Below are 56,032 nucleotides of genomic sequence, written 5' to 3' on the forward strand. Positions count from 1 at the left end.
TTTCTCTGTGCAAGGTGCTGTGTGACCCCGTCACAACTTCACATAGACCTTTCAAAACTCAAAACAAAACGTGGCACCCACAGTGTCGGACACGGATAGACCTATTACTTTTGCTTGTTACCACTTTTGCTAGCAGATTCTACTGCTCACTCTAATTAGTCGTGCTTCGAAATTAATCGTGCATTCGCGCTTTAGTGACGTCACAAATATGTGATATTTTTAGAAGGTTCACCAATTTTAAACAAAAGCAACGGTTTTAAGCAGATCTCGGCATTTACTTTATTCTAGTATGCTTGGCTTGAAATATGAGCTAGTAGTTTTTAAATAACGGGCAGTTAAATTTCCAAAATTCAGTGCTCCAATCTAAACACCATAATTAGTCATGGTATGACTAATTAGAGTACTACCTCTGGTACTATTGATGCTACTGTTTTTTCAAACTGCACTACTACTTCTAGTACTACTCTACTACTTATACTACTCCTGCAATTACTACTACTCTTTTGGCCATACTATCTCATCTATGTTGAGGTAATACTCAAGCAGCTGCAGCTACTACTACTATAATAGCTAAAATACTACTACGCCTTTCACTCAGTTAGTTACAACTACTACTTTCGAAGTTCTACTGGTCTTTTTTTTTCATTCGTTGGCATTGGTCGAATCAGCCTCGGCTTCAATTGCCGCCATGAAGTTTTGCTGGCGCTGCGACCAAGTCGGTGATATCACCATCGCTTTTCTGCGTGGTGAGTTTGTGGATGTGTCAATTGAACTAGGTTCGGGGGTGCCTTCACTGTGTGACGTAGGAGTGCTCTCCTGTGTAGCTGTCTTGTCATTCTCGTACATCGTCGCGTGGCGTGAATTGCGAGACGTGTCAGGTGCATCTAGGACGGTATTTCTAATCTGTGTCTGATTGTTGGAGTGTCTGTTAGTTAGCGGCGAGGTCGCCATATCATCAAAGCTCAAACGTGTAGATATCTTCGCCTTCGTGGATGACATCGACCATGCTGGAGATCTGACACCATGCGAGTGCTTGTCTCTTTTCAATACTGGAGTGGTGGAACCGAGTTTATTCCTTTTGGTCGGTCGTGGTGGGGTACATCGCGTTGGTGGTGACGCACGTGCGTTGTTCTCCTTATGAAGACTGGAGTTTGGAAGAGGCAGCAGTAGCTGCAGTCGCTCCATCTTGCGTTGTCGCTCTCGTAGCGTAGCTGAACAGCGTTCAATCGTCTCTGCACAGCGTCGATGCAGCTCCATGGGTGACTTGGATGGCCCCCGCGACCGAATCGAGCCCAGTCGACTGGAAATAGCCGCCTGTCTTGAAGGCCTAGGCTCGTCCTCTGCACGCTTCCTCTCCGGCTCGTCGATTCCACTCGGAACATGCAGCTCGTTTTCACTTTCTTCCTCTGCAAAAGGTCCAGTGTCCGAAAGTCTTTGATCCATTTTCGCCTTCGGGTGTCGAAGCCTACCCCAAAACGTGTTTGACGGTGTTTTGATGTCCTTCAATTAGAGCGAGGAAAAGCAAGCGAAGACCGTTTCAAAACCAACACGCCACCAAAATCCACAGCATCTCGCGCATCGTCTCGTCAATAAAGATGAAGCCATGTTGTACCAGCCACCCTGGTACCTCCTCATCGTGCCATCGAAACGACGCGAGCCAAAGCGGCGCTCTCAGTGGCCCTGCGATCCAATTCGCCAACACCAGAAAAAAAAAACTAAAAGATACTTCCAATTTAAGTTTATTGCAGACGCATGTCACTTGACGAAGTGACGCGCCGCTGGCTGCAGCGCCTCGTGTCGCGGTCACTCGACGTCGATCCGTCGACGTTCGACCAGCTCCTGACAGAAACCAAATCCGTGGACAGCATAGAAGAACCTTCGGCTTCGGAGCTGGTGCAGTCATTCTTCTCCTCAAAGTCTGAAGCTGGCAGCGTTCTCTTCTTCTACAAGGGAGAAGAACAATATGAGCTCGAAGAGGACGTGGAAGAAGAGATTGAGGTGACGAGAGCAGCCTCCCCGACAGGTAAGTGGAGTTTCCATAGAATCCAAGTAGAAGTTGATACTTAAATGCAAATGTGATATCGCAGACCCGCCAAGCGGTGGCGTATCGCCAGCAGAGCCGACGGACGAGCAGTTGTTTCTTGATGCGGAGGCTCCTCCACCACAGACGGAGACGGTGAAGAGAATTGTGAAGCGAACTCGAACAGCAACACGCTCAGTTTGCCACGTGTTTTTGAATTCTCTTCCTGCAGAGTCTTCGGAGTCCGCCACAGTGTTCCTGGTCAAAGTGGCTGCTGGGCCAATTACAGTCCAGAACACTGTGGTCGATGGACACGAGAAAGCAGTGTACTTGAACGTAGAGCTTGGCTGCTCGACGGGCGACTTGCTGTCGAACCTGGAGGGAATCATCTGTCACGTGTTCATGCCGCTGCTGGATCCTCAGCTTACGAGACCAGATCATTCTAACGGACGACCAGAAGACGACGAACATGCAGCAAAGAACTCGTCTGCTGCACACCAGGCGCTCAAGGTCATCGACGCTGTGCGCAACGAGTTCAAGAGCAACTTAGTCAAGTTCTCGTCGCAGATTTCCAACGCAATTCAGCAGATCCAGGGCGATATTCACTTGAACATTCCCGACGTCGTTATCACGAAGCCAGAGTCTCATTTGGATGACTACGAACTCATCAACAGACTGGAACAGGCACTCGAGGAATGGTCCAAGAGCGTAGCCAGTGTCGTAGAACAGGAGAGTCGCAAGACCCCCAAACGCAAGGGCCCTCTCGCTGAGATCGAGTTCTGGCGCGAACGTAACGCTACACTCAGCACCATCTTCGAGCAGATCAACATGCCGACAGTCCAGAAGATGCTCAAGCTGCTGGAGCTGGTAGAAGCGAGCATGCTTCTCACGTTTAAATACCACTTCTCGGAGCTCAGTAAGCTCTACGTGGAGGCCAAGGACAACGTCAAGTTCCTCACGACGTTGGAGCGTCACTTCAAGAACATCGCGAGTGGCTCCTTCTCGGCGATAGCGGACACGCTGCCGTCCATGATGAACGCTATCCGTATGGTTTGGATTATATCGCGGCACTATAATACGGATGAGCGGATGGTGCCTTTGATGGAGCGTATTGCATCGGAGATTGTGGATAAGGTGGCGGTGGAGATCAATATCCACATGATCTTACGGAAGAGTCCAGAGAACGCGCTACATGCGATCGAAGAGGCCAAAATGGTGCTTGAACTCTGGCACTCGACGTACATGAAAGTCCGTGAACGCATTGAAGCCAGCGGCACCGACCACCGCTGGGAGTTCGACCGTAAGCGTCTGTTTGAGCAAACCAACTACATGGCCAAGATCTGCGAGAATTTACAGGAGGTGGCTACAGTTTTGGACCAGTTCAACAAGTTTTTAGGCCCCGAACTCAAGTCCGTGACGGGCGATTCCCAAGGGATCGATGAAGTTATGGCTCGTGTTGAAAGTCTCATTGCGCCGTTCGAGAGCGTCCCATTTAAGATCTTTGACCGCGGCTACAAGACGAGCTGGGAGTCGGTCATGGTGCAGTTTCGCGATAAAGTGAGCGAGATTGAGCACATGACGCGGAAGTTCATTGACACGTCCTTCCAGAAGCTTCGCTCGGCCGAAGGAGCGTTCGATCTGCTGCAGAACTTCCAGAACATTCAGTCGCGCGACTCCATCAACAAGCAGATGATGGAAAAGTACAAGGATATCCTCATGCAATACACGAAAGAGCTGGAGAAGCTGGAGGAACAATTCCATCGCTACAAGCACCGTCCACCCGTCTACAAGAACCACCCTCCTGTTGCAGGGGCGATCAGCTGGTCCCGTGCACTTTACCTGCGGGCTAAGAAGCCTATTCTACGCTTCCGAGCCATGAACGACTTGCTCAAGAGTCCGCACGGAGAAGAAGTGAAGGAGAAGTATCTGGTATTCGCTCGCGCAGTGGACGCCTACATCAAACAGCTTCACAAAGACTGGAGAGACAAGGTACCTGCGCTCACGAACGAGTGTCTAAAGCAGTCGATTCTGGGCCCCAAGTTGCTGGAAGCAGGCAAAGCGGAGACCGGCGTCATGTTGTACAAGCTGCCGCAGCCGCCATTCTACGCGAACTTTTCGCCAGAGTTGGCGATGATCATCAAGGAGTCGAAATACCTTGATCGCCTTGGCTTTGAGATCCCAGAAGAGGCGCTGAATGTGACGCTACAAGAGGACAAGTACCACCAGTACGTGCAGGATCTAACGCTGATGCTTCGACGCTACGACTCGCTTCTTTCGGGCCTGACACCAGTGGAGACGCATCTCTTACGCTCCCAACTCAAAACGCTGGAAGATGTTCTACGCGTGGGGTTTTCTCCTCTCAACTGGAACTCGCAGCGTGTGTTGAGCTTCATTGAGAACTGCAACAAATCCCTCAACCAGTTCGCAAACCTGGTGAGCCAGATCCATAAAAGCAGCAAAATGGTGGAAGAGATCGTGATGGACATCGAGAACACGCTTCTCATCAAGATCGAAGACTTCGCGGAAGGCGTCGTGACGGAGGTGGGCGAGTTCTACGAGCTCGTTACACGCAACCGCATGCAGCGTATCGAGGAGCTCGTGCAGAGCTACCGCTCCATCGGCCCTCTGCTGATCAAAGTGGAAGAAATCGTGGCTGGAGTGAACACTGGCACCAGTCCAAAGATGTCGACGTACTACATGTACTGGGAGCGACGGATCTTCAACGCGATCACCAAGATGATTATTGCCTCCATGACGACATTCCAAGCTCTGCTGAACGTCCATACCAAAGACATTAGCAGCGCGATCTCGATCATGGGGCAAGGAGAAGGAGGAAAGCTCAAACGGCCTCCTCTGTGTAAGGTGAAAGCCACCATGAACGGCAAGGACATCATCGTTACGCCGTCGCTCTCGGACATGTACAAGTATCTGAGCAAGTCGGTGAAGCATATCGTCGAGAGCGCCAAGGCCTTTATCCGTTGGATGCATGGAACCTGTCGAGAGACGGCGCCGCTCGTGGTGAACGAGGACGAAGAGCCCATCACGTTTACGTTCTACTCGGATATCTCGCAGAACCCGTACGTCATCAAGATGACGCTGTCCCTGAACCAAGAGATCCACAAGGTCTTCAACATCGTGAACCGGTATCTGGATAGTTGGCGGCGATACGATACGGTCTACAATCTCTGGAACACCAAGCGTCGTAGTGCACTCGAGAAACTGGCAGACAAGAAGCCTCCGTGTGTGTATTTCGACACGCGAATGGCTCAGTACACGCGACTGGCCGAGTCTGTACGCAACCAGCCTACAGAGAAGGACACTGATTTCTTACAGATTAACTGTCTGCCACTCGCCGTTTCTATCGCTAAGCAGGCCGAGATGTGGAAGGACGACTACGGGAAGATCCTGCTCGAAGTGTCGAACAAAAAGCTGGTGGCCATCAGCAATAGTATGGATCAACTGGAGGCCGAGCTGGAGGCATCGCCAGAAGATCTCGAGTCACTGAAGAAGGTGCTGAATACTGTCGCGAGTATCAGCGACATGGGGATGGAGATGGAGCTGGAATACGCCGACATCATCGAGAGATACCGCACGCTTCAGACGTTTAACATCGCAGGGGATCCGGCCGAGTTTAAGAAGGCATTCTCGCTGGAGCAGCGCTGGAAAGACCTTTACATCGCGTCGAAGACGAAAGATTTGCGCTTAGTGAAAGTCAAAGATCAATTTCGAGGCGTGACGAAGCAGGACGCTGTGAACTTTGCTGAGGAGTGTAAGGAGATGAAGAAGGAGTTCATGGAACGCGGACCAGGGACGTGCTCGCTTGACCTTGACGCAGGCCTGGAGACCGTATCGGCGTTTAAGAAGAAGCTCGCTGTGTTCAAAGCGCGACGTCAGGAGCTGGCGAACGCGGAGAAGCTGTTTGCGCTGCCTATCACTTCGTATCCAGAGCTACAGCAGATCACGGAAGCGTTGGAGAAGCAGGAGGTTCTCTACGATTTGTATACCGAGCAGAAGGAGTTCATCAGCAACTTCTCGAGTATGCTGTGGGCAGAGCTGGACGTGACAGCCATGAATAAAGGCGTGGAGGAGCTGGAGAAACGCTGTCGTAAGATCCCCAAGGATCTGAAAGCCATGTCTACTTTCGTGGAGGTGGAGAAGCAGATATTGTCCTTTAAGGAAAGTATTCCGCTCATCCAGAGTCTCAAGAACGAAGCTGTAAAGCCGCGTCATTGGGAGGAACTCATGGCGGTCACGCAGGTGCGTTTCGACATGAACTTGAAGACTTTCACCCTTGGAAACCTCTTTGCGATGAAGCTGCATCGCTTCTCGAACGAGATCGGAGAGATCGTGAATGCTGCGATGCAAGAACAGAAGATCGAGCAGGAGATTATCAAGATCGAAGACTCGTGGTCCAAGGCCGTGCTGGAGCTCGTCAAGTACAAGAAGAACGGCACGGATCGCGGCTGGGTGCTTCGTGCTGCTGACGAGCTCAAGATCACGCTCGAAGACCACATGCTGAACCTCCAGACAATGTCTGGCTCACGCTTCATCGCGAGCTTTGCGGAGCGCGTGCGCAAGTGGGAGAAGCGTCTTGGAGTCGTGAACGAGTGCTTGGACATCTGGTTCGTCGTGCAGCGCAAGTGGATGTATCTCGAGAGTATCTTCGTTGGTGCCGAGGATATTCGACAGCAGCTGCCAGAGGAGGCGAAGAAGTTCGACGCTATCGACAAAGCCTGGAAGACTATCATGGGCGCCACGTACAAGAACGCCAACGCAGTGGAAGCCTGTACGGCGGAGAACCGCGTGGAAACGCTACAGTCTCTTTCTGAGCGACTAGACAAGTGCCAGAAATCTCTGAGCGACTATCTCGACACGAAGCGCAATTCCTTCCCACGTTTTTTCTTCATCTCGGACGATGAGCTTCTCAGTGTTTTAGGCTCTTCGGATCCCACGTCGATCCAAGCTCACATGCTCAAGCTCTTTGACAACGTTAAGCAATTGGGCTTTGTGCGGAACAACAAGAACGTCGGAGCGATGGAGAGCGCAGAGGGAGAAGGGTTCCAGTTCCGTACGTTGTCGGCCGTTGAAGGCCCCGTGGAGTCGTGGATGACTGGAGTTGAGGACGAGATGCGAGTCACACTGCAGCGCATTGCGAAGGAAGGGGTGTTTCAATACGCCAACATGGATCGAACCAAGTGGCTTGAAGAGGTTCTGGGCATGGTGTCGCTGGTTGGCAGTCAGATTTGGTGGACGTGGGAGGTCGAGGACGTCTTCCATCGCGTCAAAAGTGGTGACAAATACGCTATGAAAGGACTGGAAGGACGACTAACAGAACAGCTCAACAGCCTTGTGAGACGTGTGCGTGAACCGCTGGACAAACTCACTCGAAAGAAAGTCAACACGTTGCTGATCATCGACGTGCACGCTCGAGATATCGTGGACTCGTTCGTCCGCGACAGTATTCTTAACGAGAAGGAGTTCGCGTGGGAGTCTCAGCTACGATTCTACTGGCGAAAAGATGTGGACGACGTGGTCATCAGTCAGTGCACAGGCAACTTCCGCTATGGCTACGAGTACATGGGACTCAATGGACGACTTGTGATCACTCCTCTAACGGATCGCTGCTACATGACACTCACTCAAGCTTTAACCTTTAAGCTCGGAGGCTCACCTGCTGGTCCAGCCGGTACCGGAAAGACTGAGACAGTGAAAGATCTGGCCAAGTCGCTGGCGTTACCGTGTTATGTCATCAACTGTGGCGAAGGTCTGGACTACAAGGCGATGGGCAGTATCTTCTCGGGTCTCGTTCAAGTGGGAGCTTGGGGCTGCTTCGACGAGTTCAACCGAATCAACATCGAAGTGCTGTCTGTGGTCTCCGCCCAACTCCGAGCGATCCAGAACGCTCTCAACTACGACAAACCCACCGTCGATATCGGCTTTGGCACAGAGATTGCTATCCATCGCACGGCAGGGTTCGCCACGTGTGGCTTCTTCATCACGATGAATCCTGGTTACGCTGGACGAACCGAACTTCCCGACAACCTCAAGGCTCTCTTCCGCCCTGTGACTATGATCGTCCCGGACTTGTTGCAGATTTGCCAGATCATGCTCTTCTCGGAAGGTTTTGAGCATGCCGTGTCTCTCGCCAAGAAGATGACGGTGCTGTATAAACTCTCGCGCGAACAGCTCTCCAAGCAATACCACTACGACTTCGGGTTACGAGCGCTGAAGAGCGTGCTGGTGATGGCAGGGTCGCTGAAAAGAGAGTACAGCGACATGAACGAAGACCTGGTGCTCATGCGTGCACTACGAGACAGCAACATGCCCAAGTTTGTCTTCGAAGATGTGCCTCTTTTCCACGGCCTTATCAACGATCTCTTCCCTGGTTTGGACTGCCCTCGCGTGGGGTACGCAGCGTTGAAAGACGCTATCGAAGCAGAACTCATCGCTGGCGAGTACAACACGACTAATGCTACAGTGTACAACGAGCAGATCGATAAGATCATTCAGATGTACGAGACTATGCTGGTGCGTCACACGACGATGATTGTTGGCCCTACAGGGGGAGGCAAGACGTTGGTCCTGAACACGCTGGCAGCTGCGTCCAAGACCGCGCTAGACGAACAAGTTAAGATCTTTGTGCTCAACCCGAAAGCCCAGCCGATCGCAGAGCTGTACGGCACGATGGACCCGGTCACGCGCGACTGGACGGATGGAGTGCTCTCGAAGCTCTTCCGTGAACTCAACCAGCCTCTCCCCGCTGGAAAGGAGAATGAAAAGCGCTGGCTTATCTACGACGGAGACGTGGACGCCGTCTGGGTGGAGAATATGAACAGCGTCATGGACGACAACAAGCTGCTCACGCTGCCCAATGGTGAGCGGATCCGGCTTCAAACGCACTGCAGTATGATCTGCGAGACGTTTGATCTGCAATACGCGTCGCCTGCTACGATTAGTCGCTGTGGTATGGTCTGGGTTGACCCGAAGAATCTCGGCTATCGTCCGTACTACGAACGCTGGCTGAAGAAAAAGTACCCGATGGTAGCAGTCACTGCATCTTCAGACACACCGCCAAGTGTCATGTCTCCACCTCCTGGGAGTCTTGTGATCCCACTGGAGCGTACTCTACTGCTCGAGCTGTTCGACAAATACGTGCCCAAGTGCATCGACTTCATCCTTGAAGGAGTCTTCGGCAAAGACGAGATCGTCGCGAAGTGCCAGCAAGTGATCCCGATCAGCAACATGGAAATGTGCAAACAGCTCTGCATCTCGCTGGACGCTTTCTTGCCGAGTGATGGCTCGTTAGACCCGACTACGGATCGTGCGAGTGTCGAAGGAATCTTCTTGTTCAGTGTCGTGTGGTCTCTAGGAGCTGCTCTGCTTGGTAGCAGTCGTTCCCGGTTTAACGAGTTCATCCGGAAGATAGCAGACTGCCCGCTACCTGCAACGAGTCTCTACTACAATTTCTTCGACTTGGAGACGCGCAAGTGGCAGCCGTGGGAATCCCGAGTCGTGCCGTATACTGAACCAGCGCCGTTCAACTTCTCTCGAGTGTTTGTCCCGACTACCGACTCGGTTCTGTACAGCTTTATCCTCGCCAGCTGCATGCGAACAGAGAATCCCATCTTGCTCGTAGGAGAGAGCGGAACAGCGAAGACGGTGACGATCCAGAGTTATTTGGCGAGTCTAGATCAACAGACATGTTCCACACTGAGTATCAACTTCTCCAGCCGTACAAGCAGTCTGGACGTGCAGACGAACGTCCAAGCGAACGTTGACAAGCGATCGGGCAAGATCTACGGTCCCCCGGCAGGCAAAAAGCTGCTAATCTTCATTGACGACCTGAACATGCCCAAGGTCGATTTGTACGGAACACAGCAGCCAATTGCCCTGCTGCACTTCATCATGAATCGTGGTAGTATGTACGACCGTGGGAAGGAGCTGGATCTGCGAATTCTCAAAGACTTGCTCTTCATCGGCGCTATGGGCCCTCCTGGAGGCGGTCGGAACCAAGTGGATCCACGATTTGTGGCCCAGTTCAACGTATACAACCTCACGCCCCCTACGAAAGAAGTGCTGAAGCACATTTACGGCTCGATCGTGACCACATATCTTCGTAACTTCAGCGACGAGATCCAAGCGAAGGGGGTCAAGTTAACCGACGCACTTCTGCGGTTCTTTGAGTTCACACTTGAGAAGCTCCCGCCCACTCCGTCCAAGTTCCACTACATCTTTAATCTACGCGACCTCGGACGTGTCTGCGAAGGTATCTGCATGGCCACGACCGATAAATTCGATACCTCGGGCAAGATTGTGCGTCTGTGGCGCAACGAAGTGAAGCGCATTTTCTGTGACCGACTGACCAGCGAGTCCGACAACGCGCTAGTGGATGGTGCCATCACACAGATCCTGCGTGAGACGTTCCCGGAGGAAGCAGAAGCGGCTTCTGTTGACCCGCTCATCTTCGGTGACTATGCGGACTGCATCGGACGCATCACCGGCCAGGCAGCAACGGAAGACGCTCGATTGTACCAAGATATGGAGTCGTATCGACGTATTCGCGGCATCTTCGACGAAGCTCTAGAGACGTACAACTTGGACAACAAGCCGATGACTTTGGTGCTGTTTGAAATGGCGTTAGAGCATCTGTCGAGGATTCTGCGTATCATCCGGAATCCTCTGGGCCACGCTCTTCTTATCGGTGTTGGCGGCAGTGGCAAGCAGAGTCTGTCGCGACTAGCTGCGTTCACAGCAGGCTACGACCTGTTTGAGATCTTCTTGACTCGAGGATACGGCGAAGCTGAGTTCCGGGAGAACCTGAAGGAGCTGTACCGTATGCTGGGCAAGAAGCCTGTCGTCTTCCTCTTCACAGACGCACACGCGGTCGAGGAAGGATTCCTAGAATTCATCAACAATATGCTGACAACGGGGGTTGTGCCCGCTTTATTCGAGACCGACGAGCGCGACGCTCTTGCCAGTTCGGTGCGTGACCAAGTGAAAGCTGCGGGACTCGTCGAGACGAGCGAGAACTGCTGGCGGTTCTACGTTAGTTTGTGTCGTCAGAACCTCCACGTGATCTTGGCCATGTCTCCGTCAGGCAGTACGCTGAGAACCCGATGCCGTAACTTTCCGGGTTTAGTGTCGGCCACTGTCATCGACTGGTTCTTCGCCTGGCCCGAAGATGCTTTACGTAATGTGGCGCAGTATTTCCTGGCAGAGGAGGCCATCCCAGAGGAATCCCGTGAACAAGTGACAAACCACCTGGTGCACGCACATTTGCGGGTTGTTCGTGTTGCCCACCAGTTCGGAGAAGAATTGCGTCGACATTACTACGTGACACCGAAGAACTACCTCGACTTCATCTCGAACTACCGCTTGCAACTGAAGGAGAACAAGATGAAGGTCACGGCCAGTATCGCGCGGCTCAAAGGAGGACTGACCAAGCTGGTCGAAGCTGCTCAAGCCGTTGATGTGATGCAGATCGAGCTGTCCGAGAAGAAAGTGATTGTGGATGAGAAGACGTTGGCGTGTGAAGCGTTGATCAAGACAATCGAGGAGAAGTCGGCAGTGGCGTCCAAGCAGCAGGAAGTGGCTGCAGCGACTCAGATCGAATGCGAGAAGGCGTCCGTTCTCATTGCTCGTGAGAAGGAAGAGGCCGATGCTGCGTTGTTGGAGGCTCTTCCGGCTGTAGAAGCCGCCGCAGCAGCGTTGCAAGATCTCTCTAAGGCGGATCTTACAGAGTTGAAGTCCTTCGCGTCTCCTCCTCCGCTTGTGATGTCCGTGTGCATGTGCGTCTTGATCCTAAAGCCAACCGGGCAAGAGCTAGATCTGGACTGGAAAGGGGCCAAAGTGATGCTGAGCAACGCCAACTTGATCACGTTACTGAAGGAGTATGAGAAGGACAAGATCTCGTCGAAAATGATCACGAAAATCAAGACTTTCTTCAAGAATCCGGATCTGAATATCGAAAACATGAAGTCCATCTCCAGGGCTGGTGCTGGGCTGCTGGTGTGGGTCGTGGCTATTGTGAAGTACCACGACGTGGCCAAGAACGTCGAGCCTCTGCGACAGAAGGTCAAGACGATGGAGAAGGAGCAGACGATCAAGGAACAGGAACTAGCGGATCTCAAGGCGACACTTGCTCGTCTGAAGACGGAGCTTGACAGTCTGTCCACACAGTTCCAGGGGGCAAACTCCGAGCTGCAAGGACTCAAGGCGCAGGCAGATCAGATGCAGAAACGACTACACGCTGCCAGTAAGCTGCTAGCTGGCTTGGGCTCCGAACGCACGCGATGGACTAAAGATGTGGACTCCCTCAACCTCCAAAGCGATCGACTAGTGGGCGATTGTCTTCTCACTGCGAGTTTCTTGAGCTACGCCGGTGCGTTCAGCTTCGACTACCGGTCCGATCTCATCTACCGCGACTTCTTCCAAGACATCGAGTCGCGCAAGTTGCCAGTAACGTCTCCGTTCCGTCTTGAGAGCTCACTTACGGACGACGCTACCATCCAAAAGTGGGTCTCCGAGGGGTTACCAGCTGACGAACACTCGGTTCAGAATGGCATCCTGACTACGAAAGCCAGCCGCTTCCCGCTGTGTATCGATCCTCAGCAACAAGCTGTGAATTGGATCAAGAAGAAAGAAGAAAAGAATAGTTTGACCGTCAAGACGCTGAGTGATCCAGACTTTATGAAGCACTTGGAGTTGGCTATCCAATTCGGCAACCCGTTCCTGTTCGAAAGCGTGGACGAAGAACTAGACCCCATACTGGACCCTGTGTTGGAGAAAAGTACGTTCATGGAGGGATCGCAAAGACTCATCAAGCTTGGCGATAAGAACGTCGAATGGGATGCGAACTTTCGACTGTACTTCACGTCGAAGCTTGCAAACCCTCACTACTCGCCTGAAGTCATGGGCAAGACTATGATCGTGAACTACAGTGTGACGCAGGACGGTCTCGCTAACCAGTTACTGAACGTCGTTGTGGCGCACGAACGTCCGGATTTGGAGGAACAGTACAGAGATCTGGTCACCGAGATGTCGGAAAGCACACAGCTCATTGTGGAGCTTGAGGATACGCTGCTACGCGAGTTATCCAGTAGCTCGGGTAATATTCTGGACAATGAGGAGCTCATTGCCACGCTGGATGAAACCAAGAACAAGGCCACGGAGATTAGTGCGAAGCTGGAGTTAGCGAGCTTCACGAAGGACGAGATCACAAAAGCTCGGGAGGTGTACACGCCTGTGGCTCTACGTGGGTCCATCATGTACTTCGCTATGGCAGCCTTAGCAACGATCATGAAGATGTACGAGATCTCGCTGGCGAGTTTCCTCACCGTCTTCCATACTGCACTCGAGACAGCCAAACGAGATGTCGTTCTGGAGAAGCGCCTACGATTCATGGTGCAGTCGATCACCGAGATGATGTACGACTACACGTGCACAGGCATCTTCGAGCGACACAAACTCATGTTCTCATTCCAGATGACGTGTATGATTATGAGTGCCTCGGGCGATCTCCACCGCGCTGAGCTTGATTTCTTCCTAAAGGGAGACACGTCTCTGGATGCCGCTTCTCAGCCGAAACCGGAGGCCATTACGTGGGTATCTGGCGCCGGATGGAAGGACTTGTTGTGTCTAAGCAAGTTGGGCGAAGAAGGTGGTGTATTCGCCTCCTTGATGTCAGATTTTAAGACGCAGACAGGCGAGTGGAAAGCTTGGTACGACCTGGAAGCCCCTGAGCTCGCAGATCTCCCGTGTGGGTACTCCGACAAACTATCTAGTCTCCAAAAGCTGTTGGTCTTTAGATGCTTCCGACAGGATCGCGTGTATAACGCTATGAAGCTGTTCGTGATGGCCATGATGAGCGAGAAGTTCGTGCAGCCTCCAGTCTTGGACTACGCGCGGGTTTACAGTCAGAGTGCAGCCTCATCGCCTATCGTGTGTATCTTGAGTCCAGGAGCTGATCCTCAGAGCGACATTCAGACTTTGGGAGACGAATACGGCTTCTCTGGGCATCGATTCAAGTTCTTAGCGCTGGGTCAAGGCCAAGGACCGTTAGCTGAGCAAATGTTGGAAGCCGGCGCTTCCCGTGGCCACTGGGTGTTGCTACAAAACTGCCACTTGCTAGCGAGCTGGCTACGAACGTTAGAGAAGATGCTGCTGGCTATGACAAAGCCTCACAAAGATTTCCGCTTGTGGCTCACGACGGAGCCTACGGATCGATTCCCGCTTGGGATCCTGCAACGATCGTTAAAAGTGGTGACGGAACCACCTGATGGACTCAAGCAGAACATGCGGAGTTTGTACTCGAAACTGGACCAAACGATGCTGGACGAGTGTCCTCATCCAGCCTTCCGCTCGGTTGTGTACGTGCTGTGTTTCCTGCATGCGGTGGTGCTGGAAAGACGTAAATACGGCAAGATCGGCTGGAACGTTAGCTACGACTTCAACGAGTCGGACTTTACCATCTCGAGGAAGTTACTGAGTCTCTATCTCTACAAGGCATACGAAGACCAGGACGAACAGTTACCGTGGGGCTCCCTCAAATACCTTATCGGTGACGCGATGTACGGAGGTCGAGTCAGTGATGACTACGATCGACGTATCCTCACAACGTACCTATCCGAGTACATGGGCGACTTCCTGTTCGACGATTGCCAGCGATTCTACTTCAGTCGATCAGGGTTCGACTATGTGCTTCCTGGCGCACTGGATGGCAACTCCAACACATTGTCACTGCAGCTTGAAGCCTACGTCTCTACGGTCGAGACGTTGCCGCTAACCAACAGTCCTGCAGTCTTTGGTCTGCATCCCAATGCCGAGATTGGGTACTACACCAACATGTCAAAAAGCGTATGGAAGGATTTGATCTCGCTGCAGCCTCGGTCGGCTCAATCCGGCGCTGGTGTCTCGCGTGAAGATCACATTGGCAACGTGGCTAGCGACATTCAGTCAAAAGTACCAGAGCCCGTCGACGTGGACCAGATTCGAAAGAAATTGGGACTGACACCTACACCAACTCAAGTTGTGCTTCTCCAAGAACTCGACCGCTGGAATTTACTCACAGCTCGTATGCGCGTGTCTCTCGGAGATCTCCAGAAGGCTCTTGTGGGTGAAATCGGTATGAGTGATGAGCTGGATGCCGTGGGTAATGCTCTGTATGATGGCTTCCTCCCGAACCTCTGGAGGTCATTGTGTCCGAAGACAGAGAAGCCACTTGGGAGTTGGATGGAGCACTTCACGAAGCGCTACAAGCAGTACATGGATTGGGTGGCACACGGGGATCCGCGGGTCGTGTGGCTGTCAGGACTGGGTATCCCGGAGTCATATCTCACAGCTCTGGTGCAAGCTACTTGCCGAGCCAAGAACTGGCCACTGGACAAGTCGACGCTGTACACTCGAGTGACGAGTTACTCAAACGACTCGCAACTGCCAGCGCTAGACGGCATGAAAGACGACGCCGGGTGCTACGTCCAGGGCCTTTTCCTCGAAGGCGCGTCCTGGGATCTCGAGCGTGGATGTCTCGCACCACAAAAGCCCAAGCAACTCGTGGAAGAGCTGCCTATTCTCCAGGTCATCCCCATTGAGGCCAGTCGACTCAAGCTTCAGAACACCTTCCGGACGCCAGTGTATGTCACGCAATCGCGACGGAATGCCATGGGTGTCGGTCTCGTGTTCGAAGCAGATCTCTACTCGACAGAGCATGCCTCTCACTGGGTACTGCAAGGCGTCGCACTTGCACTCAACACAGACTACTAACTAGCACAACCACGACATAAATGTGATTTGATTGTTTCAAATACAGTACCAGTAAAAGATTACGAGCTTGTGTTGACGCTGCCCTATGTACGATTCGCTCTATAAATGAAATCGTCTTCGATTTCACCAACAAAACCAACCAGAACAGATGCGATTCCACGAGATCCCAGTACTTCTTCATGTAACTCCAACATGTAGATCGCAACGCCAGCTCAAACGTCAAATTGACCGCTTGCGACGAGAGGTTACGGCACTTGACGCTGAGATTGAGAAAAGGCTCGACGACGCGTCCAAAAAATGTGCAACATGTTGCACGTCACGGTGGAAGCCCATTGCAATTACTCAGTTACGGCACCGACAGCGCGCAGAACACAACAACAAGGTGCTCAAGAGAATGCTCACCGCTCAACTACTTCTGGCAAGATCCATCCTGAACGGGCGAGTTGATCTGCTTCAAGCCAACAATGTATCGAGCCCAATCATTTAGCCGGAATTGATACCTGACACAATATTCTAATGCGGTTTTACTGAACAAAACACGATAATACATTCCCCTTTTACTGTTTAAACCGGTAGACCTTTGCGAATCACAGTAAACGACTCGTGTTTGTCCTCATCAAGAACAGCCTGGAGAAAGCGGTAAAACTCATTAACAGACGGCGGGGATGCGTTGAAGAGGACTGGGAACTGACGAATGCAAATTTCGCCTGACGTTCCACATCCGTCCGGTATCGGCCGAAGACGACTCCAAGCTGTTAGGTTCGAGTGCATCCCACGAAAAATTCCCTCGCCTTCTGTGTATGTTTTCCAAATACACGTAGCTCGATTTTGCTCGATGAATCGACGACCGACAAGTCGCTGCACCACGGAAACAGTCGTGCCGGATGCCAACGTTCGGATAACGCGATATTTAAACGCTACCGTGTTATCAGAATCTCCGATTCCATCGTAATTTTTGCGATCGCGCTGGTGCTGTTGGAGGTTAAAAGATCCCCAGCAGCTCTTTTCAGCTGTATCCAAATCGAAAGGCAGAAAGAACTTATGTAGACTCTGGTGGTACTTCAGCTCACCGGTGCCATCACACCAATGTATCGAGCTTGTCACTCCTATCGGCATGTCAGGCAGGCCGCATCCTGTGAGAATGTCGTCAATTCCGGCAAAGGATGCGCAAATCTTTTGCAGTAGCGTTGAAAACATGGACACATCGGGCGTTTCAAGCCGACGGTCTGTTGTGTCTGTGATGGTAAACATCGGAGCGGTGCTCTCAAGCGCAGCAGAGATTCATGTAGGTGAAGCAACCGGCGGAGGTATTTGATGTAAGTGGCTTGAACTTTCGCGGTTGTAGTCAGTCTTCTCTTTTCAGTCTCGGACCTTTGTCGTTCCTCCCATTGCTTGAGAGCTATTTCTTTCCAGACGGAGCATCGTTGACTGGGATTACGCCGTGCTTCCTTGGCAAGCTTCAGCTTTTTGAGCTTCAAGCTGAGCTCGTCATTCGCTTCGCGCAGTTTGTCGAGCTCATCTTTGACGCGTTGGCGTTGCTTCCTTCGGCGGAGTTTTTCTTTTTCACGGTGCATGGTTAACACAATGATAGCGAGATCGCGCTCGTCGGTACTGGTCTCACTAGTTATTGGAGAAGGAGTCGTAGATGATAAATGGCTGGACGCTCCCTCGCTCGACTCCAGAATCACCAGCATCTCGGTACCTACATTTGTTTCTCTTTCGTCGACGTCGGTGAACAAGGTGCTGGTGGGTGAGAGGCAGTTCCCGTCCAAGAGGTCTGCCGCTTCCTCGAAGAAGGCAGCGTCGGAAAGTAATTCATTGTTTGCCTGCATCTCAAGGTAAGTAGCTGGTTTGTGGCAGACGTAAGCGCTTTGATAATGGTGGCCTCAGAACTGACAAAGCCCATGCGGAATGGACAAATCCCAAATCACGTTCATAGCTGCTGGAATACATACCAGCTTTAAAAAGAAAAAGAAAAACGCTATTAATATTACAGTATAGAAGACGCGAGCACAGCTCGTTAAAATATCCCAGCTGTGAGGGATTGCTCTTATCCGCGATTGCGCAGAGGAGATGACAGAATGACCCGAGTCAGTAGAGCGCATTTTGTTACATTCAGATTTGGTCAGAGCTCGTTATACCATTCGATTGCTTGACGACAATTATACTTCGTATTCCTCTAAGAGGAGTCCTGTTGCACCAAAGAGTTACTGAAGTAAGCCCTCATCACTTCGCTGCATTTTAATACAGCGCGATGACTCCATAAGCTGGTCAATGTTTAGCTCCGTCCGTAAACAGGTCTGTAGACTTCTACTTCTGACAGTTGTAAATTTTAGATACCAGTACAGTACTGTGAAGTAGTAACTGCCAACCTGCAGAAAATTGCAATTTTTTGTATTGCCAATTAAAATGCATGTAGAGAATTGATACCCAGCCTCCGGAGCCCAGTAAAATTACCATTTTGTCATTTTGTTTTGCTTTTTTCGTTTCGGCAACGATAAATGGCAACCTTGTAGCCTACTGCTGCTTCGACTCGTCATCCGAGCCCTCACGCTGGCGCTTCTTACTCGTCTGGGATGTAGGCGGGATACCATACTGGCCGTTGGCATACGACATCTTCAAGCCCTCCACACACCGTTTCATTGCAGTTTTGTGCTCGATAATTGGTGTCGGATAATCTTTGCCAATGCGGCACCCTGCAGCATGCTGAAGAGTCAGTGGGGCTTTCCACGGCTCATAGATATACTTGGCGGGGAAGTTCTTCAATGCTGGAATGTACTTCTTGATGAAGAGACCTTCGGGGTCCGATTTCTTCCCGAAAGAGATGGGAGAATACACGCGGAAGTAGGCCGTGAAGAAATAGCTGCTACTAAGCCAGAGCCAGTTACCAGCGTTGAGGCTCCAGTCGTGATCGATCAGCCGCTCTTGGAAAACCTCGAGCCCACGAACCCACGAGATGTACAGATCACCTCGCGTTAGGAAACACGCTACCGAGTGACGCGCCAAGTGATGCATCCAACCTTCTTCCTTCAGCTGGATCATGATGGCGTCGATCCACGGGAATCCAGTCCGTCCATCTCTCCACGCCTCAAACTGCGAGCGAGCAAGTTTATCGTCATCACTCAAGTCCTCTTCGTTCTCTGGAATCGTGTGGTACCGCCAATTGACCTGAAGACACGTAGAGCTCTCCTCCATCTTGTCGAAATAAGGATTGGCGCGACCGTGGCAATGGTAGAAGTCACGCCACAAAAGCTGCCCGATCAAGCTCACAGGCGGCACAGACACTTTCTTACGTCCTCGCTGGATAGAGCGCACTTGATGATAGAAAGTCCGCGGACTGAGACATCCGTAGAACATGTATGGGCTCAAAACCGTAGTCGAGGGAGTTGGCGGGATCTGCGCAGGGGACGTTTTCGGTTTCTCGAACAGGGCCACACGGTCTTGATCACTACAGTAATTCTTTAACATCTCTAGTGCCTTTTGCTCTCCGCCGTAGATAAACGAATGCTTCTCCGGGGTTTCATAGCCAAAGTACGTGAGATCAGGAAGCGTAAAGTCATGTTCTGGCCCGGCAATCTGGTCGATCTGTCGCTCTCTCTCTTCCAGGTCATCCTCTTTCTCTTCGTCGCTCAATTTTCGATCTTTCCAGTAATTCGCAATCTGCTCATACAACTCGCTGTGCTTTCTCGTGGGGGATGGCAGTGTTTCTGGTGTCGGTATCGGCTCGCGTGGTGTTGGTTGCGCCCCCACCGCTTTTAAAAACCTCTGATATGTTTTTGGCGCCTTACCCGAGTGACTGGCAATCACTACCTCTAAATCGTAGAGATTATATCCTTTCGTTACGTGGGTCTGCACCCCCAGACTCTTGGCCAATGCAAGAGCTCGATCGTCTCGCTCGACTGCATAAGGCTCACAGACGCCGTCGAAGAACATGTGTGTGATGTCCCACGCCGGCAAAACACGTCGAAGCACCTGGATGCTGTCACCTTTCGCTACCACAAGCTTTGAGCCGCGCTCTGCCAGCGCACCGGACAAGTCCGCGACACTTTCGAGTACGAATTGGAAGCGGTTCGCTCCACAGCGCATGATCTGAGGCCGATGAATAATGTACAGCGAGATGAGCTCCACGTCACTCTTCGCCTCCTCAATATGCTGCAGCGCCGCATTCAGCGCCAAGTTGTCGTGCAGACGCAGGTCGCGTCGGAACCAAAGAAGCACCTTCATCCTGGTCCAAGAGGTGCAGTGTGAAAGATCCAAGACTCTACTTCCCACACAACCCCGTCGGTAGCGCTAGGCCTGCGCACTTACCGCAAACACAAAATATAAACTCTACGCTACATGTACCACCAAAAGGTACCCTGAGCATTTTCACCCGTACAATACAATACATCTGGACAAGGCAGTCGATAAAAATGTGGAGGGCGATAGCTTAAGATACTCGGCTATCTTGGGCTGCTCACCTTTATACGATGTGCTTAAGTTGGCATTTTAGCTCTTGGCGATTGTCAAAATACGTATGAGCAATTTTATTTCTTCTTCAAGATAGCTACATTTAGTGTGCACCACACAGTCCCACACTTCATCTATCGGGGAGAATCCGTCGCTACGTATCAAAGTTCCACCATGTCCTCGTCCTCCGGGGAGCAGCGCGTTGCGTTCCGCTCCACGGCCGTGGTCACGGGATTTGAGGGCAAGGTGGAGTGCGTGACGCACTACTCGTCGCGCGTGGTCGTGGGCTCCAAGGACGGACGCCTCGTCATGTATGATACACGCAAAGGCACGTCCACATCCACAGCCTCGCACACTTTTTCACACGGCCAGCGCGTGGAGCAACTGCTCGCTGTGCCTCATATCCGTATGCTCATCGTCGTCTCCAACGGGGAAATATCAGCCCACGGCGCTACAGACCTCAAGCCACTGGACTTTGACTTCTCTAAAACTAACATGCACAAGGTGCGACTTGTGTGCGTGAACCAGCGCGGCCCGCCACACTTCCGCCTGGGTATAGCGATGCTAAAGAGGAAAGCCATTGCTATCTACCAGTACCACAGCAGCGACAAAAGCTACGTCTTCTTAAGAGAGTTCAGTACCCAAGACGTACCTGAAGCCATGAGCTGGTACAGGAACAAAGTCGTGGTCGGCTTTAGGAAGGACTACTATCTACTAAACGACAAGTCTGGAGACGCCACACAGATCAACTCTCCTGGTATCCAAGACCCCACAGTGTTTCCCGTGGCTAAACTGCTGCCGAAAGAGGAGATTCTAGTCGCCGTGATGGATCGAGTCGGAGTTTTCGTGGGCTTTACGGGAGATACTTTGCCCAAGAATTCAGTGACCTGGTCTCAGAGCCCGCAACAAGTAGAATTTTCTTCTCCGTACTTGCTGGCATTAGTGCCGAGAGTGGGTGTCGAGATCCATCGAGCCAGTGATGGAGCTCTCGTGCAGACTATGCCGCTCACACGAGCCGTGTGCATGTTCGGCAACGGTATGAAGTGGGATATGGAACCGAGACAAAGTGGGGACAGCGAGGATATCATCATTGTCGGCGTGAGAGAGTCGAATGGCACGTCCAGCGTCATGAAGGTCGAGCCGATGCCGTTGGATCAACAGGTTGGAGAACTTTTGGATCGTGGACAGATCGACGAGGCGCAGAATCTTGTGAGGAAGTCCATTTCGTCCCTATCGAGTGACAAACAACGCAGCAAGATTAAACGCTTCCAACGTCAAGCTACGGTGGCGCTTTTACGTCGACTGGAGTTTGACCAGGCTGCTGACTACATGTACCGCGCTGCTATTGAGCCGTGTGAGTTTATTGCCTTCTTCCCAGACCTTCAGTGCTCCTCGTTCGCGTACGAGCCTTCAGTGCTCAAGCCCGAAGTGCTCCCTCGTGGTAGTAGCTCAGCTCCCGATATTACGTCAGTTGTGCAGGAACTTCTCTCGTCTCCACGTGCTCCTCTAAGCAGCGACATTGCCAAGAGTGACGCTGCTGATCTCGTCAATGCTGCACAGAAAGCGCTTCTCAAGTTCCTCAACCAGTTCAAGAAACACATGCGAGACAAGGCTCGCGCCCGTGTGCGCACCATGTCTTCAGCGCGTGGTCGTACAGGATCGAATGCCAGTCCCAAGGATGCACGTCGCATCGAAGCGATCGATACGGCGCTCTTCCGTCTCTACGTTCACTTTAAGAGATACAAGGAGCTGCTTGTTCTCATCCAGGAGCCAAACCCAGACGTGGAGGGTCCGCCAGGATCGCTCGGAGGCTGCGCGCTTGAGCTGGAATCGTGTCGCTCACTGCTGATGAAGCACAAATTGTACTACGAGGCAGGTCAGCTGCTGTGCGCTCACCAAAGCTACGATGACGCCCTCGAAATACTTGCCCTGCTGCATCACGGCGAGTACAAACAGCGCGGTGGGTCAAGCGGCATGCCCAAGTCGCCGATCGAGGCAGCCATTGATGTGCTTGTGTCTGTTCCCGAGTCCGAGAGCGAGTTCATCTTGAAGCAGTCGATTTGGATTATCAAGGCGACATCTGCTAAGCAAGCCCTGCGTATCTTCACAGAGCGCCGGCCACCATTGCCATCGAATGATGTGGTTGCACACTTGAGGGAGCACTCGAATGACCCGGCTATTGTTCAAAGGTACTTGGAAACTCTCGTTAAGGCGAATGGTGAAGCAGGCGCAGCTCTCACAAGTGCAGCAACTGGTTCAGGAAGTGACAGTGGGGTCAGTATCGAGGGCAGCAGTAGAGGCTTTAATGCCTTTGCTGACCCTGCAGCTGCAGAGTTGGGAGTAAATGACAGCTACAGTCACTTCTTGGCTGGTGACAATGACGACGACGATGAGCCTACACGTGGCCCAGACGGTGGCGCGGCGTCAATTGTGGTAGACCCTCATCACACCCGTTTGGCTCTGGAATACCTCGACGAAACATTGCGACTTGTAGCCAAGGGAGAGACGCCGTCAAAGTCTCAACCAGGCAAGGAGCCTGGTCAGTTGGGTGAGGCTCGTAAACGGCTACTTAAATTCCTCAAGTCAGGTTCGTCACGCTACGACGTGGTGCCGCTGGTGGAGAAGATCAGGGGCAAGCCCCTGTACAACGAGTTCGTGATCCTGTGTGGTCGTGGTGCGTTGCATGAAGAGGCTGTGACGTCGCTCGTCTACGAATTGAATGACCTCCGCGGTGCAGAAAGCTACTCGGTCAAGTATGGGGCCCGTGCGGCTTCGGTTGGGTCGTCAATAGGGCCTAACAAGAAGACTGGGGCGGGAGCCGCCATGGAGCGTAATGAGGCTCTGATAGAACTGCTGAAGATTTGCTTCTCGCCTCGTGACGAGTCCAAGAAGGCAGCGTTCAACGACTTCGGGTTCCAGCTACTTGCACGTCACGGCAAGAGCCTCGACAGCGCTGCTGTGTTGGATATGGTGCCACTGACCACACCGCTGTCCAAACTGGGAGAATTCTTCGCACAAGCCTTGCCACACAGTGCGCACAACGTGCGTGAGATGAGCATCACCAAGTCGCTGTCGAACGTCTACAACCTCCAAGTCCAATGCGACCGCGTGGAGCGCTTGACCCAAAGTGTGCAGGTGGACCCCAACACCCTATGTCCAGTGTGCCACAAGCGCATCGGCGACATCGTGTTCGCAGTTTACCCGAACGGCAAGGTTGTGCATTACAACTGCACCAACAGCAACCTCCAGCTTTGTCCTGTTACAGGCGAGCGCTTCTCTTAAGCAACAGGACACAGCAGACAGCGTAGCATAGCTTCGTTAGCAAGAGTTGGTGTGAAAAAAATGTAGTAGAAAAGCACTTGGGCACAGAGATTCATAGTATTAGATGAAGAATGTATACCCACCCACCAGGACTCAGCCTTCAGCTTTTAGCGTCTGCGCGATGTCTTTCTGCTCTTCGCTGGTTGCAGTTGAGTGGGTGGGCCCAGCTCGCGTTCCTTATCCGAGAAGGCGTCACAGACCTTCAGGTGGTCATCGATACTTTCCTTGGTTCGAACGAGGAACATGTGAGCGCATGCTGATACTGGACGACCCAGTTCGTCTCGGACGTAGTCTGCGAAGGTCATTTGCCTTTTCTTGTCGAGCGAGAACACCTTGCCAGCTTCTAGACGCCCCGAAGCGATCCATCTCGCCTCGTCGATATTAGCAGGATTCGGCAGTACGCAGACTTTCTGGCCTTTCAGATGTCTGCACAGTCGCTTCTGGATAAGTCTCCGCAGCTTCAAATACGAGCGGCTACTCGTCGATACACTGCTAGAAGCAGAGTTACTTGCCGACTCCACCTTCTGCTTCTTCGCAGCTGAAGCATTGGCGATGGAACCCTCCGCTTTTTGCCGCTTCGATGACCTTGAAGGTCTCGAAGGCGACGCTTCAGTCTCCGACGGCGCTGGACTCGTCACCACCGACCGTGAGATCGCTTTGGTTAGTATCGCTGTGTTGTTCACGATGGGTGCCGGCGGGACCACTGGCGCCACCTTCATGGTCATCAATCTCGGGTGACATTGAGCCATTGCCTCCTTCAGCACTCGTTCATCCTCTTCACGTTGCTCCGCCTCCATCTTAATTCCAAGTTGCCTCAATTTGTTAAAGCTGGCAGCATTCTCGGCCATCTTCTTCCTCTGCTGTTCATATCCCTCCAGCGCCTGTTCTTGACTATTAAAGGTCCCGATAGTCACAATTTGGTCTCTCAACGAGACATTACACAACCACGTTGCGTTGTTCTCCGTTTCCTCGTTTTCTGGCCCAATGGACGCGACGTTAAGTAGCCCAGGGACGCCGTAATTCGAGCCTAAAGAGATCGTCGCTCCAGCCTTATTGGACACCTTCACGACATTCTCCTGGCCTTGCTTGTCGCTTTCAGTATCTGCGATACGGTCCAAAAGACGCTGTACCTGCTCCTTCAGCTCTGGGGGCTCCGCCACTCGCTCCAACTGTTCCAGATCCAGCAGAAATGCGCTAGCTGAGCCGTACTGGTATGAATTAAGACGCCACAGCATAAGGCGACAGTGCTGCGTATAGCGGGCAGTTGGGAGCGCAACGGCCGGGGATTTGGAAGAAGAGATATGGTTTTTCGTGCTGATGAAGGAAGACACAGTATATGGCGGCGGGAGTAGCTTCAGCAGCGTCGAGAAGTCGCCGCGCAGTCGCTCATTTAGCGCGACTACCTCCATGGTCTTTTCAGATTTTGCAATAGTGACAAGGCGCAACGTAATCTTTTAACGCAACTTAGCTCCCCGGTTTTCTATCTTTTGTGCACCGTAAATTCGATAATGATGTCCTTGAGGACACTTGTAGTGTTCTGCTGTGGACTATTAGACGTACCTTAGGTTCGTCGTGGGCGTGGTTGTCTGCGGCAGCTTGAGACCAGCGGCAGTGGCAGAGCTGAGACCGCGTGGCAAGGCAGTCGAGGTGGATGACATGGCTGGCGTGGCGTCGATCGTTTGCGTCTTTGACGAGTTGGACACGATCACCATCGCTGTGCCCGCGATGATCAGCAGGGAGCCCGCAATAGTGAGTAGACCAGGGAAGACATCAACCCCCACTGCAACACCCATAAAGGCAGCCAGCACGGGCTCCACGAGCATCACAACCGAGACGACGATGGGAGCGAAGTACTTCATCACAGCGATGTAGCCCAGCGTACCGATGAGAGTGCAGATGAGAACAATGTACGCTTCCGATGCTGCACGTGAAGGGTCTAACCAGCCAAATAGCCCCATGTCGGGATCCCGAGATGCCTCGAACGGAATCTCCAGGAGCGAGAACACGGGGAAAATCAGCAGAGCAAGCAACGTGAACATGCCAACGAACAGGATGCTGATGTCCATCTCCGTACGTAATTTCTTCGCCGTGATGAGGTACAGAGCACCTCCGACAGCACCGACAAGAGCTACAAGATCTCCAGCCAACGAAACCTGCACCACTTCAGCTCCCGATGACGACGCCTGTGGATGATCTAGCGTTGTAAGAGCCCCACCAATCACACCGATGGCAGTTCCGAGGCCCTCAAACTGCGATACATACCGTCCAAGCAGCAAACGACCAACCACCATGAGCAGCGAATGGCAGTTGTTAAATATGTAGGCGTGATCAATGGAAGTGTGTGCCAACGCCCACAGGAACGTCATGAGGAAGACCGCGTAGGACAGGGAACACGTCAGGAAGAGGATCATATTTCGCGTCGAAAACTGCGGCAGTCCCCGATCATACAGCGCAGCACCAGCAAGCGGGATGAAGACAATCAGCGACGCCGTCGTGCGCCAGAATAGCTTCATGAACGGGTCCACATTCCGCTGCAGATCCAACGCTGCGCCCATGGACGAAATCGTAAATAGCGCAGCTAATAGCAGCATGTAGCCGATGATAGGCACCTGGCGTTTGACGAGCAACTGCAGCTCCATTGTACCATTGCGGAGCTCCACCGTTTCCACAGCAATGTCCTTGACATCAGTAGGCAGCGAAGACAAGCGACGCAACAAGCCAGGACGCTTGTACAGCGTGTCACTGTCAGGTACAGCAAGCACAAATTGCTGCGAAGTCTCCTGCACAGCTCCGGGACCGCCTCCAGTTGTCGTAACCTGTGGAAGTTCAATCAGGTACGCATTTCTCTCCATTACTGACTGCATCCCACGCTCTCCATGTAAGGTGTTGATATCAACCGAGGCATTCGGCGGTTGCTCGAAAGGAATAGACAACACGAATGAGTCCTCGGCCTGCTCTAGGAACGAACTCCTCTTACGTCGGATAGCCAAAGGAACATGCGGTCCCTGACGGTCATGACGCGTCGGAGAGCCACCAAGCAGTGGCGTAGTTTCTCGAGCCTGCACAGCCGCTCCAGTGGGCGCAGAATCGTTGACATCATCCACTTCCTGCAGCTGGTTCACGCCCACGACAAACCCTTCAAATACATCTTGTGACTGACGAACATGCGCATCAACTGCGCGTAACATCGAGTCATCGTCAGCAGCAGACACAGCGAGAAAGACATTCTTGCCTCCAGGAGTTGTCGGTCTTGAGGGCGTTTTCTCTTCTGGCTCCTTGGCAACAAACACTGGCCACGGGGACAGCGACGCAACACTGTCATTCGCTAGAATTGCATCCAACTGCGCCTGTGTCTCCACACTCAGCCACGCATCTCCGTCCGTCTGCAGATACTTCAAGCCATAACTCGGACGCAACATATTCAGCGCCTCTGCTAGTGAGAACTTGGGCTTCTCATACGCCAGCATCTCCAATGCAGCAAATAGCCTCCCTGTCGTTAAGAACAGACCAGCATCGATAGCGTCAAACTGCTTCAGTCCACGACCAATCTTGCGAATCGCCCCACTCGTCGAATCCAGAAGAATCTTTCCCGCGGTAGACGGTAATCCCTGGAGCTTCTCCGTATCCGTATCCACCAGCACACAAGCAACACACCCGTCCAGTTCGAAATGGGCCAAGCGACTGATGATGGCTCTGTCAAAGATATGGTCGGCCGTGTGGATCAAGAAAGGCTTCGTAAACATCTCTCTGGCGGACAGCAGCGTGCGTGCATGCCCGTAAGGTGTCTCCTCTCCTAAGTTTAAGAACTCGATCTGCAGCTTCGAGTACAGGAAACTCTCCTTGACGTGCTCCATGATCTCGTGGCCAAAGTACGAGATAATGATCACGACCCTCTCCATCCCCGCGACGAACAGTTGAGCCAAGATGTGCTCGATGAGCGTGTACTCTCCGAGCATGATGAGGCACTTAGGCGTGTCCGATCCATCCAGGCACATGGTGCTGGAAGCCGCAGTGAGTAGCACCTGCTTAACGCCAGTGTCTGCGCCCCCTGTGGGCGATGGGCTACCGTGGTGGTACGTACTATCAGCGTCGTCTTCATCCTCTGGCGTCTTGCCAACAGCCTCAAAGGGTACCTCCTGGCCGCGATTCACCACGACGCCTTGCATGTCTACGGCGTCTTCAGATTGCATACCCCGCACCAGCTCCGCTTCAGGGATGTGAGCCAACTCGCTGAGCTTGTGCAGATCCAACGCGTACACGTTGGACGGTACCTCCGTGTCGATCTGGAGACGCTCGCGGCCTTCCATCGTTGTAGGACTGTGAGGTGTGAGGAGAGACAATAGACGCAACGACCGCCGATGATCGCTTGGCTTTCGCTTTTGGCTCGCAATGATAAATAAAACACTAGAAAACGTTGTTTTTTTCGCCGTTTAATTGGACTATATAATATATTGCGCGGCACAAAAACTGTCTCGGCTGATTCTTTCCTCCATAATGGTGTGGTGTACATGGCGTAATATGTCAAGTTGAAGTGCATTTAGGTTTTACTAACCGTTAGACGCTTTTGTCTTCGGAGTAACAGCGTATATCGTTGATCTCCGGGCTCTCATCTCCGCTGTCTTTGCCATCCGCATTCTGATAATGATGTTTAGCAAGAGGCGTGGCATCCTCCTCCTCCTCTGCGGCTTTGGCGTCGTTGGAGCGGTGCGATTTGGGCGGTGAGTCATCACTGCCACTCTCGGTTTTGAATTCCCGTGGTGATTTGTCGTTACCGCTATCATCTTGTCTCACCTCAGATGAAAGGGAATCATGATAATCATCACTACTTGTCTTTCTTTCGGATGATGATGAACGACTGATGACTTGTTTGGCATCGACATCGGGAGTTTGATTCGCGCTAGGAGCAGAACTTGATGGCTCTGATCGTTTGAGAAGAGAGCGACGTGGAGCCAGTAGATTTGTTGTCGTTGTTATTGCCCCAGTAAGATCTGGCGCCTCCTTCGGCGATTCAGGAGATTTCTTTGGTGACCCAACAGATTGCCGTACCGACAAATCGTCGTTCAGCCTCCAATTCAGATCGATACGCGTCGAAGGCGAAGGAGACAGCGGCGCACGCTGGCAGGATGACGTGGGTGACCCGGTTAGTCTGAGCTGTCGGACTAGTTCCCACTTTAGCGCCTTCATGCGCTCCTCCTGCTCGCAAGCTTTCTTCTTTGCCAGTTCCGCATCCTCTTTGGCCTGCGCTACCTACATGTACACAAGATTGATATCAATCTCTATCTTATACTGTAGTAATGCCTTGTACGAGCTTACGAGCGCTTGGAGCTCATCGATTTTCGCTTGCAGCTGGCGTTTGTCCTTCGCAGCGGTCGCCAACTCTTCTTGGTGCTTGGCCGATCTCTTCCGCGCCTCTTGCTGAAGTGCAGCGACTTCTTTCTTTAAGGCGCTTTGCGTCAAACCCATTTGTGGCTCTAACGTTGTTTTACGATGAATTAGCGAAAAACAATCATGAGTTATAAAAATAAAAGAAAACTTGTTGCTCAAAAATATTTTCCGTGTCGACTAGCTAAAAAAATGCGCTTACGACGGAACTTTGATCTCAAACATCATCTCCGCTACTGAACAGCTTGTTTGGTAAAGCCAAATGCCATCTGATACAGGTAGGAGACACCAAGGAAGCCAACACTGCATCCCGTCGAAGCCAGCTCAAAGCCTGTAGCCACGAAACCATTTGTGGAAGCGTACTCGTACCACGACTTGAAGCACTCTTTTGCCACTACACTGATTTGACGGGCACTAATCTTCAACAAGAGGAACCAGAGTTTGGACATCTAGGTGTGGAATAGACAATAACAATTCACGATCAGTTCGAGAGCGCCAGAATTTGTAGGCGAGAGACCGAAATTTACCTGAATGAAGTTGGAACAGAGCTCCATCGTCAACTTCGCGTGCTCCGGGTAATACTTTTCTATCATAAGCGCCAGCGCGACCATGCTTGCCACAGGGATCTATCACACGCGGTAACAATGCAGAAATCGTATTAGCTCCTCCCCAGTTTAAAGTCACAGCAACCAACAGAGCTCAATACGTACCGCCAGCCCAATGAATGGCAACCCGGCGACAGTGAGTGCTCCTGCGAGGAACGGATGTTCCACTGCTTCTTCACGAGTCCGGTTATACAGGTCCATGACGTACGTCCGAAGCACGGCAGATCGTTTCAGCTGCCCGTTATTCTTTGTTTTATTTATTCCCTTCATGCGTGAACCTTCATCTGTATCTGCATCGTGTTCCTCGTCTTCGATCTCCTCAATCGTTATTCGGTCACCACGGTCTCCCGCATTTACTTTCCTGCGTTCTTCATCTCCAAGCGACGTAAACAGCGACTGTCCTGCATCTAGGAGCTTCTGTGCAATGTTCAGTGATAACTGCGCCGCCAATGCCAGCTCGTCCGGTGTAATTGTACTCAGGGCGTGGTCCATTGTCGTGCACATGTTCTCCGCGAACACCATCATGTTACGTACGTTCTCTTCGTCGGTTGAGACCATAAGCACAGTCGATCCCGCCTCTCTATCAGCTACCACTACACTATCACTCGTGCTATCGCCACTTTCGTCCTTCAGCAGTGCATGTGACGTCTGCAATGCCTCCAGCACCTTAGCGTCGGCCTCCTTGACATGGTAGCACAGCTCGCGCATCTGCGCGGGGTCCTGCAAGATCGCACCCACATTCTGGCCCACGCTGCGGAGACTCTCCTGTGTGGCGGACACAGCGCTAGCCAATCCGGCGGCAACTTCACCCACGCTGAGCTCCTGTACCGCCGCATTCGCCTCTACGCACGTCTGAGCCAACAGGTCCAGTATCGTCGCGTTGGCTGCTGCATGCTCTCGTGCGCCGGAGACGGTTGAAGGCATGGTTAGAGAGCCGCCTTGGGCAGTAGCACACTGCTGGATAAGTAGCTCCATGGCTTGAGTCTGCGCAGCTCACTGCAACTTCCAATTTCTTGAGTTTTTCTCGCTGCGTTTTAAGTTCTAACCACATACCGGTATCTGAATTCAATCCAACTTATTATGAGCTGTTCTGATTGGCTAATTTTTTCTGTCTGTTTTCCTTAGCGGTTAGCGAAAGGGTCATCTCAAAATTGCTGATGCCCACACGAAAGAGGTCTGAAGCTAGGCACTCGGTCATATCATCCGGGATAGTTTTTACTGCAGTCGTAATGGCTGAGCAAATGTGTCGGATTCATCTAGTCCAATCTGAGAAACGCTTGCAGATGCTGCTCTTCGGTAAGTCGTGAGGGCGAATTTTTCGGAGGGGTGGGTAATTTCGTGCTTCATCGCCAAGCCATCAGAGCATCCAGGCGGCGTAAGGTCCCCCACGAAGGAGTTTGAAAGACTCGCACAGTAAATGAAAATTGGTCGCTGTTAAAAGTACGCTGTTTTACTGTCGTCAGTCTCCATTGTCTGAGGTGGCGGGGATCTGTTAGACTGCATTATACCGACACGCTTCAGCAACGCATTAATGGTACTGTCAAACAAATCCTTGGCTACGTTGCCAGCGGCAACGCCTTTTTTATTCAATGAGATTTGACATTCCCTCTAAAAGTACATGTATTGGCGGCAAGATGATTGCATGCACTGTAACTGTTTGTTAAGCTCCATATATGCTGGCTTCACCCCTCACAAATCAGCTCTGATCGAAGTTGTGTCTCAAATTCTGGTGACGAAATAAATAGGACGAAAGTAGCGGGTGCGTCGCACCAGCATCGCACCGTGCGATGCTGATAGACCTCATTCAAATAGTCATGATGCTGCACAAGCGAAGATATGCAGAGTTTGAGAATATATTGCAGTGCACTGGTATTTTGAAGACTTGGAATCATTTATTGAACACATAACTCCACACATTGCGCAGTATCATCACTAAAATGAGGCGGTAGCGCCGCGTACTCAGCTTTATGTAGGGGCAATCCTGCCACCTCACGACCTAGATATTGGTCACCAGCCGATTCGTAGCGGGACACAATCAAACGACCAAATAAGGCGCAAACAAACACTGGCGATTGACGAACCTCCCGTAGTTCCACTACACGAAATATTGCAACGCCATTCCTTATGGAGGGGCTCCATAATGATTGAGCCCAGTTATTTGTGTTATCATTTGACACAGCGTATTTTCGAATAGAATATTTTGACGGGAACCTGGGAATAGTCACCCTGGCTGCTGTGCTGGTCGACATGCAGAATAGACTGCAAGTGCAGTGACCCAACACGTTACAGGGCTACGGGGATTCGCGTACATGTGCCGCGGATCTTTGGGTTCAGATCTGTAGTGTCGCTACCGATGGAAATGTAAAAGTGATATATATTGACTCGCTCCTAGCTCGTACTAGGTGGTCTCCTATGTATGCTTTTAGAGTTTGGTGGACCGTTATCCGCAGTGGTATAACGGTCCATGGTTGCTGCAGGTACGCGGTTGGATAACGTTCCACATTCCGTGCTTACACCTTGCAGTTGATTCTCAATTTCTTTAGTAACGTGTTGGTGTTGGTGAGTTCAACCTCATCAACACCTACGCGTTGTTGTTCAGCAACAACACTTCCCCCTCCAAAAGCTTCAAATGTAAAGATGCTGTAGGCGCCAGGTTTGCTGGATCGTATCAAGTGCGGCCTAGTTGATCCGTAGCACCTTTCTGAGTTCCTTAACCGCTGGAAGCATTCCGTGAGATTGAACGAAAGCTTTAACCGCTGCAGGCACATCCTGCATCAGTGTGGCAGCTGGCTCCCACGAATCTTCGATCGTATCAAGTCCACGCCAGTGAACTTTAAGCTCGTGACGTTTGTCCTGGCGGTTGTAACGCGCCTCAAGTAACTTGTCTACGACGTGCCCTTCACTGTTATGTGCTATGTGTAGCAGTAGGTCCTCGCTGACGTTGAGCGAGTCATCAGCGTAAAACTTTAGGCGGCTAGCGTGTGCCTCCTTGCGCTGGCCTGTAACAAGGTTTTGAATTTCAAAAATCCAATTGGACACGGTGGAAACCACCTGTGCCGGTCCACACCAGTTCACGCTCAACTTACTGCGCGTGTGTTGCCACACATCGGCGTACAAAACGTAGTCTCCCACGTCAAACTGGGCCATAGCAGTACCTTGCTTTTTGTCGCGACCCTTACGTCCAGCAGCACGAACGGCTGCGTTCACCTTCGCGCTGCGTTTGTGCATCTGTTCTAATGCGTGTTGCAGTCGTACGACATGTTCACGCTGGGCGTCTTGTACCTCCTGCAGTGTAGCCATTTCAACTGATCCTGGCACAGCAATATGGTCACTTGGACCCATTTCGCGGAGCCCAGTCATTGCGGTCACCGGGGCTACACCTCCCAGTGCCGGTGATGGCGTGTTGTTCAGCACTAACTGAACAATCTTAATCACTCGTGGCCATTCACGGGGCTGTAGTCGCCACTCTGACAACAATGCGCGGCAGCACCGTAGCGTCTCCCGCATCACCACCTCAACTGTACCGTTAGCCCAAGGGCACCTGGCAGTAGTGAAGTGGTGGTGTGCCCCAAGTGCATGTTGAAATGCTTCGATGACTGTGTTTTTAAAGTGTGTGCCCTGGTCACTGACCCAGGTACGACACACTCCAAATGACGCAAACCAGTCCAGTAGAGCTGCAAACGTAGTGTCCGCGTCAGCCGCCTTGCTGGGCATGAGCCACACAAACTTCGACGCATCATCTTTAATCACCAACACGTATTCCAGTTCACTGTCACTTTTTCCCATGAACAAATAATCCCAATGGATTAACTCGTTCGGCTTCTCGGCGTGCATTGCTTCACCCAGCGGTCGAGGCTGTGGTGGGCGGCCGAGCGTACTTGCACAGTGCAAACAGCGTCCAACAAAAAACTCGACATCTTTCGCCAAATTTGTCCACACAAACTTGTCACTGATTTGTTTCAATGTCACCTTGGTGCCTCGGTGTCCTGCGATACCGAAATGTCCAACCACACATACACGCATTTGCATATCTGTAGCTTCATCGGGAATCCAGATTCGACTGTGTTCATCTCGCCACAACAAGTCATCAGTCGACTGTGTGAATTCTTCCGGTGGTGACGCAGCTTGCTGCACTACCACGATGTCCCCAATGGTAGGCCACACGAATTGGGCATCGAGTTGCGGGGAGATAGGCAACGGGACTTGCCGTATAGCACACACAGTCTTAAATGTCGATCCCCATCTTGAAAGTAAGTCTGCCCATGCGTTATCCTCACCCGCAATATCGTGGATCTCGTACTTGTAGCTCATTAACAACAGTGACCACCGATGCAACTTGTCAGCGGTGTACTTGGGAACAGAGTTCGAAACACTATGCGGGTCAAATATGAAGCGCAAATTTCTATGATCAGTGAACAGCGCAAAGCCATCATGTCGGTGGAGAAGATAGTCGGCTCGTCGACACGTTTCAACGATGGCATAAGCTTCCTTTTCGACGATAGCCCAACGCTTGGCTGCTCCAGAAAATGATCCACTCAACATCATTAGTGGCTGATGTTCCTGCTCACTTAATGGTCGAGTTGTCTGATCTCGAGGAATTTGTGTAATTGCCGCACCCCAGTGTTCCTCACTAGCATCTGTGTACACCGTGAGTCGCTTTTCAGGGTCAGGATGTGCTAATTGAAGTGCATTTTGCAGTGCCGCCTTGCAACGGTCTAAGCATGCATCTTCACTCTCACCCCAGCCAACAGCACGAAGCAACACATGTCTTACTTGGTTCTTCTTGCGGCCACCAGCCCTCTCGTATACTTTCTCCATCATCTTCACTAATGGATCAATCAGCTTATTAAATGCTGGAAGCGAAGCCCGCATCCAATTTAGCGCACAAATGAATTGCTGGAGCTCTTGTCCCGTTGTTGGTGGCGAAATGTTGGCCAGGGCGGCGATTCGCGCTGGGTCGTGGCGAACGCCCTCGCCCGAAACAACCCGACCGCACCACAGTGCTTTGCGCAGGTAAAATTTGCATTTCTTGGGGTTTAACTTGAGTCCTTTAGTAGCACAAATACTCAGCACTTTCTTTAGTAATGCAAGCAATCCCTCATCACTGTCGTCATATCCCAACAAGTCGTCAATCCAAATCATTAAACCATCGTTAAAGACTTCGTCAAACATTTGCTGAACTGTAAACTGCACGTAGGCTACGCTGTTAGTCCCTCCCATTAGCACTCTGGTTGGAGTTATTACCCCTTCTTCCGTTAAGATAGAGTAAATCTCTTGGCACGTCAACGCCATCGCAAACTGCCAAAATCCTTTGAAGAAATCAAGCGAGAAATATCGCGATGAGCCACGTAACTGCTCGAAAGCTGCCTCCAGTATCGGCATGGGCCACACAACTGACTCCACACAGCTATTTGGACCACGAACATCTACGGTCATGCGATAGCTTCCAGCTTCGGGTTTGCTAACAACGTGGGGAGGTGAACACCACCTGCTGCGGGGGTTCCGATAGCACAAACCGGCGCTGACTAAGGCATTAATGTGCTTCTTCAGAAATTCACGGTGTAATGGCGAGTAACGCCTCGCTTTACACCTCACTAAAATCGATCCAGGTTTTAAAGTTACCTCCATTGGCGGCATATCCACCGGAGGGTCACGCCCAATTATAATTCGAAAAACATCGATGAACTCCATGAGTATAGCTTGCAGCTCGTCGCAGAATTCAGCTGTCGCACCTTGTTGTCGAGCTTCCTCGACTTTTTCAAAGAGAAGAGCCCGAATTTCTTGTCGTTCTGCATCAATATCACTCGTGAATTCAGGAAAACAAGCTCGATCTTCATCATCCTCCATTGCACGTTCTTCTTCAGTAACAGTAGCGGTCTGACTGTTTTCTGAGTATGCAAGAACACTAGCTATTCCACTAGTTGGTCTGTCATCTACATCGCTCATATCCCACTCAGTGCTTACTCGTTGCGCTGCAGCGAGTAGTTTTTCCGGACTATATCCTAATCGCTCCATAATCCATCGAGACAATAGTAGATTACCAACTCCTGGTGGTAATTTGTTTTCTGTTACCCAACAGATCACATTACGCAGTACTAACGATCCTCCAGGGGTCGAAAACTTTAGATCAAGTTGCACTTTGCTCTTAACAGGCACTGGTTTTTCGCCAACTCCAGTCACTGCAACTTCACCCGTCACATCTTGCTGTTTTATCCACGAACCCTGTGCTGCTAGTTGCTTCAACAGCGTTGTAGTCACCATAGAGACCTCCGCTGCACTATCTGGGGTAATTTCAGTTTCTATTGCGTCCATAACCCAACATGGAATAGCAGCCGTCAGCTTTGAGATACTGGTAGAAGGCTGAGCCACAGCTAACACAGGCTTGAACACCATCTTTCCTGTATTTGCTTCGTAAATCTCCTTTGCTTCTGCTGGACTTGCTACATCACGGCACTGGAACACGCCGTGGGTCGGGTCCCCACACTTAAAGCACTTTTTCGGTGGTCGATCACCAGATAGTTTCATCTTCGGTTTATTGGCAGCCTTGCTCTGCAGCCGATCAGAACCACCGCCGGCTCTACTTCCTCCTTTAGGGTCTCCAATGGAGACTCCATATCCTCGCTTAGGCTGGTTCTGCAGCTGGGCTGGCTTGGCACCTCCTTTCACCTGCGTCTGGGCCGAAATATGAGCCTCAAACTTCATATAGCTCTCTAATTCCGGTCGGAGCCAAGTTAAGAACATGGCGAGGTTTGCTTTAGTTGGTTTGTGGCACTGTCTACTTAACTGATCCTTTACAGCAGACTTAAAAGGCGGTGGACGTAATGCCTCCACTAGATACCCCACAACCTTCTTTGGTTCTGTCTGCACCACATCTTCCATATTGAGTCGATCAATAATGTCATAAAACTCTGCCATGAGTCGAGATAATCGGGATTCTGCGTCCTGCAACTCTGTGTCCATGCAGAGAAACTTCACTTCTTTGTCCAGCGTTTTATACGCAGTATTGTCTGGAATGCGAGCAGATAAAAAAAAATCTCTCCATTCTGCTTCTGTAACATTCTTTTCATCCTTGAAGAGTTCGAATCCACAAATCCGCACCATTGTGCCTTGCTCGATGCACGCGCTCAGCGGCATCACGAAGAATTTGGCTTGAGTCCCTTGATTCAGCGCCCTAATTCGTCTTGTGTAGATCGCGTAACTATCCATAAAGTCTCTCTTTTCTTTTTTAGAGCTACCTCTGTATATAGGAGGTACAGGCAGCTTCGATCCTGCTGCTACAGTGACAGCGGGCTCCTCTGAAGGTCGTATGTCACCTGGTGGTACTGCTCCTTGAGCGAATGCACCCCATCTCGTCTGCAAGTGAGGTTGAACAGCCTCTGCTAACGTCTCAAGTCTTTGTCCTTGTAGGCCAACCGCCTCTTCCGCAGCCTTCAAAATCTTAAACTGTTCCTCCAGATATTTACGATGTTCGTCCATTTGACGGCGCATTTCTACCTGTTGCTCAGCCAAAGCCATCTGCTGATCACTTTGCGCCTGTAGATACTCTGAAGTTTGTGCAGCAAGTCGATCTTGCTGTTGTTGAACCTGGCCAATCTGCTCAGCATTCCATTGGTGAGCTGCAGCACTGTGCTGGGCCAGGGCTTCTACTTGACGCCTCGTCTCACTCCCTTGAATTACTGCCGTTCGTGTTGTCGTTTCCTGTGTCAGTCGCAGGTCGTGCTCCGTGAGCGGTGGCAGTGGCGGGTAGACGGCAATGGGCATCCCGCCGGTGGGGACTGGCACCATCGCGTCGTCAGGGTCTTCCATGCTGGTTGCTATCCAGCTAAAGAATTCTTTGTAGTGTCGCTACCGATGGAAATGTAAAAGTGATATATATATTGACTCGTTCCTAGCTCGTACTAGGTGGTCTCCTATGTATGCTTTTAGAGTTTGGTGGATCGTTATCCGCAGTGGTAAAACGGTCCATGGTTGCTGCAGGTACGCGGTTGGATAACGTTCCACATTCCATGCTTACACCTTGCAGTTGATTCTCAATTTCTTTAGTAACGTGTTGGTGTTGGTGAGTTCAACCTCATCAACACCTACGCGTTGTTGTTCAGCAACAACAAGATCCTTCCTGATTAGTCTTAGATTGATGCATATTACAGTCCACGCTATCGTCATGAGCACTCAAGTGCTGAGTGCATAGTGCCTGCACTGACTCCGAACGGCACATTAGGTTTCATTGTGTTGTTAAAAATAATGCGCAAGCCCCGCGTCTTGTCTTTCCAGTGTCGCCTTGCAAAGTTGTTGATACAGCAAGGACGGCAGTGGATTCTTCCCCGAGTCTTTTGGTGCACCAGATTGAAATTTAGCTGCTTGCAAACGCTTTAGCCCGGATAAAAATATATATTTTTGCTTGTCGTAGGCATTAGGAATGGAGACTTCTTTCCGGCGGTAAGGATCCTTTATTGCGCTTCGATAACTATTAAGAGTACTATGCGCCACCGTTTTACGTTTTTCCAGCAGGAACGTCTCAAAGTCTGCTAGCGTAACCTGTGTCGGCTCAGTTTGCCCAACGAGTCAAAGTATGCTGCCATTGTCTTCTTTTTTCGTCTCAGCTATCCATTTTGATACCGCCCTGAAGCTATCACGATAAGCCTGTTGCGCTCTACCCGACATACTCGTTAACGAACATCTCGCGCTGTCACGTTAACCTTACTGACGACGACTTCATCAGCAGACGAACCAGACACTTCACCCGACCCACCAGCTTTAATTACTGACACACCTTCACACTCAGACATATCACTGCTCCAATACCCTCCAGTAGAGTCCGTCACGGACGACCGAGCATCATGTTCGAGCGCCATTTCATCACTACATAGTTAGCTTTCATTAGAATCTCATGATCCGCACACAATATCGACATATAGCAGCACACAGCTTCTTACGACTGCTCAAAGGCACACTGATCCGACCTCGCACATATTATGAGTATTGGTGTCCGCCCTTGTTGCAGCTACGATGGTTTTGTTGATCTTAGTGTGGGGCTTAGCCGTGGTCATGCTGGTAGGACGACTTTGTTGCTCTCTGACATGATTGGTTTTGGCGAACTACACGCCACTGATCGTCTGATGGAAAAATCACCACCAAAAATGCCGCTACTTTTCGCTGTGTCGAGTGCAAACGAATGATCCGATATTCCAGTGTGCAAATAAAAGCTACGATAGCATACAAACGGCAATATATTTCCTATAAAACAGCGACAATCACCTCTCCACATAAATATTAGACAAAACGAAAGACGCACAAAAACGCTCTTGCACCAGGGAAACGTCTCACAAAAGATGACTTCGTCGAAGTTCTTATCCACTATGCTGACGCGCACTTGATCCCACGTGTTGATAACGCGTCGCTCATACACTCTGCGCTTTCGTTATGCATCAACGTTGACGTTGTGGTAACATTCACCATGAGCACTTCGGGGAGAGCTTTAAAGAAACTCCTTTGAGCCAGATTGTTGTCATCCACATTTATCGCCCCCGTATTGTCTTTGCCTCGCCAAAACGTGCTCCGCCTCAGCTCCAACATGTTTTCTGTGTTAGGCTGACCTTGGTGTGGTTCTTTGAGCTAGTACTCGAGATTGTGATCATTTTTGTCTGCGCGTTAGTACTAGCTAGTAATGAGCTTCGAAATAGAGTCTGATCTGGACATTCTCTGTCCTTCGCCTCAAGAACTGTATGATCATCTTCGATTTTGCCCCAGTAGTTTGTAGCTCGTCGACAAAGCTCATAACAGCTGGGTCTTCAGCGCGGCGGTTGTCGGTGCAGAGAACCGGACCAAGTACGTGATTATGTGTCGTTACCGGTATCTACTTTGACACATTCGCCTGAAAGCCGCGACCACGCACCCAAAGAACGGTAGCCGATAATTGGGCGTCACTCTACGTAGCGCTCGCGAAATAGCTCTTCCATTTCCTCTCGAAGATACTAGATCGTTTCCAGCTACAAGCGCAAACGCAGCGCCAATAGTGTCTGTCGAGCTATCTGGAAATAAGGGTAGTGCGGTCGCATTCCGACGTGCCTGAAGCTCGCTGTTCCGTGCCGCAGCACAAGTCGAAGTTTTTTTAAAACAAAATGATCGGTTGTGTCTTGATAGCGCGCCATAAAGGTGAAAAAAGCGCCCCACGTGTCGATATAGCTATTGTACCTCGGCGCGGCATGCACAACAACCGCTGCAGATGCCGGTACGTGCACATCGGGGTCATCTGCCTCCGCAGGTCCATTGCCAGGAAGCGAGATCATGCTGGTCGCTCGCATCGCTTGGACTCGGCGTGTCGACCGGAAATCTAATTCATTGAATGGAGGGCCAAGATTCCACTAAGACGGTGGAAGGGGGTAGGAGTATGGGGGAGAGCGGGAAGACGGGGTGAATTTAATTTTTTGCTGACGGATTTAGAATTTCTTATTAATTAGCAGCGTAATTATTTTTTGTTACCGGGTTTCATTATGTGACTTTATCCAGTTCCACATTGCAATAGCAAGCAATTTTGATATTTGTACTGAGTTCACATCGGCAATAATGAAAACCATTTTGCTACGCTGAAATGGCCAATGTATTTGATTATGGCTTACTTGACCGCAAAAAGGGGGATGACGCTGTGTATTTTATACTGGACGCTCAGACGGAGGAATATTCTAGACGGGATTGAAATATCCATATTAGGTAGTCGATAGAATACAAATTACGAACGACGGAGTAACTCCAGAACCTGCGCGTCCATTACTCCGGTATTTTCATCCGCTTTTTGCTGAAATCACTGCATGTGTAGAAAGGGTTTAGTGTAGCTAAGGTAGAGAAGATTGAAAGTTAGCTATAATAAATCAAGGCTATTACACGCAATATCTCAGCATTATGATCCTTGACTGCTGCTTCGTTGCACAAATAGATAGACATACGTCACTACTATCGAAAATGGGGTCTGTGTGCTCGGCGCACATCACCACGTGGTGCCTATCGATCGGGCCCTGATAAAGTTGCTGATTACTGTTGCCCGTCGTGCTGGATGAGTACCAGAGCAATACTCTCTTACACCCCACGCAACACGCCTTCCAAGCATCCTGATTGCCTCGCTGGCGCTTGGTCACCCCTCTGGGCATGCGTTGGTGGTCTAAAACCCTCCAAGTCATCGGTACCTTCACACAGCTTTACATAAGTATGCTACACTCAAACAACATCAGTTTTGTGGTTGACGGCAGCCACTCGTTTGACAGCGATAAATTACTGCTTATATTTGATGAAATTTTGAATTTAACCTCGGTAATAAATGCGATTGTGTGTCCTGCCAGTGACTTTTGTGTCTTTGTCGTGAGATGCCCATAACCCAGTAGTAATATTATGCGGTTAAGTCCGAACGCACACAACATTGTGTGACTCTAAAACATTATGCAAACATTATTGCAACGATCTCGTAAATTGCCCAGGTTGTTTAGATCAGCTTAATTGGTGCGCTGAAGAATCACCCCAAGCCAAGCCTAGAACGCCTTAATAGCCTTATGACAATAGAAACTATAAAATCCATGGTGTTTCCAAGGCATGGGTACAAACAGGAATTGCCTCGATTTGTCTTTATCAGACCGTCTGCAGTGCAGATCTTGGTTTTAGCCGAAGGATCAGTTATATTCCCAGGTAAAACCGTTAAACAAAACGGTTCTCGATTTGAAACGACAGTAATCTGTAATAAGAAGCTGTTCTCGTAAGGCATGAAATGTGCTATCAACAAACGCATAATTGTCAAAGCGACAGAACATGCATTAGCTCTTACGCTCCCTTTGACCACTTGCATTACGATTCAGATCTCATTGCGCTAGAAATTGCCAAATACCTTCATCGGTGTCTTGCTCATCACTATGCAGAACGACTAAATCCACGGATTAAAAGCTGCTATCCAATTCGTCAAGGAAAGTGGTGCTTCATATTCGCATGATTTCACTTCGATCAACGTGTCAATAAAACGTTTTAGCCGCAGGATTTCGGGTATGGTCGCACAAGACGCCAAATTAGGACGTTCAACAATACTCTCTCAGGAAATGGAGGATGTATCGGAGAAGCTGTCTTGTTTCGATCACGTCGCAGGATACGCATGACGGACAGCAAACCCCTATCCTGTCTCATGAAGCTGCAAAACGTAGTGATATAATAGTGAATGATATGCCCCAAACTATAGGCGGCCACTAAAAGTTGTTCGATGGCATGATGATACGCTGACTGAAACAAAGGGACTAGATATTAGATATCAAGCGCTACAGAATGTCAACAGAAGAGCGAATAAGATCATTTTACTAAGTACTGCGGAATATTAATGCAACATCTGGGAAGTGTGGAACTGCGACAAAACATGGTTATGTCCTCATGGTCGCACGCAGAGCGCTTGGGTGATTTGTGCGAAGATAGGGAGGACAGATATATACGCTCAAGCGATCGCAGAAATGAGTTTGTGATGGCGTGCGCTAACGCCTTCGTTTTCCAAGTCCCACCAATATTTGTATTTGCTGGGAAACAACGCCAGCGAGACATGATGATAGGAGCTCTAGACGACTCGCTGTATGCAGCGACATAATCCTTCAGCATTAACAGACTCCTCTTTTTACACCAGCTAGCAGTTCTTTGATGACAATTTATCGATGCAGCAAGTACCGAAACCGGTCCTTCTAATATTGGACGGCCACTTTTCGCACGGGAATGACCCAGTTCTGCGTCATGCCGTACTGCACCAGATATGTATCTTTGTTCTACCATCTCATACAAGTCACTTTACCCAACCGCTGGATGACACATTATTTCGTCTTTCAAGCACAACAACGAAAAGCTGTTGAACAACTTCTCCCCGAGGCTTGGTCGCCCTCACGTCACAAAGCTCGACTTCGCTAGATTGGTGAGCGAAGTTTGGTCGGGTGTAAAGCTCACGGAAACGTCGATTTAGAAGAAGCTGTTTCTGAACGGAATGTCACTAATGCGAGGACGATCATATTTAGAGGGTGAAACTCTGGTCGATGCCGTAGCAAATGCGGAGGAAAACTGGAAGCGTGCTGCTCTGGAGCGTATTGCTATGTCCCCAGAACGTGCTAAGAAGAAAAAACAGAAAAATAGCTTGCCGCTAAGAAGAAGGCGGAGCGAGAGTAAAGGAAAGTTAAACTAGCTCAAGTCGTTGCACCCAAGCTACTTTAAAAGGAGCGGACGCTGCCGAAAATAAAGAAGCACAACAGAAGATGGGTGTTCAGAAACCCGCTTCAAAGGCAACAGAGGTCAAGTCAGCGAGGAAAAAGCAACCACATCCAGCACCAACACCGACAGTACCTCTCCCCAGTTTCGAAGCTATTTGTGCTGCGGATCCAAGCGCTGCTTGGCGAGAAGAACTTATATACAGCCTCATGAAATTGGCCGAATCAACAGAATACCTTGCGAGCCTGTGCATATATTACTTCGAAGTAGTTTTTAGTAAAATGGGGTCATGCTTCGATTTGAGTGCGCTTTGAAAAAGCGAAAAATGTATGGTATTAAAGGCCGGCTTTTAAATATGTTGCTGATTCGTTTTCGTGTATTTTTACCGAAGACGTTCAAGTTCAATCAGTTCTTGATCTCACCTTTCGGTGAGGCAAACGCTCCTTTTGCGACAAAAGATTATCCGCTGCAATGTGGATCTAACTCTCCTCGTCTAATGCGGCTGATGCTGACCGTCGTAGAGATGTGCGAGAGCTGAGTTTCCTAACTGCGATTCCGTTATCAACATTAATTATTTATTGGTATCGCGAGGAGCCTCACCTTTGGTGGGGGAAGGGAAGGAAGAACCGCCCAGATTGCTCTTAAGTGGTCGTATATCGTACTTAAGTGGGTAAATCTCGTGATAGGGGTGGTTGTGTGGCTCGAACCGCTCAACTAAAACCAATTTGTGGATTTTAAAGCATAGGTAGCACTTCAGTATATCCTACCCCGGTGAACCCAATTCATAACAGCAAATGGGCCACGTAAATATTGAATAAATCATAAGCAATAGGATAACTCGACGTCATTTTTGTATCAACCCTCGCTCAACGGCAGTACAGCAGGCACACCCACGCGTACCAGAGAAGAATCTTCAGTGGAACAAGATTCAGGATCATCGCTGTCGCTTTGGCGCCGCATAGCAGGGTGCCCATCAAGGGTGGACGCATCATGCGTCATGGAAACCAATACTGGAATCGTACAAAAGGGATATCTACTAGTAGAACACGACGTCCTTTACCACGGCGATTATTGAGTAAGCGGTCCACGTAGCTTCGCTCAACAGTTCATTCTTCGTGACATTCTATAGAACGAGCCTCTTGTATATCACCATTCGCTGAACTCGCGCGCTCAGCGCGCCTATCAGGCGATAACTCCCTGAGTGCTTGGCATATCCCATAAACAATGCAGGCTTACCAGGGTTATCCAGCTACGATGCACTAGGTACCTTAGGCGTGAAGACTTACACCAAACAGCACCATATCCGCAGCGTGTACACATCTGGCAGCTCACCGAAACGTCTGAAGTATGGTGTGTCTCCATCCAAAGCACTAGAGGCACAAATGTTTCCCACTTCGATCGCAAAGTTGAACGCCCCTTCCCAGAAAGACACAACATAATTGCAACTGTTAAAAGGCAGCGCACCCCATTCTTTTTCTTCACTAGTTTATTTTGTGCAGGACTGTACCCAAGTCCACATGTACTCAATACCATGGTCGTGATGAAACAAGCGTAATTTGCTATTCAGGAGCTCACGTCCTTGATCCGAATTGAAGACATTGTCTCTGTGACAAGCCACTTTACATGTGTCATCACCACATCCGCGGCATCCTCTTTAGTTGCAGCATGCGCCCCCTTAGATAGTGGTGGCGTCGGCCTGCAAGAGTTGGAAGTGTACATATCTATCATACGTCGTAACACCCACATATCACATACCAGACATCAGCTTCTGATAAGGTCTGGTAACACGTCGAGTCAATGTTCTTTTGTACGACTTTCTTTGCCGATTTGCAGCTTCATCATGGCATCTCAACATCACTGCATAATATGTTCTTCACCCCAGTGATAACTTTTTGTCTGACCATTTGCTGTAGTACTGGAAGATTTAGTTGTGCAAAGTGGAGGTGCCAAAGTGCAAACAACGTTGCTTCTCCACGCTAACCATATTTGTGCATTGCGGGGCACAGCACTGGTAGTAGTCTTTAAGGGATATCTACCACGAGACCTCACCATCAATAGCTACACACGGTCTCTTATAATCCAAGCAACTCGTTGCAAACCACGTCGAGCTGTCTTAGACGTCCATTCAGCGATCTCCAGTGCATCGAGACCCAGAAGGTTGTCTGGTGCCAAAGGCTTCAACAGAACATTCTTCAATTGCAATAGCACATCTTGATGTGGCTGCTTATTCTTTACCACTCTGATTTGCACATTACCAACTTGTTCATTGTCACTAATCTTGCCATCTTATCATTGGGATACATGTTTCGAGCCCCGTTGCAGTTGTCGTATACCTCCTCTTCCTTTAAGGGTCGGGTAGTCCGCGGCTGTTCAGGGAGTACGGTCTTGTTCAGTGGCTGCAGGAACGGTAGATAGGAACACTAGAGAGTTGAAAATAAAAGTTTGTTGATTGGCTTGGCTTCCTCTTGAGTAGAAGGAGGGAAATATAAGACTGAGAGCTAACCGGAAGAGAGGCCTAACACCTTCTCGACCTTACATACACTACACTACATAAAAAGGGAAGGATTCACTTCGTTTGTTGTCGGCCTTCGTGGGACAACGGAGAGCCTCTAGGAAAGGGCTTGATGTCGCGAGGTGCTTTTGGTCCCCGACGCCAAGACTCCGGCGTTCAGGGGTCCCCTTATAGTACCACCCTAACGGGCTCGGTCAAGGGTACGTGCGAGGTTGAGTTCAACGGGAACCACCCTGACGGGACGGCGGGGCGAGGAGTGATTCCAGGGTCTCGGGTCATCCCGACGGGAGGCAGAGCTCCTGGAATGACCCCTCCGTTCCCGGGTACGGGACATCCTCCCCGACTTGTCGTTCGTCGTCCTCGGCGAACGGTTCCTCTGCGTACATCTCTCACGCTAGTACTATAGACTCCGTCGTTAGCAACTTCTTCAGACAGGGGAGGTTAAAACGCTTCGTGGTAGTCCTCGGAGCTGTCCTCAACGTAGTTAGGGTCGGCGGCTTGAAAGTCATATAGCACCTCGACATCGTCGTCGACCCGCAGACGTTCGATGTTCCGAGCCTCGGCATACTACGTTGAGAAGCGTTGTGGCGGGTACTCGCCAATGCTAGTTCGACCAGCACCTTAGGGGAGACAGATAGGAGGGGGCTCCCCTCGTCGTATTGACGACAAGCGTGAGATACCACACCAGCGACTGTGGTAAAGTGCTTTCTCAGAAATAAGAGAATGGGCCTGACGCGGGGTCACTATCCCGAATCAATGACAATTTCAAGTGATTAGAAAGGATTTGGGTTGGCTGGCACGGATGCAAGTTGCCGGTGGTGGATTAGCCATGACGAGCAGCTCCCCGTATGAAGTGACGATGGATCTGGTATGAGCGATGTACGAGAAGGCAAGATCCACCAAGACTTACCTCGGATCCACCCTTACTTGGATTCACCTAAATGGATATGGGATATACTATACAAGAGTGGATCGGGTGTGGATCCTATGAAGGAAGGATGGTAGGTGCCCTCTAAAGGTGGATCTAGTAGCCACGGCTAACGAGGAGCCAAGATCCACCACGAGGTGACCCGGATCCCATGCTTTCGAGTTAGGATCCAAGGAGGGAGGATCCCGCCTTAAGGGACCTGGATCCAGGGTATAGGTATGATGGATGCAGTGGATCTAGAGCTTTCGTGGGACGGTGGAGATCACAGACGGTTGCGAGATGATGTTGGATGAGTGGAGAGCTCAGGTCCACGACGAGTGTACACTTTCAAGTGAAGTGGATCCAAGCGACCTGGATCCTGATGAGTGTACCCATAATAGGGTAACCATAATGATTACGCCATGGATCCGGTGGATCTGAAGATAATACAGCTGGGATGATGGGTCAAGGGAAGAAGGGACATGCAGCCGAGCCTGGTAAGGGACTTAACAGATGAAAGACATAGAAGGTAGAAACCCAGGCAGGTATAGGCTTAAATATCAATACAGACTCCAATTTGCACAGTGACACGCAAGTGCCTTCCTGCCCTCAAGAACCGGAACTACATTGGCCGTACGAGCTCCGAGAAGGTTGGGAATTGCGAATCTAGTGTTGGTAGTGATAACTGGATAATACATTGGCCAGATCCTACAACCTAGTGAGCTTTTCCTTTACTTGTGCAGATCCGACAGGTTAACCGAATTTACTACTTGGTCAGTTACACCCTAGGGGCTCTCAACTCTCAAGATCCCGTCACAGGAGGCGGCAAGTACAGCGCAAAGGAACGCAAAGGCAAGGGAACACACCCGCGGGCAACCCTACGGCCAGATCCACGATCTAGGCCCCGGATCCATAAGCTCGAATATTCGCTTAGGATACGGAACCATCCACGGACGCAGAGTGAAGATTTTCCACTGCTGCTCCACCCCATCCCCACGTCTCGCCAAGACACTCAAGCTTCACCACTTGAACTCTTCGGAAGTTACCGAGAGAGCAAGATCCCGCCCTACCGACGGGTACACAAGGTGAGGAAAGCTCAGCAGAACACGGATCATCGGGGGACCCCCTCCGTTAGTCGGTGTCTGGGCGCAGTTGGTAAGTTGGATCTGGCAATCTCGCAGATTTTGCTGATCCCGCTACACCACAATGGTGCGCGTGCCCGGATCTTTTGGTGACTCGGGATTTCACCGTGAGTCCCAAGAAGATGCTCAAGTGAAGATTGAGCCAGGGGAAGAGGCGTCGTCGGAGGTCGGATCGACGAAGACGCTGCTGAATGAAACAAGATCCGCGGATCGATGGAGTTTTGGGAGGAACTCTGTCGACGGAAGAGAGGTGGATCCGGATCCGGATCTAGAAGAGAAACCTCTCTATCCTCCCCAGGTCCCCTCGGGGACCCCTGCGGATCTTGACGCAAGTCAAGATCCGCTAACAAAACAAGGGAAAGTGAAGGCGAAACGGTATGCATTTGCAGATTCACCGGTTAAGCCAACACTGTACCTAAACCCAACCCCGCTAGTCGAAGAAACGAGAAAGAAGACGAAAACGAGTAAGACTACGCAGAAGAAGATGCAAGCTCCAGAGTCGGAAGAAGACCAAGCTGGATCCAGGTCAGGCTGGTCAGACAAGGATCTCGAGTTTGTGTATCGCCACCAAACTTTACACGACTTCCTGCATCAAGATCCTGTCATGCAGATCCTGAATCCACGACAGATCGAAGATCCAAGGGAACCGGTGAGAGCACCAACGAAAACGGCGAACAAGTTGGTGGCAGTCAAGGATCTATTACGTTTGCTTACGGAGTCAGGCATCGTAGCTGTTGTGTTCGACGCAGAGGATATCTTCGAGCTAGACCTGGACCTCATAGTATCCGCGACGCGGGACCTCTTTGCCAGAGTTAAGTCCATCACCGGAGAAAGGTCGCGCACTATGGATCCAGTGTCGTCGCCGAGGATCAGCCAAGCTGCGTCCTCAAACTACGAATCCGCCGCTGAGGATGAGTCAGACACGTCGTCCGAACCACGACGCATGACTTTAGGACCCTCCGGGGCATCCATGCTGGAAGCGCGGGCGAGGATCCGAGGACAGGAAGCCCCTGTGAACGCGAAGGCTCAGGACCCAGTACGCCCTACGCGTGATCTGACACAATCCAGCCAGGATCGAGCCAGATCCGGCAAGAAGCCAGTGGGATTATCGTCAGATCAGGCTCGAGGTAATCGCCTCACGGATCCAGTCCCGCCAGTGGACCAGACGGCCACAGGCTCTTCCGACACTTCCGCGGGCACCCTGCAACGGCACTTTGAAGCTGCGATGAATCGCTTCCTGGCCGAACAGGGTATGAGAGCGCCTGTGCCACAAGTGCAAGTGCTCCATGAACATGGAGCACGGGACGTGGAGATGGAGTCAGTAGAGGGGGACAACTCCCATGATGAGTTCGACCCAGACGATCTGGATGGCCCATCCACTTCGGCAGCCGTGGTAGCAACGGCCACAGCCGGGGCAGGTGGATCGTCCATGATCCAGAGGGTACGGATCTCAGCTATATCGGACCTGAAGGAGTTCACGGGCAAGGATCAAGATGAGGACCGAGCGAGAACATGGATCAGCAAAGTCAAGTCGGCCCTCATGAGAGATCAAGCGTCGGATGCTGAGAAGTGTCTGACCTTTGCGGATCTGCTAGCGGGGCCAGCCAGGAACTGGTATCGGCAGCTGGGCAGATCAACCAGGAACAAGTGGCCAGATTTGCTGCGCAGTTTCCAGACCCAGTACTGTGGATTAGGAGTGTCGGTGGCACGACAATACTACCATGCTCGCCGCAGATCGGATGAATCCCCGTTGGAATACCTACATCGACTAAATGTGGCCGGTCTACGGGCCAAGTTGAAGATCAAGGATGGGGGATCCAAGGTACTGCGGGAACACGTGGATCATTTCATCGAGACGTTGGGAGATGTGGATCTGGCCGACAGGCTGACCCTGCTACGACTTCCCGACGCAGACGAGCTTGAAGAAGTACTGCGGGCGGTGGATCGCGCGAAACACCGCCAGAAGAAGGCGGCGGTCGGGTCCGGCAAGTATCGCCAAAAGGCTCCGACGCCTACGGCCCCAGCTCGACGTGTCCACCAAGTCACGGCGCCTGACTCAGGAACTGAGTCAGGATCCGACGGCTCGGAATCCGACCCTGAAGATTACCGTCGAGTCTGTCTCACTGCGTCCAACGATCGAACGGCGAAGACAGGAGACAACTCTCGACCGGGGGATACCGTACCCGGGGACCGTGGGATGTACAGATCCCGAGATCTCATGGACGGGGCAGCACAAGTCAGGTGTTCGCAGTGCGGATCCCGGAAGCACACTGAATCTGGATGCTGGAAACATCTGGTCTGTGAGAAGTGTGGCAAGAAAGGTCATCCCGGGGATCATTGCTTCTACGTGTGTCGCGGGTGTGGCGAGATTCACGACGTCGGCAAGTGCCCGATGGAAGAATTCTACAACCAGATCCGCCAATGGTTTGATCCAGCCAAGCACCGAGGGATGTTGCCGGAAGTGGCAGAGAAGATGTTAAACTAGGACGCTCGCCGGGTTTGAATCCGGTACGAGCCGAGCGTTCTAGGTACTGCATTTATGCATTTGTGAACAAGACATCGCTAGACCCAGGTAGCAGGACCCTAGATCCAGTCGATAATACACGTGATCTACATGAAGTGTCAGTTGCCAGGGTCTCTAGTTTGCGCCAAGTGGACGAGTTTTCCAGATCCAAAGTCTCTTCAACCCTGGATCTACAAAGAGGAGAGGCACGTGGTTACTGGGAGAAACGCCAACATGGTCGATGGTTTGAGCCTACCAAGGGTGAGGTCACTGCAGATCCACCTAAGGTCTGTCTGGTCACTGGATCCTGTGGTTCTGAGGATGTTGGATCCATGGATCTGCTAACAGGGGAGTCCCGTGGATACTGGAAGTACCATGCCCCAGGAAAGTGGTTCAGACAAGCCAAGGTAGGGGGCAAGATCAACAATGAAAAAGCAATCCTACTTCTAGATAGTGGTGCCGAGGTGTCTATACTGGATACCGCCTTTGCTCGTAAGGTTGGGTGCCAAGTGGATGGGAGTCGGATCCAAGATTGTGTTGGGATTGGTGAAGGCGTATACCGTACAAACGGGAGAACGCGAATCAAGATCACGCTGGCAGGTTGTTTGGTGTATTGGTTTGACATTTGGGTCGGGGATCTCGCTGGTCAAGACGCCATCCTTGGGATGGATTTCATGGTGCCAGCCGGAGTGAGGTTGGATCTGGCGGATGGGACACTTTGTTTCCCTGACGAGATGCGGATCCAGCTCAGCGGACGGCGGCCGTTGTATGGAGCGAAGATGAGGATCATAAGGGCGGATAAGACCACCTGGATCGAGCCCGGGGAAACTTGGGAGCTGTCAGACCGGCTAAAGTGGGTGGAACATGAGAAACTGTGGGTCACTCGGGGCGAGAAATGGGTACCTACCGTAATCCAAGGACCAGGTCGATCGCAATACCTCCAGGTCACGAACGTCAGCGACAAGAGACTATTACTGGACCATTATGAGGAGGTCGGACGATGGTTGGCGAAGGACGGTATCCCTAGGCGACCTGGATATGTGTCAGTGGGATCCCGCCGCTACAAAGAATGGCAGAATCTGGTGTACGAGGCGACTACCGAGATCGAATCTCTCGGAGAGGTGGAGCTCCCGGCGGAGCCAACTGGCCCCTTGGTGGATCGGCCTTCATATCCAACTCCGCGAAAGATCCTGCAGAGAGATCGACGGGTTGAGATCCAAGCAATGGAGGTAGGATCCATGACGGGGGACGATCCCCAGAGTCGGCCCTTAGATAACGCAGGGTCGGTGGATGAAGGATTGCAGAGGGCTAAAGCCGAACAGCCGGATCCCGCCGATCTACAAGTGGATCCAAGCTTTCCACTGGATAAAGTGCCTGGATCCCTATCAAGAGTGGCAACGCTAGTCAAACCCGAACTGTCGGGTTTAGACTCGTTAGAGGACCGGCTGGATCCGACCGGTGACTTCCCCAGTACCAGGATACCCGACCCCACGAAGACAGAAGGGATGACGGTCGAAGGAGAGTCGCGGTGTTTGGATCCAATGGTGGATTCTACGAAGACGGAAGATGAACAAGTCTGCTACCGTGAAGGCGGGGATCTACACGCCGAGGAACTTGGAGAAGGTATGGCGGTAATCCCGGAGGTACCACTGACCACAGAGGAGGTCACGATTGATGATATCCAAGTGGATCCAGGGGCGAACGAACCCACTGAAGTGGATCGTCTGCGTCAGAAGATCTGGGAAAGCCGACATCTGCTGATCGGTAAGGGTAATGCGTTACCGCCCGCCGCCCGCGGAGTCAAATGTGACATCGATGTCGGCGACGCGAAACCGATCGCTCAAAGGGTGCGGAAGGTGGCACCTCAGTTCCGAGAAAAACTGTCGGATCTGATTAAGGGCCTGCTGCAAGCCAGGATCATCAGCTTCTCAACGTCCCCGTGGGCGTCGCCGGTGGTAATCATCATCAAGAAGAACGGGGTGGATATACGTCTGTGCATTGATTACCGGCTGGTTAACAGCCTGACTCGATTGATGGTGTATCCGATGCCTCTGATCAATGAGCTGTTGGAAGATTTGGATAAAGTACTCTGGTACTGCTCTCTAGACATGGCCAGTGGTTTCTGGGTGGTTACTATGACGGATCGAGCTCGCGCAATATCCGCATTCATCACACCGTTTGGCCTGTTCGAGTGGACCCGGATGCCGTTTGGATTGAAGAACGCACCCCAGATCTACCAACGCCTCATCGATAACGCCCTCTATGGGTTCACCCGAATACCGGAGCCCGAAACGGGTGGATCCGGGGAAGGTGACGCAGAAGTGGATCCATTCGAAGCGGGGGAGCCAGGAGATCCTGGGACCCCGTCTGTGTTAGGACGCAGATCTTACATCGACGACATTCTGATCCCGGCGGAATCGTGGGATCAGTTGTGCGAAAGAGTGACATCCCTACTGGAGGCGTGTACTAAGTGGAATCTCTCTATCAGTGTGGTTAAGAGCTATTGGGGGATGCGCAAGGTGGATTACTTGGGCCATCGAGTTTCCAAGGAGGGATTAGAGGCGAATCCTAAGGACCTGTCTTCATTAGTCGATTTGTCCTTCCCACAGTCGTTACGAGCGATGCAATCCTTCTTGGGCAGTTTGAACTACTACAGTCGGTTCATCGAAGATTACGCCTTGTTTGCCGCGGTGTTGTATGAATTAAGAGAGGTAGATTTTGCTGCGATGACCGCTCCAGCTGTCCGGATGAAAATCCAACAAGCTCTGGCCCGGGAGATGTCGGATCCACGAAGGGATCCAAGTGGTATGACGTCAGAAGAGGACCTAACACAGGAGCTGGATCCACCCCGAGACCAACAGAGAGAGGATCCAGTCTGGATAGAGACGACGGATCAGAACATGGAAAAGGCAGAATCTCGGTGGATCCGAGCTCAACACGCGTTCGTGGAACTGAGGAACAGGATCGCGACCACGCCTATCCTCCGTCATTTCGATCCGGAACGTCAACCTACGGTAATAGTTTATGCCAGTGACTGGGCAGTCTCAGCAGCTCTGGTGCAAGAACATGAGGGGATCTGTCATCCAGTCACCTTTGTCAGCCGGACACTGAAGCCGAATGAACTGAACTACGGAGCGGTGGAGAAAGAGATACTTCCGCTCCTGCGCGTGTTGGATCTAAATTATAACCTGCTAGTGGGAAGATCCATCCGGATCCTGACTCGACACTCCACGCTAGCCTGGCTGTTCAAGTCGGCCGGGTTGCAAGGACGTTTGGGACAGTGGGCAGCTTTACTCTCACCTTGGACGCTGGAGATTGTGAAATGTTCGAAAGGGGAAGACGAGATCCTGGGAGTCTTGGCCGCGAGCATCACTCCTCGAGCTAAGATGGATGAGGCGCTGACTAGGATCGCCCCTAAGAAAGAGCCCAAACGCCGGATCCAGATCCCGATCCCGACGGTACAGGTGGATGAGGATCTATACGTCCTGAGTTTCGATGGATCCGCTCGTGTACAACGCGGAGGAGGAGCATACAGTGCAATACTGTGGAAATTGCCCGGATGGGATGTTGTACGGGCCAGATCCACTTACGCGGAAGGCCTCACCGTCAATGAAGCGGAGTATAACGGACTCCTTCTGGGTTTGGATTTACTAAAGGGACAAGATCCAAAACGGCTGGTGATTTGTGGGGATTCAAATTTGGTAATCAGACAGGTGCGAGGTGAGATTGACTGCAAGGCCCCGGCCCTAACACTGTTACGGCAGAAAGTGATGATCCACCTGCGTGGTTGGTTGAATCACGAGTTGGTGCATGTCAAGCGAGATTGGAATGCCAGTGCGGATAGTTTGGCCAGTGCCGCTTTACGGAATCAATGTGGTGTCGAAGTGGAGGGAGAAGCCGAACATCAGGATCTCGTTACGCTGAACCGACTTGACGAAGTGGTGGTAGTTGGATCCGGGAAAAGGACAGTCCAGGTGATGGCTGTCACTAAGTCCAGAGGAAAGATTGGATCCAGCCCCTCGATCCTCGAGGAAACATTCGTGAAGAGAGTTCGCATCGAGCGGATCCTCAAAGCACAGAATGAGGAAGCGTGGATCCTGGGACTAAAGAAGTATCTGATGGGGGATGTACGAGACTTAAGTCGGGAGGATGCCAAATCCTACAGCGTTATCGCTACGGATTACGCAGTGGATCTGAACGACTTGCTCTTCTATTGCCCCCCTACGAAGAGAGTCCACGAGGATCGGGATGGATTGATGAGATTGGTGATGCCAGAAACCTTGCAACAGGATGTCCTACACCACTACCACGCTAGCTTGGAAGGCGGACATCAGGGCATTGGTCGGACCTACCAACGGATCCGGGAATGTTTCCATTGGAGAGGACTATTCAAGAGTGTACAACGATATGTCGGTGAATGCGTGGAGTGTGAGACAGGCAAGGGCAGACCTACGATCGAAGGGGAGTCACCTGTCCGAGCGACTTACCCTTTCCAGATCATAGCCATGGATCATATCCCCTCGTTGCCCAAGTCGTTCAAAGGAAACACAGAATTGTTGATTTGGGTGGACCTGTTTACCGGATATGTGATTGCCAAAGCTAGTGCGTCTAGAACTGCGCAAACCATTGCGGAATCGTACGAGGAGTGTGTTTTCCGAAGATTTGGTGCTAGCGAAATGATTAGACATGATCGGGAGCCAGGCTTTATGTCTGATTTCTTTCGAGCATTCAACCGGATCCTAGGGCAGCGACAGCGAGCAACCATGGCATATCGTCCCCAAGCTAACGGGTCGGCCGAACGCATGGTGCAGACGATCACGAGAGCACTCAAGATGTATGTCCAGGATTTGGATCAAAGGGATTGGGATGAGTACGCAGAACGGCTCCCCTTCGCGATGAACACCGCCCAAGACAGGATCCGGGGTGATACACCATTTTACTTGGTACATGGGTGGGATCCCAAATCCACCCTAGAAGCGGCCATCCCAGTATGCAGCACCAAGAAGAGAAACCGAGATCCAAGGCGATGGCGATACCAAGTCCAGAAATACTACCGGCAAGCTAGATCCCAGGTGAACGAACGACTGCGGAGTGCGATACAGGATCGAGCGGATCGACACAACGAAGACACCCGTCCACATCAAATCCAAGTGGGATCGCAGGTGTGGCTTTATTTGGATCGAGTGAAAGAAGGGTACGCTCGCAAATTGGCCCATCTATGGCATGGGCCGTTCCGGGTGAGCGAGAAGGTTGGAGAACATGCGGTGAGGCTGGAAACGGCAGGTACCGAATATCGCCTGTTCCCTGTAGTACACGTATCCAAGCTGAAGTTGGTCAAAGAATATCCGGATCGGCCGCAGATCCGTCTTTCGGTAGATGCATCCGACCGCGTCGACTTCGACGAAGTTCTCCTACCGGAAGACAGTTGGAATGTGGATCTCGAAGCCGACGAGTTCGAAGTCGAGAAGATCACCGATATGAGATCGGGGAAGCGAACTAGATACGGACGGATTTACCGTGAGTTTCTGGTGCATTGGCGTGGATATGACGAACCTAGTTGGGTAGACGAGGCAGATCTGAGCTGTGGAGCATTACTCTATGATTTCTTGAGGGATCGTACGAATCGTAACAGATTCGGCGTGATGCAGTCTCATGAAGAAGAGTAGGGAGGGGACCCATGGATGTGAGTTGGTCATATCGATGGGAGGATGAAGAAGGACCCACAGGAAGGGTGTGGGTCAGGAGGAGGAGGATCGCTGATATGAGTTGGTCACATCGGAAAGAAAGAGAAGACGAATCTACAGGGGAAGGGTGGATTAGGAGGAAGGAGTGAATGTTTATGCATAAGAGTGACGTTTTACGTACGAAGAGTCCCGCTTTGTGTCAAGCGCGAGCTTTCAAGGGCCCGAACTATACTGACCCGATTGAACCTGGGTCATTGGCGCTAGATCCGGATGAAATCCAGGCGCAGACCCAGCCCAGATCCAGGTGTACGCTGAAAGGGTGGATCCAGCCCAGATCCAGGTGTACACTGAAAGAGTGGATCTAGCCCAGATCCAGGTGTACACTGAAAGGGTGGATCTAGCCCAGATCCAGGTGTACGCTGAAAGGGTGGATCCAGCCCAGATCCAGGTGTACACTGAAAGGGTGGATCTAGCCCAGATCCCGGTGTACACTGAAAGGGTGGACTAGATTTCTCAACCGACGAAGGAATGTTGTAAGCATAT

At 51.2% G+C, this 56,032-nt stretch overlaps 6 protein-coding genes across 6 annotated transcripts; 2 read left to right on the plus strand and 4 right to left on the minus strand.

Annotated features, from left to right (window-relative positions):
• Positions 1 to 1,752: 1,752 nt before the first annotated feature.
• On the plus strand, positions 1,753 to 15,781 carry PITG_01717 (dynein heavy chain; the record flags this gene model as incomplete). The annotated part of the gene is made up of 2 exons (XM_002908291.1): positions 1,753 to 2,023; positions 2,088 to 15,781. The coding sequence occupies 2 exons, from the start codon at positions 1,753 to 1,755 to the stop codon at positions 15,779 to 15,781; spliced, it is 13,965 nt and encodes a 4,654-aa protein (XP_002908337.1).
• Positions 15,782 to 18,298: 2,517 nt separating this feature from the next.
• Positions 18,299 to 20,032, minus strand: PITG_01718 (cryptochrome, putative; the record flags this gene model as incomplete). Its single annotated transcript, XM_002908292.1, has 1 exon — positions 18,299 to 20,032. One exon carries the CDS (start codon positions 20,003 to 20,005, stop codon positions 18,299 to 18,301), a length of 1,707 nt encoding a protein of 568 aa, XP_002908338.1.
• A 372-nt stretch (positions 20,033 to 20,404) lies between these two features.
• On the plus strand, positions 20,405 to 23,512 carry PITG_01719 (uncharacterized protein; the record flags this gene model as incomplete). Its single annotated transcript, XM_002908293.1, has 1 exon — positions 20,405 to 23,512. The coding sequence occupies one exon, from the start codon at positions 20,405 to 20,407 to the stop codon at positions 23,510 to 23,512; it is 3,108 nt and encodes a 1,035-aa protein (XP_002908339.1).
• Positions 23,513 to 23,658: 146 nt separating this feature from the next.
• On the minus strand, positions 23,659 to 24,960 carry PITG_01720 (uncharacterized protein; the record flags this gene model as incomplete). The annotated part of the gene is made up of 2 exons (XM_002908294.1): positions 23,659 to 24,519; positions 24,613 to 24,960. The coding sequence occupies 2 exons, from the start codon at positions 24,958 to 24,960 to the stop codon at positions 23,659 to 23,661; spliced, it is 1,209 nt and encodes a 402-aa protein (XP_002908340.1).
• Positions 24,961 to 25,101: 141 nt separating this feature from the next.
• On the minus strand, positions 25,102 to 27,858 carry PITG_01721 (Drug/Metabolite Transporter (DMT) Superfamily; the record flags this gene model as incomplete). The annotated part of the gene is made up of 1 exon (XM_002908295.1): positions 25,102 to 27,858. One exon carries the CDS (start codon positions 27,856 to 27,858, stop codon positions 25,102 to 25,104), a length of 2,757 nt encoding a protein of 918 aa, XP_002908341.1.
• A 1,308-nt stretch (positions 27,859 to 29,166) lies between these two features.
• On the minus strand, positions 29,167 to 30,513 carry PITG_01722 (uncharacterized protein; the record flags this gene model as incomplete). The annotated part of the gene is made up of 5 exons (XM_002908296.1): positions 29,167 to 29,382; positions 29,461 to 29,559; positions 29,644 to 29,772; positions 29,896 to 30,114; positions 30,205 to 30,513. 5 exons carry the CDS (start codon positions 30,511 to 30,513, stop codon positions 29,167 to 29,169), a joined length of 972 nt encoding a protein of 323 aa, XP_002908342.1.
• Positions 30,514 to 56,032: the final 25,519 nt, after the last annotated feature.

The sequence above is a fragment of the Phytophthora infestans genome, genomic scaffold (genome assembly GCF_000142945.1).
Source record: "Phytophthora infestans T30-4 supercont1.2 genomic scaffold, whole genome shotgun sequence".
NCBI classification, from domain to species: domain Eukaryota; phylum Oomycota; class Peronosporomycetes; order Peronosporales; family Peronosporaceae; genus Phytophthora; species Phytophthora infestans.